The sequence below is a fragment of the Musa acuminata genome, chromosome BXJ1-6 (genome assembly GCF_036884655.1).
Source record: "Musa acuminata AAA Group cultivar baxijiao chromosome BXJ1-6, Cavendish_Baxijiao_AAA, whole genome shotgun sequence".
In the NCBI taxonomy this organism is placed as follows: Eukaryota; Viridiplantae; Streptophyta; class Magnoliopsida; order Zingiberales; family Musaceae; genus Musa; species Musa acuminata.
Window position 1 is genome coordinate 34602346 of NC_088332.1, and position 70974 is coordinate 34673319.

Consider the following 70974-nt stretch of genomic DNA (forward strand, 5'->3'; position numbering starts at 1 on the left):
AGACTGGCACATAGTAAGGATGGTCTTTACCTTCATTTGGAGGATCCGCAGGAACCAACAGGGATCAACGCAACTCAGCCAACCCCACACTAGAGTCAGAGTCATTGGCGAGTTGAAGCAGCATAGCGGATTAAAGGTTGACTACTCAAAAACAGCAGCGGAGAGCAGTTGGGAGCCAAGAGGCGCATTGCAGCTGGAGCAGAAGATTGAAGACTCAGCAAAGGTGAGGAGTTGCAGTGTCGACAAAGGCTTCGACGAGGACGTCGAAGGAATAAGTGGGGGAGAATATCACGGACAAACTTCTAAACAGGATGTTCGATGTAATACTTATGTATATCCATGTCTTTTGGTATGTTCATGCTTTGTATAACATGTAGAGGGACGGCCGAAGGCTTAATAGTCCCATTTTAGTTAGGTTAGTGGCCGCTTTAGGCTTGTAAATAAAGGTTGTGTCATGTGGACACGTGTGAGAGATTCTCGGTCTATAATGGACCATTTTACCCTTTATTGTGCAACTGTTCAAAGCTTGTAAAGTCTGTTTGTAATTTGCATTGTCTATGAAGTGTTTTCGGAGATGTTTGCTTGTGGATCCCGAGTGAGGCATTCTCTCTAACCCATTCTCTCTTTCGTTGGTCCTAAGGGACAATAGGAGGCTTCGAGGAGGCTGACCTTTGCAAACGGACACGCAAGGGTGCCGCATGACTTAGGCAAAACCAGCTAAGTCCGTGACAGAACGTTTGAACTTCCGACGAACTCTCGAACTCCTGACGAAATCGCGTTCTTGACTCTGGGACTTTATTTTGCTTTATGCCTTGCTATCGTAGTTAATCCTGCATATGTAAAAACATACTTTGATCTATACAATTATTACTAAGCTTAAATTATGTTGTCTAGCATGTCATTGGTCCATCGACGCTTCGTCCGATTTTTCGACACATCATCCTCTCTTATGGCACATTGCCCAATCGGCCAGTTGACTCCGTAACTCTGGTATCCTTAGCATAATATCCGCTCTTCTTAGCCCGATGCCCGAATCTATGGCCTGAAGCCTTTTGTCGATATGTTAACCGATCCTTCGGTTCGACGTCCAATCTTTTAACATGTTCCACCAGCCAATATGATTCTTCCTGCTTTAATTGTCTCATCCTAATCAAAGCATCTTGCGTCACTTAAAATGCAGATCAAATCATAAACACTTATCAATTGGTTTCATCATCAAAATCTGAAATTCAACAACCACTAGAGCCTAGTCTCCGATGCCCTATCAAGTGGTGGTACCGCCCAATGTCAGTGTCATACTGGGCAATGGTATCGCCTAGTGTCAGATTGATAGGTGATGGTACCACCAATTATTAGTTTGACAAACGATGGTACCACCTAATTGTTGGGAAATCTTAGGGGCGACATCATATGCGCAGCGGAAGAACAAGAAAACAAAATCCTCGATTTCCAAAGAGATGTTCGTCGTCGTGCGAAGATTGGTGCGCAAAATCCGTGAAACTTAAAACTGCATATAGAGTAGGTTGTGTTACCTAGGGAGATCGTATATCCCTGTTTCCTTGCAGATCCTTAGGAGAGGGTGAAGGAGGTCAAGCGTCCTCCTCTCTAGCGGTGATCCATACAGTAGGGTTGCAACGACGCTCCTCAAAACTCTAGGCCTGCTCTGAGGTGGAGAGGGAGAGGAGAATAGGAAAGGCAAGCAAAGACTCTAGCCTATGAGGCTCTGAATCCCTCCTATTTATAGAGGTCCCCTATCAAACCCTACTGCGTCCTCCCCTAGTGGGTATTGGATCTGCATCCAATAAGACAAGGGCTCCGTCGGATATCTCATATCCGAACCTCTACTCATCGCAATGCCTACCATATGTGTGTGACCCTCTAGGCCCAATATCGAGCTGTCCGTGAGTCATACCTGTCAGAACTCCTTCTAACTCAGTGAATTATTATCTCTGTAATAATTCACTCGACTCATCGACTACGGACGTACTAGGCCACTACGCCGTAGTCCCCAAACGATACAGGGGAATCCAATCCATTGGACATGTCTGTCCTTAGTTACCGTGTACCTATAGTCCCTCATCCATCTAATATCCCAGAGACCGTATATCGAGCATGATGCTGTCAGACCCATATGGTTTCTACTCGAGTCTCGCTCTAATCGGATTTTCCCAGAGAACTCTTTCTCTCTCAACCCGAATGACCCTGGCTAGGGATTTGTCTGAGCAAGAACACATGAGATATTCCTCTCATGACGCCGAGAGTGGATGATCCTCTATCGACACTCAATAGCCCTCGTAAGGTCGACTACCACTCCCAATGACCAGCTGTACTAGATCTGGGACAGCCAAACCTATAAGTCTGGTATCAAAGAGTGGAGCACTCATACAGGACATCCTTAGTGTCTCAAGTCTAAGGATCAGATACACCACTAGGACTACGGAATCGCTGTCTGACAATAAGGCATCATCAACCATCCAGCATTCCGTAAGCGGATCAATCAGTGAACTCATTCTCCAATGAGCACCTATACTGTATCCCTAGTGTCCCTACACGAGCAGCTATGAGATCAACTGCATTCATCATATGGACGGGTATACAGCACACCAGTCTGTCCGGTTATCACGATGTCCCTCTCGAGTAACCTATGACCGGGATTATTTAGGATATGTGTTTAAAGGTGAATCGATCTCATTATCGTGATCTCATCACGATCTGATTCCCATTGCATAAATCCAAGGACATCACAATATATATATATATATATATATATATATATATATATATATATATATATATATATATATATATATATATATATATATGTATTTATGCAATAGTTATAAAGTGATATACGCCAAAATATAATAAGTAAAAAGATTCTGTATCAAGTCACACGTACTCACGTGATTGGCTTGCTGGGCACCTATGACTAGCACTAATAATGGTGGTGGTACCACCAGTACTCGAAAACCTAGGATGAGATATTTTTTGACTCCATTTTTGAAGTCAGTTGGGGCCTATAAATACCCCAATCTTTCTTGCTTACAAATCATAAAATTGAGAATAAAAGTCTTGAGATTCAAAATTATAAAAGTCTTAAAAAAGTGCTAAGTGTCCTCATCCTCTTTCTTAAGTTTTGTAATCATTCTAAGAAATGTGTGAGACTTGTCAAGGTTGTCTCCTAAACTTGTGAAAAAAAAAAAGAGTTATAAGATGGTAGTTGGTCTTCGCCCATTGAAAGAAGATCATTAGTGGACATCGGTGGCCTCAACAGAAGAGGAATCGGGAGTAGATGTAGGTCACGACGATCGAACCACTATAAACTTGGTTTGCATTTATATTCTGCTTTTCATTTCTATTACTCTTTGAGTTAATTACTTAATTCACTTACTCCAAGTCAAGCATATTTTTTATACGAATTCTTTTATCGAACAAAAGTTTTTCAAAACTGATAATTTTATCGAAAGCACTAATTTACACCCCCTTCTTAGTACTGAAATAATCATAACAGTTATGTTAAGATGCCAATTGGATCTCGATACCCATTAGAGATCCATCGGAGGCTCCGAATCATATATTGGAGGGAGTTGTGTGTTTTGCAAGAAAATAGTGGGAGTAGATTAAAATAAAAGACCATATCTTAATTTCTTGATTTTTATAAAATGTGCATGTTATTTATTTATGCTACATCTCCTGTTTATTAGAAATATGTCACTTTCAAATCTCTTACATGGCATACTTGATGTCAACTGCCTTATTAGTCTAAATTATACGGATTGACTCCACAACCTGAGAATTATTCTCACGATAGAGAAAATCGCATACGTCCTTCGTATAGTCCAAAGCATAAAATAATGCATTCATCACTTTAGCATTCAAAGAAAAAGTCTTCTTCTTCATATTATTTCATTCATTCATTGGTTTAGAAGACTTTTGAAAACTATTTTCAATGATATTCCATAAATTGAAATCCACATAAAGCAAAAAAACTCTCATTCGTATTTTCTAATATATGTAGTCTGTCCCATTGAATATAAGAGGGTGAATGATAGAGTGACCCTCTTAAATACCGAAAAAAGCTATTTAGTTTCTCTTGGGTGTTAAACCAATTGAGAAAAACTTGGCTCTGATACCAACTGTTAGGATCATTTTAACACTAAGAGGAGGGGAGAATTAGTGCCTTTGTAAAATCGTTGACTTTGAAAAACTTTTGATAAATCTCGTATTAGAAAGATATTTAAACATAGTGTGTAAGCAAAAGTAGTAGATAATTAAATCAATTAGCAACAAAAGTAAACAATAAGGAAAAGAGCACACCGAATTTATAGTAGTTCGATCGTTGTGACCTTTGTTCACTCTCGATTCCTCTTCTGTCGAGGCCACCAACTTTTACCAATGATCTTCTTTCAAAGGGCAAAAGATTAACTACCCTCTTACAACTCGCTTCTCCTTTTGACAGGCTCGGGAGAAAACCTTTACACCCCTTTTTTATAAGGTAACCCTCACACACCTCCCTTAGATTAACTTCTAAACTCAAGGAGGAGGGAACTCAACGTTTTGGTAGAGTTTTCTTAGTTTTTTGCTTAAGAATTCTTACTCCTTTCTTACTACCCAAGTGGGGTATTTATAAGCCCTAAGTAGTTTCAAAAATGGAGCCAAAAATTTAAATATTTTGGTCTTTCAGGTACGAGCGGTACCATCGCCTGCTAGTCTAACACTAGGTGATACCACTATCCAAAGTGGCAATTCCATCGCCTGACACATTGACACTAGGTGGTACCACCACCTAGTCTAGCGGTACTATTTCCTAACAGTCTCGGAGACTGGTCTTTTGACTTTTCTAGCTCATATATGGTTCCACTGCTAGTTTGGCGGTGCCACTACCTGACCTAACTTTTGGATTATTGAATGGGCCTCCCAATGAGCCCAAATAAATCCCAATTTTGGCTCAATTGACCCCTAGTTGAGTTAGCATGATTATACTAAAAACTAACTCAACTAGTCCCCTAAACTACTTCAATCTAGATAAATGATTACAAAGCATGAATCCTTTGTTCAGCATATAATTACTTCATCCGGCGCTTCGTCCGATCCTTCAGCGTATTGGCCTCTCCTTCAACATATTATCTAATCGGCATGTTGACCTTATGCAACTTCCAATTTCCTTGGCGCAATGTCTAATCTTTTGGCCCGATGCCCGAACTCACGGCAAGAAGTCCTTCCGGCATGTCGACTAATCCTTTAGCCCAATGTCCAATCTTCTAACATGTTCAACTTTAGCCCAACGTCTGATTCTTCTACTTTAATTAATTTATCTTTTCATGATCAAAGATATTCTTACATTATTCAAATATTGATTAGATTATAATTTCATTAATTAATTTTATCATCAAAATTCGAGATTCAACATATAGTAGCAGGTGCATGTTGTGCATAAGTTATATAAATGAAAGACATTTTAGACGACTATGGAATTCACTTGAAAAACATCCATATAAAGTGTGATAATACTAATGCAATATGTTTATCAAAAAATTTCATTCGACATTCTAGAACTAAACATTTTGATATTATGCATCATTTTATTAGAGATTATATTTAGTCGAACTAAGTATGCTTTAGATTTATTAAAATGATTTAATATACATAGTGCTAAGGCTATTAATACACCAATTAGCACTTCCACAAAGATAGATATGGACCATTATGGAGAAAATTTTGATCAAAAGGCCTATAGGAGTATGATAGATAGTTTACTATACCTTACAACAACTACACCGAATGTTATGTTTAGTATTGGATTTTGTGCTAGATTTCAATCTAATCCCAAACAATCCCATTATAAAGCAGTTAAAGAGGATTTTTAGATATTTAAAAGGAACCCCTAATATAAGATTATGGTCTCCAAGATCAAAAAAATTTAAAATAATTGCCTATGCCGATTATGATTTTGCTGGATATAGAATAGATAGAAAAAGTACATCTCGAATATGTCAATTCCTAGGCCATGAACTTATCTCTTAGTCTTCCAAGAAACAAAATTCGGTTGCATTATTTATAGTCGAAGCTGAATATATAGCAGTAGGTGCATGTTGTGCTCAAGTTATTTGGATGAAAAATACTTTAGAAGATTATGAAATTCACCTGAAAACATCCCTATGAAATGTGATAATACTAGTGTAATATGCTTAACAAAAATCATATTCAAAACTCTAGAACTAAATATGTTGATATTAGGTATCATTTTATTAGAGATCACGTTAACGATCATGATATATCTTTAGAATTTATTGATACAAAATATCAATTAGCTAATTTTTTTACAAAACAAGGAACAATTTGATTTTATTAGAAGAGAATTAGGCATATTAAATCTTCTGAATGCATGAGTTCCTCTTTTACCTTTTCTGAATTTCTCATTCTTTTTTTTAACTTGAGTTTCCTTTTAAATCAAAATTGTTTCCTTCACTCCTTCTTGCAATTCACAAAAAAAGAGATTTGATTCATAGATTTTTGGCATAATTAATCTTTTATGGGATAATCATTTCCATATAAATCCTTCCTCTTTCTATTTATAAAAGTAGAAATTTTATTCATGGACTTTTGGTATACTTGATCTTTTATGTGATGATCATTTCCTTGAATCCTTCCTCCTTCTTATGAAAGTAGAAAATTTATTCATAGACTTTTGGTATATTTGATCTTTTATGAGATGATCATTTCCATATGAATCCTTCCTCTTTCTATTTATGAAAGTAAAACCTTGATTCATAGATTTTTTATACTTATGACTAGATGTGATGAATGAATTCCTCCCTTCTTCTTCTTCTTCTTATTTTTTTATAATAAAGGAGAGAAAGAAACTTGCTAGTATCTCAAGAAATACAAAAATGCTAACTTGAACATCTCAAACCAAAAATGCTTGCACATCTTAAAAAAAAAATGCTAATTTGCCCATTTCAAGAAGCAAAAGTTACTACCTTGCACATCTCAAAAGTTGCTATTTTGCTCAACTTCACTTGCTAGCTTGCATGTTCTAAAGTGATAGGTTCAAATATTTGTTGAACGTTTCTCCTTTTTGTTGATAACAAAGGGGGAGAAATGATGAATGTTTGGTATCATGCCTAAAATAATGTTAATTTTGATATCATGCATTAAGTGATAAATGGTTAAAATTTTAGTATTTTAGTATCGTGTATGTTATGCCCAAAATGATGTTAATTTTGGTATCATGCATGAAATGATAAATACTTTAGTATCATGTATGTTATGCCCAAAGTGATGTTGATTTATTTATCATATCATGCATGAAGTGATAATGAATGGTAATGTTTTGAAATTGTGCATGTTACATTTTGATAATTTGAAACTATAATTATGCACAATGAAATTTTGATATGATATATTGTATTTGATTACTATGATTGAAATTGTTACGATTCCTTTTAAATACAAGTTTATCTTATCTCAATATACAATATAGATAGAGAGAATTAAGGTTAACTCCGTCATCAATTGATTATCATAATCAAAGGGGGAAGATTGTTGAATCTTGAATTTTGATGATGAAATCAATTGATAAATTAATGATCTAATTCATATGTTGAGAAAAATAATGCAGGACTAATTACGATCATGAAAAGGTAAAACAATTAAAGAATAATCAAATGTTGGGCCGGAGTCAAAGATCAGGCATCGGGTTGGAAGAATCAGGGGTTATGCCAAAGGTTCAGATAATGCGTCGAAAACTCACCAGGAGTCCGTCAAAAGCTCATCGAAAGATCACTAGGAGTGCGCCAGAAGTTTCGTCAAGAGTTCGGATGAACAACTGATGTGTTGGACAACTAGGATTGCATTATAATTGTTTAGCCTTAATTATCATAGTTAGGGTTTCAATTTGAGTTAATTTTGGGTGAAATCCTATTAACTCAATTAAGGGCCAACTAGGCCTAAATTAGGGTTGATTTAGGCCGGATGGATGACCCATTCAGTGACCTGGTGCCACATCAAGTGGTGGCACCGCTAGAGCTGGCAAAGGAACCGCTTGAGGCTTGGCCTCCCAAGGAGTTTGGGCGATTGTACCGTCGATAATTAATGCTACCACGCAATGGTACCACCCAGTCAAGCAGTGGTACCACCAAAGCTCAATCTCCGAGGCACTGTTAGGCAGTCATATCGCCCAAATTGGACAGTGGTACCACCCAATGTCAGTCTATAGGTAGTTGTACTGCCCAATAATGGTGGTGGTACCGCTAGTATCCCGAAAATCGAGGATGTGATACTTTTTGGCTCCAATTCTAAAGCCATGGATACTTGAAAATGTGGCATGAAAACTTAAAAATATTTTATTCTTAAAATTATACTTGATTTCATATCAAAATGATAAATATCTATCATTATGATGAGGTATCGAACTTATCATGCTTAATTTCCTACTTCCAATTGGTATTATGCCTCGAATTGATGAATTATCATCTTTTATCCGACTTAAAATTTGAATCTTGCTAAATTTCATATTTGAAATTTGTATCATATTTGAAAATGATCATTCGATATTGGACTTAAAAATGGATGTCATACCTTGACATCACATTTATTGTGATAAATATATTGTATCGTATTTTGAGATGGTAAATCATGATTAGTATCATGATATGCATGCCAATAAGTTTAAATGCATATAACTTATCGGTTTGATGCTTGAATTCAAAGGCCTTGAATTTAAGAGTGTATTTTCTCAAGTATGGCATATAGATAGGGGGAGTTAAGGTTTACTCTGTCATAAATTGATTGTCATCATCAAAAAGGGTGAGATTGTTGAATCTCGGATTTTGATGATGAAATCAATTGGTAAATTGTTTGATCCAATCTCTATATGTTGAGAAAAGTGTGCAGGATTAACTACGATAGCGATCAAGGCATAAAGCAAAACAAAGTGCCGGAGTCAAGATCGAGAATTCGTTGGGAGTTCGAGAGTTCGTCAAGAATCCGGAGGTTCATCGGAAGTGCCAATGGAATTGGCCAAGAAGTCCAGGAGCTTGCCAAAGAAGCTCGTCAGAACTCGTCAAGAAGATCATTGTGAAGTCTAGGAGCTTGTCGGGAGTCCACTAGAAGATTGCTAAGAGATCATCGAAAGTTCATCGAAAACTCGCTAGAAGAAACATAGATTTACTAGACTTGTTTTGTTTAGTGTATGCTTTAAAAATCGAAGTTAGCACATAATTATGATTAGGTTTGGGATGTAATCCCATTAAACCCGTTAAGTACCAACTGGGCCCATAATTAGACAGGTTTGGGCCAGATTCAAGGCCCAAATAGGTTGCTAAACCTTGTTTGGTGGTGGCACCGCCAGATTGGGGTAGTGGAACCACCCAGGGCTCAGTCTCCAAGAAGCCTAGGCGGTGGTACCACCAGAACCTTGAAAACCGAGAATGTGATACTTTTTTGCTCCAATTCTAAACCCAATTGATGGCTATAAATACCCCTTACTTCTCAACCGGTAAAACATAGAGATGTAATAAGAAAAACTATAGTGAAATAGCTTGCAAAAGTTAAGAGTTCACCTCCATCATTTCTAAGTGTGAAAGTTTGTAAAATGAGAGTGAACCACTTATAAAAGTTATGTAAAAGGGTGATTATAAAAGTTCTGTAAAAGGGTGATTGATCTTTGCCCTTCAAGAAAGATCAATAGTGGAAACTAGTAACCTCATTAGAGGAGGTATTGAGAGTGGATATAGGTCAGACGACCGAACCACTATAAAATTAGCATATTCTCTTCTTGGTGCGTACTTTACTTTGCTGCATTCTACTTTACTTCATTTCAAACTATTCAATCCCCTCCTCTCTACTCACTTACAAACTTATTCGAGTCAAACATCTTTTCAAAATAGTTTTTGTCGAACTAAGAGTTTCATCGTATGAAGTTTTTCGAAATTAATTAAATTTATCGTTTTTGTCCCCTGCACTAATCCCCCCCCCCCTTCTTATTGTCGTTTTTGATCCTAACAACAAATACTCCCCAAACCCATTGTCATTACCTCCTTTTATATGTATTGACGCTCCAATGATGCACAAATACTAGTTGTAAGATCTAAGTCAACCTTACGCTACTAAGTCCTCTCATAAAATCTCATATGCCACCCTACCCTACCTTATGCTATCAATCTTATGCACAAATACTAGTTGTAAGATCTAAATCAACATCGTTGTTGCAACTATCGTATTGATCATACATGAGTTCATGCATGGCCTATCTATATTTTTCTTGTTCTTTAGCTTTCTTTTGTAATGAATCCTCATTTGCTTATTGTAACTTCTCTTAAAATATTTTATCGACATCCATAAAAATCTTTTTATATTTTACAAATTTAAAATATTTGCCAACCAAATGTTATTCTAGTCGGGTGATTTCTCTACCTGATTAATATAATCATAATAAATATATTGCGAATGATAATGGTTGTTGTCCAAATGATGGGTATGATCTTAAGCAGTATTTTATGTCTATTCCTTTGGTGCTATTTTTCTTCTAATATTTATAAAATTAACAAGCTACAATTAACTCTAATTATCATCAAATTTGAAATAACAAGTTATGATTTATGTAATAGGTCTAATTTGACACTAAAAATATGTGTTTGACCCTAATCATTATTCACTTGTTTGAATGGAGGGTCTAATATGGTTCTAGTCAACATTAATTTCACTATCACATAATTAAAAAGTTATGATAATGCTTAACCCTAAAACACATTAACTAGATAGAAAGGAACAAATATGAGTCTAATATGGATGGAATAACATTAATTTCACTAATCACATAATATAAAAACTATGATAATACCTAATTAACCTTAATTTGTTATAATGTGTTTTACCCTCAAAGATATTAACTAGATAGAATGAAGTTAATCATGTCATAAATTAATTAAGATTATTTTTTAAAAAAATATAAACCTTTTGATTAGAGTAAACCTTCTCTAAATGAAGTGTTCAAATATCGTAAACCACCCAAATGAGCCTCTAATCACCAAACTTCATCTTTGATTGAGAGTAGAGTGACAAATGATTTGAGTGAGAAAGTGTTAGATTTATTATGAATGAAAGAGGGGGAAGGAATAAAGTTAAATACCCATTCAAATTGATCCAATGGTCATATTGACTATTGGAATCAGATAAATCTTAACGATTGATCAATCTTAGTTACCGACCGATATCGACAAGACAATCTATGTTCCGATCAACTATTGAACTGGTACATATCATCTATCATCTATATCGATACATTCTGTGTTCCGGTACATATCAGGTGTGCCTACTGACAGGAAAAACATAGCAAACCTCAGGCTGATCTGGTAATGTAGCCAATTCTGGATTTAAAGGTGATTGCCACTGAAACAGTTGATCCAACGAACAAGCAGCAACAAAGCAGATCATAATGCCAAAGAAGCAACATATTGAAGCCTCGTCAACGAAAGTTCGACTATGTCCAAAATTGCAGCAGAAAAACTTTCTAACAGTTCCTTAAATTCACTGGCAAGATCTTGTGAGACTGCTAATAAACCTTAAAAGAACTAATAGAATGCTAGACAACAGCAAGGGCACAATATGGTCATATGAAATGTTGAGAATCTTCATCTTCGGGGATGATACTAAAAGTTCGAGCACTGTTTCATTTCGTAACTTTTCATTGGCTAAGGAGCACAATGAAGGCCCCTTCTCTCAACTCCAGTAGAAAGACATTAGTAAAAGTTACAAAAGACAAAGTTGATTCCTTAGGATGACTAATTCAGTACGACCTGCACAATGGGTCCTAATAATCAGATTTCACTCTTTTGCTTTTTCTTTTGCCATACTGCTTGAGTTTACTGGGGACCATAACGTGTGTCCATGCTTGCCAAATCCCTAGTCTGGATAGACAACTTTCTGGCAATCTCCTGTCATCAAGAATGGAAATTTAAGAGAAGACAACAAAATTAATTACTTCCTCTCCTTTCGAAGATCATATTATAAGAACTACTTGCACTCCATTAAAAGAACAAGGGTCTGTTGTTACCTAATTGATAGCTTCCAGGGCAATACCATCCAAGCAAAATGCTATAAGAAACTCCATTGTGTGAAATTGCCAGGAAAAGTACCAGAGCATGACTGAGTTGTTAGGCGCTAAAACATTTCGTGACAGAGACAACCTTAAGTAGAGTTCAGAAGTTCCAACAGCCTCACTGTCTCTTCTTCTTTCACAACCTATCACCGTTCAAATTTGAAAATGAATAGTCCACGTCAGATAGATAGAGGACAAGAAACAACCAAAGTTTGAGAATATCAGAAAAATACATGTACTTAGGATAACCATTATACAGTAATTCACCAAAGTTGTGATTTTTATTATTCTAAGGCATCAGATTCCAAATAAATAATTTATAATACAAAAAAGTCTCCTGATATTGATGATACTTGAAAATTTCAATTCAAAATGATAGACCATGCGATTGCTGTATTTGCAGTTTGCTTTTACTCTATTAACAATGCCTATCACTGACATCATTTGCAGTCCCTGGAAACAAATTTAACCTTTACATTTTTTTCCTTGATCCAACCCAGAGAAATATTAGATGAAACTTAAAAAAACCAAATAGTATCCACAGAAAAATGATGATAATAATCTCCTATGGAAAAATTCAATATTTACAGAATCGACAAATTAGGAGGCATTTTGTTGCTCACAAGTGGCCTGCCTGCAAGAAATTTTGCAGCAAGCAAGTAGCCGACTTGAATGTATTGGAATGTATTGGACAACTTGCAAGTAAAGCACTTGCAGCATATAAACAGGCAACTTGCAAGCAAGCATATGCTGCAAGTAGACCTGTGATTTGAGAAACTGCATGATGCCCTTATCAGCTGTGTTGCAAGTCAAATTGGATTTTAAACTTTCTTCATCCTCTCACACATTGTCTAATCAGTGTCCTCTGTTCCTCCTCTATTTCAGTCTGTATGGCCGTTACCTCCTTCCTCTCCAAGCACTGCCTGCATCCTCCTCAACCTTAGTAGCAAGTGCAAGTAGTTACTATACATGCAACCATCCAAACAACTGTACACCTGCTATTTGTAGCATTTGTTTTGACTTTTGTACACAACTACTACTTGCAGGTATATAGCAGTTGTAGGCAACCAAAGGCCTCCTTATTAATATAATTCTTATTTAAAAAGGAAAACTAATATTTAAATGATTGAAGGATTAAGTTGTCTGCTGCAAAGTAATTCCTTATGCTCCTCTATTTCTGGCAATGGATCTATAGTTGCAGAAAATACCTTACAAGTCATTCCTTAGGTTCCTCTTTAAAATTCCTAGGGCATGTTTGCTTACTAGAAATTTTGTTTACTCAAATACAAAGTTCAACTTAAGAAAAAGATGGATATGATACTCCCCTCCATTCCAACCGTCTTTCTTCCCATGTACAGCATCCCACTAATTTTACGTTACCATACATCATTATCTAAACAAATTGTAATATCACTTATATCTTGTAAACATTAAAACCCAACCACACTTGCAAAAAGTTACAAGCTGTGGGACAATGACATAGCAAAAAAAATTACAATAAATAGCTCCACCATAATGAAGGTGATGGCAATAATGCATCACACTAGTTGCCAACAAGAATATCAATAAAAATGAAACAATTTTTTTACAGGATAAATCATTTGAAAAAAGATCAGTTGATGTATATTTTAGAAAAGGTAAAATAACCACAAATCAGCAAGAACATATATATATATATATATATATATATATATATATATATATATATATATATAGCCTTAATGGGAATAATGCAATACAAATGCATTATGATGACTATGCAAATGTCATCTTACTAATAAACACACCATTTCCATGACTCTCTTGCCTTATTGCAACAATCCAACAATCACAATGTTATCTGTCTTTATGTAAAATTGATAATTCTATTTTAAGAGAGACGAAACCTCTATCTCCATGCATGTTTAGATTAGAAAGATGCCTCTGGAACTTCTTTTCAAGTGCAGGCACAGTATCACTTGATGAAGGTGGCCGAAACCGGTCGGTAGAAGCAAGATGGAACTCGCATGCAGATGGTTTTTTCTCTCTGGAACATGCAACTGTAATTCATTCTAAAAACATGCTATTCTTTACATGCATAAACCTTCCTATGCGAAAAAAAAACACCTTCCTCTGCGGATCAAAAGGAATTTTTACAATGATAATGAGAATCATCAGATGTGAAAATTTATTTTGAGGTCTCTCGAGTCTGTCAATGATCAGATCCCTAAATTTACAAATAAATGTTTAGCATTTAATATGCCACTCAAAAAGTAATCGTTAAAGAACAACCATCAAATAAGCAAATGATGCAAGCAAATAAGATATGCTCAATATTCATAAATCTGGCACCAACAAAATCAATAACTTACTGATGCTATGAAATTGATAGTGGAACTATCAAACATATGGATGCAAGGACCAGTTATTTTATAAAAGATTACCTTAATTGGGAGATCCTTTGGCAGACCAACTGAACTAAGAAAATCACGTCCAACTTGGTGCCAATCAATTGAAACAATAAGATTGTCCCTACTGCTTCTTAGTTGAGTTTGCCCATTTGCCTGTTCAAATTCACTCCCTATCCACAAATGAACACTACTACCTGTGTCTCCACTTCTGGTACTAGGAATCAAAAAAAGAAACACTGCTTTTGAATCGAGACCCTCTGTAGAAAATGTTGCTAGCTTTTCCATACTAGGCCAGCGGTACACTAGTGGCAGTTTTGGGCTTGCGTTCTCTGATCTAATATCAACAAGTCTAGATGAGCCTTGTAAAAATTGATCATCTTGTTGCCGATGATTTCCCTTATTGTCTGTATAGTTTTCGGAACTACTAATTGTAGATTCACCTAAGCATTTGACATCTGACTCTAGTCTTACACTACTTGTACAGCCTATAGCATCATTGCCTGCGGTTTCACTAATATTACTTTTATCTATGACTTCTTGTGTACTATCACAAGCAGAAGATGTATTTAACACCTTCTTGGATATTAGTGAAGGACCTTTGCAGAGTGTTGGCAGTTTCAAGGGTGAAAAGCCTCCCCTTCTTTCAGCAATAGACTGTGCTAGATGTTTAGAGGAACATATTGCTCTGAAAGATGGTTTTGATGATTTGATGGTGCTCAGAATTTGTGGGGAAGGCCCAGTTGATGACAGCAAAGTGTCAGGCATGTCATGTGATTCAGGTGACAGCACAAGAGGAGTAGAGCATGCGGAAGGAGAAACTGAAGGTGAGTCTAAACTAGACTTTGAGCAAGTGCTTGAATCAGAGGAGTGAGAGCTGGGAGATGAATATGGAGGGGAAATCAATGTCTCTGCATTCAGTGACCGCATCCTATCAGAGTGGGTATCCATATCTTTCGATGATGCAGTATCTAAAAAAACTCGACTAATGTTTCCAGGTATAAACTTCCGCCTTAACACACTCCAGTTGCTTTCTCTTGTCGGAAGGTGCATCTCATACTCATGTCCTGAAGAGGAAAATGGTGGCACGATACCTCCAGTAAGAGCCTTGTAGAAAAGCTCAAAATCTACATCATAGGACTCAACTCTCCTTTTCCCTATGCCAGTCTTGGTTGCTGACTCAATTTGTACCTTCTTAATCTTTGTTCCATCATCTGAAGGTATAGCACTCAAGAACTTCTCCCAAAAGTCCAAGGGCTCCTTCCCTTCTTCAATCATCACGATTGGCCCCTGTACTCGTTCATACCTTACCACCTGAAACGCTGCAGCTTTTGCATCCTTCTCCATAATGGACTCACAAATCTTACCAATCCACACATAAATTGATGAGAGGACATGAATTATGAATGCGCCCCTCGAATCTAGTGCAGCTGGAGAAGGATCATTTAACATCTTCGGGACAAGGTGCAAAGAATCATACGGTGAGTGAGGTGCCATTCGGTACATCCTCAGCACTGAATTGGGGCTCAGTGGGATAGCATGCACCCTCTTCTGGCACTGCAGCAGCTGACAAGCAAAACCCATGTTCGGGTTGGCAATCCCTCTTGCTGCCTTTACAAACTGAAAGGCATCATCAAAGCTCTGCCCTTCCCTCCACATCAGGTAAGCTATAACCAGCGAGGTGGACCGCGAAACGCCCTGGCAGCAGTGGACAAACACTCTCCCCCCCTGCTGTCGAACATCCTCAAAGTAATCAAACACATCATACAAGATGCTCGTGATATCCTCTGTCGGGCTATCTTGCAACCAAAGGGTCTTGTAAACAAGATCCGACTTGAAATACTCCGGGCAGACGAAGCCAACGCAATTTAGGACATGGGTGATCCCATGCTGCCGGAGGATTTCACGGTTCCTAGCCACGTAATCTCCACCAAGGTATATATGATCTGCAACCTTGGAACACTCCTTGTCAAAGAAGGCGATCTGATCCCTCTTTCCTTGGGATCTCAGTGAGGAAAGATCCAGCTTTAAGCTATCACCCAGCTTTAGGGCGTCAGGCTTTGCACCTGGGGTCGGGGGGTGTGGCCACTCTCCGATGTCGTCAGAGCCCGCCTTCGGCCACTCACCCAAGCTCCGGCGGGAGATCGCGAGCGGCTGGAGAGGCGGGAGGCAAGACCTAGCCTTCTGGGTCTGGGATCTAGGGGTAAGAGGAGGTACCATGCGGTGCTTGAACTGTCCATTGCTGGCGCTCTTCTCCTCGGAGGCACAATCCCTGGGGTGGTCCAGGGCGGAGGTCCGGGAAGCAGACCACGACGCCGATCTCCAGAAAGTTCTCCGGCCACCGGGGAGCGGCCCGGCGGCGGAATCCTCTTCACCTCCCATCGCCGCACTCGCCCTCTCAAACAGCGCCTGAAAGAAACCCTAAATCGTACTCCTCGACTCCAATCAGAACCAGATCGACATCCTCTCAAACCTAAACAATAAGCAAGATGAAATTTTTACTCAAAATAAAGCCAAAATGAGCCAAAATGCATCAAAACCCCCAAATTTAGGCTCGAAAAATAGGGAATGAGTCGAATTTTAGCTTTTCGCCAGCAGGACGCACTGGATTCAGAAAAAAATGGAGCTTGAGAAGGAGCCAAAGAAAGCCAGGAAGTAACTTTAACATACTAGCGTGGATCGACGACTCTTGGCATCGAATCGATGGATGGAGAGACCGAGAGATGAGACTTAACCCTACGCGAGAGAGAGAGAGAGAGAGCGATGGGTCGGATCGAGCACTTCGCGTAGCGAAAAAAGCACGGCCGCGAAATCGAACCATTCGGCATCCGAAGTCACGTCACAGCCGTCGGATGGATCGATCACGGGCGCGATTTCGCAATGAGGCAAGGATCACGGTACAGCTGGCGTAAGAGGGGGCCGTGTTTGACCGGTAGGGTAGTTTGACTGGCCGTCGTCTCGTGGACTGCCCGCGGGCGAACGGTGACTTGGGCCGCGTCAACATTTGGGCCCACCAGCAAGTCAAACCAGCTTGAGCTTTAAGACCAAATTGTCCATCTTCCGTGTAAATATACGACTTTCTATATTGATCGTACAAAAATTAGATTGCGTTGAAATCAATTATTTCAAGAAATAATCTAATGTTTCTAAAGATATAAAAGAAAGTTAACAATGGAATCAACTATATTAAACATACAGAATAATAAATCAAACAAGATCTGATAAATTAATGGCATGTCCAAAATAATGCAACTAAAAAAAATGATATTTGAATAAAAATCGATATTTTAAAATTTTAAACTAAATCAAGGACGAGATTATCAGTGAATATTGTGGATCATTAAAATAAGTTTTATTATATATATATATAGAGAGAGAGAGAGAGACAGAGAGAGAGAGAGAGAGAGCTTTGAGAAGCCCAGGCCCATTATTAGGCCTAATCGGGTCGGATTTTGACTCGATCGGGTAATTGCTCAAAATGGGTCGGGTTTCACTTGTGCCCATATAAAAGCCCAGACTGGTCACCGGCCCAAGGCTTGAATACGAACACGGGATCATCAATTTAGGTTATAGGGGGAGGAATCGGGGCGGAGAGAGAGAGAGAGGGACATCAGTTCGAAGCGGAAGAAATATGGCGGCTTCGAAGCTGTTCTTCCTCAAGAGCGCCCTGAGATCGAGGATTTCGCCTCAGAACCATCCCCTCATTCGAATGGTTCAGCTGAGACGCCTTTCCACCGAGGGCGAAAAGCCGCAGGATGCTTCGGAGGATCCATTCCTTCGGTCTTCCGAGGAAGGTAGGGTTGCAATCCTGCATTATTGGGGTTCTCATTTCGAGTCAAATGCCTCAGCCTAATTTCGTGCTTTAGGCTTTGGATCATCGATTATTTTTGCTGATATTGCAGTTTGATGTTGTGCAAACATTGTCTTAATAGTACATCATGCTCGTAGTGTGGCACTGGGATTACATCACTAGGCCACACACCACGTGTTCATAGCTCAAGTTCGTTTCTTGTCAAAATGCTGACTTTCCTGTTACGATTGGTTATGACACACGATATACTCACCAACAGTTCCCTTCTATATTCAGGTTTGGTCTTTGGTAAATTGACAGGCACCGGGAGAAATGTACTGAAGACTGATGTTATCCATTTCTTTGAGGGATGTAATTTGTCAACTACTGATATAAAAGTTGAGTACAACAAGGCATATAATCCACTCGGCATGTATGTCTTTCTTTTACTCTCCTGTTTCATTGATTTAGTTCCTGTGGGTTTTGATGGATAATGTTTGCATGGATATTGTTTGCATGGATAAAGCAAATTCGTCACAAACTGGATATTGTTTGCATGGATGTGCATCTTGTTTCCCGATTGTTTGCAAGGGGTAATATATTCACACTTCCTTTGTTCTTTTTTGATGCACATGGTGAATGCTGAGCTAACCTTTTGACTGGGAAAAGGAATCATATACTTAGCATGTAGTTGATATATGAAAGAAAATGTTTTTCATACTGTTGCCGTTTAGTGAATTTGGTATATTTTAGGATTTGACTTGGCCAATCAATGAACAGTTACTGTGATCTTCTGTTTGTATGCTTCTGACCTTCTTCCATAGAATTATTAGAAACCACAAGATTCGAAGAGTTTAATGTTTGTTTTTTTTTAAATCATGCCCTTTTGCCATGGTCTTCTGTCTTCATGCCTTCTGAACTTCTTCCAGAGAACTATTAGAAACCGAACATTTCGAAGAGTTTAATGTTTGTTGTAGAGAAACTCATGCCTTATGAGGAAAAACAGAATATTTAGTAAAAAATCTGATTTTTTTTAGCTCTTTGATTGTTCTATAAATTTTTTGTAACATGATATGCACAGAATTAACTTTACTTTCATCCAATCTCTTTATGTGCGATTCATGAAGAACCAGATAACATGTTCAGCATCATTTAATTTTGTAAATTTGGACAAGTGGAACATATTTTTTTGATGTTTGTTTCTTAAGTGATACATTCAGATATTCAGTTGCTTCATCATACTCTTCTTGGATTTTTTTTTTCCAATTTCATACATCGGCATTAGTATCATTGACATTATATTACACACTTTATATGTAAAAGATTGACAATCTGAAAGCCAAAACATTACTTGTGAAAATAGGTTGTTGCAGTTCTCTTCCCGATCTTCATTTGACATGGCAGTGAGGCAAACTGTTAGAAAAGGCCGCCTGTACAAGTTAGAGAAAGTAAGAGCAGCTAAACCTGTTCTCCAAAGTTTAGTTGATTTATTCGATGAACTTCTTAGCTGAATGACCATAATTATTATCTTACAGGTGGATCGCTCCCATTGGGACTTTACAACCTCATATGATGGGAAAGCAGTGAGTAATCTATTATATTTCTTTATTAAAGTCAAAATATTTGGTTATCTAATATTTATGTGCATTATTTAATTCAGTCCTTAAGAGTGAGGAATTTTCAAGAGTCTAATTTAGCGAATTCTATTAGTTGGGGATATCATGTACATACACCCATGCTATTACTTTGTTCCATATTTGTAGAGAATTTGCGCACTATTCTGATAGATTGCTTAAAGTAGATGATTAAGCATAAAGGTAAGATTACTTTCAATTTGGAAGGAGATTTTTGGCTTTTGATCAAGATGAATTTCTTGATGTCCTCTGAAGACAAAGTGAAGTGATTGTTGAACATTACATAATCTACTGATGATTGTTTAGGTTTCAACTACCAGAGCTGTGCCCTTGATGATCACATTGATTTAGCTTGATGATCATATTGATTTTCCATTTCTATGCAACAGTCACATTGATTTCCTTTTCCAACAGATCCAACATATAGACAATGAAGTGATTTTCATATTGGCAGATTATCGATTATGAGTTTTAGTTTGTTGGTTGCAATTCTCCATTAAGAAAATTCAAGAATTTGATCCATATTTTGGTAGGAAGTAAGATCTTTGTTTGAGGGATCAGAACGTTAGATTTGCTTGCACTATCTAAGATGGTAAGGAAGCTGCAGAGGACCTGAGATTTTTTTATATTGATCAAAGCCTGAGTGACTATCAAGAGAATCTTAGCAGCTAGAGATGTTTGCATATTGTTGGGTGTTATTAAATGTCAAGCTGAACGTTTTCTTACTATTGGATGAATAAAACAATGAACTAAACAATCAAATCTGCAATCTTATCTAAGATTAGATAAATTAAAAACCATAGTGATGATTGCATATTAAATAAGAATTGTTAGCAGGCGATAACAATGGAGTAAAGAGATTTTAGGAATGAAGAGCACATGGAGAGACCGAGAGAGGACTCCAGAGAGGTTATAGTTGAACTTGTCTCCAAAATTCATTTTTGATTAGATAAAAAGAAAGTTGGACACCACTTGAGACTTATTTAAAGACAGTAGACACGGGATTTGATTACTTTTTTTCAAACCTAGACTGGATATGAAGTATCTATATTCTATTGTCAACTAATGTATTCATGCAGATATATCAAGACCAGTAAAATTTTGTGAAGTTTTGGTTATCCAATGGCAGCTAACTTATTGAAACCTATAATCTTTTATTTCTGCCAAGGCAAATAACTATTCCTATACATTGTTAATTGTCATTAGTATATCATTTAAGTGACCATGGCCAATGCATGCTTAGTTTGATTCTTGGTTTGCACTGTCTTCATCGTGCAGTTGTATTGTCACAATTGCTTTTTGTTTTGGCTGAAATATTGAACAACTATTTTGGATATATTGTTCACCCATAAGTCAGATGACTAATTACAGTGTCATATATTATACTGTAAAAACTATTCTGTGATTATGTTCTGTATTTCTGTCTTAACTTGTGGTTAAACTGATAGAATATTTGTGTTAAAATGTTTGACAGGTTCTGCTGCAAGGTATTCCTCGTAATGCCCTTCAAGAAGACATAGAGCGCTTTTTGAGTGGTTGCAACTTTGATCCTTCGAGATTTCAGACCTTTGTCAGGTGTCATACTCCCCCATTATTTGCATTTATGTAGGTTTGTATCATTTAACATTAGGTACCTTATATTATTTCCTCATTGCAGGCAAGGTTTCCCAGATCCTATAAGGGTTTCACTTGTCCACTTCCCTACGCGAATTGATGCAATGAACGCCATCTGTTGGAAAAACAGGAGTTTCTGTCTCAACAATCCTATCACGATGCGAGTTCTCCAATAGATGGATGTGCTCTTTCCATTAGAACGACGTGGTATGGATTGGTTGGTGTGATGAGCTTATCTTTGCTGAGTTACAGAATCTTTGTTGCATTTAGCTGGTTGGTTCACTCAATCTGCTACGTATTTGCAGTGACCTACACACTAGGACAGCCAAAGGCTACAAAGTTTTGGATCTGATTTCAGTACTCCTAATTGCATCATTACATATTTCAGATTCCAAAAGCTACTGATTTATATGCTACAAGTTCATGAATAATAGTCTTTTTCAGTTGCTTGACAAGAAGGTTAAACCTAAGGGTTGTCTGGTCCAGTTAGATTAATTTTACTGGTGCAGTCTTCTGAGATGAGTATTTGAAACATCTAATTCTGGGTGCTATTTCTTCAGTTAGATTATTGTGGATGCATGTTAGTGTCTGTAATCATGTGCATATTATCCAGTTATCTTAGTGCTGCTCTAATCATTTATACATGGTTTATATGACAAAATTACAACATATCATCAAATACATGCAAGTACTGATCAACTACTAACGTACTCAGAATAATGACCGACCAATTGTAACATCTTTCTTTATGTTTGGAATCGGTAGCTACATAAACGCCACAGCCAATGCCCAGTTGAATGAGAAGCTGCTTATAATTACCTCTCCAATGCCCTGCAAGAGTTTTAGAATAAAATGCTACCCTTATTGGGTGATAAACATAGTCATGTAGTAGATATTTGAATGATACAAGGGAACCATTCAACCTGATGTGGTTTTAGAATGACATGCCACCTTTACATCCAAAAGATTAGTTTTGGTGTTTGAGAGTTCAAATACTAGTCTAACTATAGTTAAGTTGGTAAAAACTATATTAGATCATGCTGTGTTAATATCATTAATGAGAATGAAAGGGTTAGAGTATCTCCAGGATATAATACTAAGGGTTAAGGTGTAGCGCACTGTCAACATATCTATTCTTGGCAACAGTGATGAAGATAAGATTTAAGGTTTTTATTAATTATGCTAGCTATTACAAGTTTGGTAGTCAGCTAGCTATCATCATCACCTTCCACACATCACAAATTTGGTAGCTAACTAGCTATATCACCTTCGATACTTCAAACAAATTTGGTAATTAGAAGTGGGGGAAAAAAGAGAGGAAATGTGATGGAAGGAGTCGTAGGAGAGGAAGGAGAATACAAGGTTTTCATCTTCAAAACCATAAGAAACATACATAGTAGTTTGCCCAGCAGTGAGTGAGGGAAAGAGACGAGTGCTCTGGACGGAGTCGTAAAAGTAGCGATGGCGACTGTCGATTGCTCTACTACGGAGTTAGGGACTGCAAAAAGGAATCAATCAACGGTGTTATCGGATTGCATTCACTTGAACCCGAATCCGACAAACTTATGAATTCAAAACAGGATTCGTACGGTACCAGGTTTGTGCGCATTATTGCGTGCAGGTAAGAAGGAGAGGGGACCCATCCCCAATCCAACAAGTTTATTGAAGTTTAGATAAAATATTGAGGCTCCTCCGTAAACAATAAATTAGGCAAGAAGTTGAAACTACATTCCACATACTCTTTAAGTGACTAACTTCAAATCAATCATAGTTGGCAGTCACATTTCCGTAATAACCATCACTTTGAGTACACAATTTTAAATAATAAGATATTTAGAATAGTACATTGTGGTGTATATTATTTTTAACGATTTAATAAGATATTATTATTATAATAAAATTTGAGCTTCCAATATACTATAATGTAGGTATTGTCAGAACGCTCATCAAATCGATATGAAACAGATGATATGTTTCGATGCAGACGTAGAAAATAACGATTCATGAGCCCTCTCATTGTTATCCTCTTATCGTCATCCCCTCTTCCTTCCTCGTCGAAGGTCTTTCTTTTCTCCTTCGTTTTTATAACATTAGTATCGATTTCTCCTCCACTGTCTTTTTTTTTTCTTCTTCTTCATCTTTATAACATTAGTATTGATATATCAAGATATCTCGATACATCAATATGGATCGATATGAATATAATATAATTCTTGCTATTATGTGTGTATTTATTCAACAAATTAATTTTACAATGTGTAGGGGCAATTAAAAAGAATGGCAAGTCAATCACCGGCGTTGGGCCTCATAATGTTCAATTTGTGTACATAACTTTAACATATAGAACGGAAAATATTGATCTATAAAGACTAAATAATCATATTATTACCTATTAGACACTTTTGAGTTAATGATTCAAGATCAATAAATTTAATCAATGGATTAATCCATCAACCGCGATCGTGACAATTAGATGGCCAATTAGTGAGGTCTCACGCTACTGCTACAGGATACAAACGAGACTAATCTACGGATATGCTTCCAACTTCATAAAGGGATTTCTTTCGCATAAGATCCTGACTTCCTCCTGAAATCATACACCACCAAAGCAACAAGAAAAATATTTATGACCATCGAAATAAGTTTCAAAGATTATTTCACCCTTCATACTCAATTTCATGCTTCAACAGAGATATTATCAGCAAGTGGAACTGCATCCAGATTCATCTTCTCACCTTGAAACCAACGCTACTTCCCACAAGAGAAGAAATCCTCAGTCTCACTGCCAAACCAAAGAGCAACATTAAATGACTCCGAGTCAAATACTGTCCTGTTGCTCAATAATAAGCACAAGTACTATTTCACAAGATCACTTAGATCCCTATACCTGTGCACCATATAGGCTGATACCACCTGAACAAGGTTGTCACAAACGAAGCCGAGCCCTCCACTGTCAAACAAAGCAAAGCAAAGTTCCATAATTGCTAATTGTATCTAATTTTGGTGCAAATTTTCATATCGTCATGTTAGATCAGAAAAACCTCTTTCCTATGATGCTATACACCTCTTCAAACACCAGATTCTTGTATTTTGCTCATGGTCTGATGATACCAATAGCAAGATCCAAGGTCGCTGAGTACATGAAGATTCTGACTCACATCCCGGATCACATTCTGCTTAGGTAGGAACACCAGCTCCTTTAAGAGAAAGTATTGGACTATGGCACAAGTTCTTATTTATCAGGGCAGAGTCTAGAAATAGAACAATGACAGTAATGTCGTCATGGAAATGTCTCCTGGTGCCACGATCCATCTTTTCCAGGTCAGAGTACCTCATCTCTCTTTTCCTTGCCGCTTCTTGAATTGCAGCTTTGACAAGCCTCCTTGCTATTCCCTGCATGATTAAGCACTATAGGTTAACTATCGTGAAATTTGGATATTTAATAGCAGATGGAAAGCCGAACCTTAAGCATAAGAAAACAAATTCCGTAGCAAAAATCAAAAGACGTTATGAAGCTGCTCAGAATCATAATCAACAAAATAAGTTTCTGAATTAATTGCATTGATGAAACTAAGAATCCTGAAGTAGTAGGGTTTGTTACTTTGGGCTGATAGCACTAATATAGAAACTTGTAAATTTATTAGTGAAGTGTGACTCAAAAACAAGTCCACCATATGAACTCAAACTTAAAATATGATCTACGATGCATAAGCATTTGACCGGTAACTTTTCAAATAAGAAAAGACTTCCATGAGTTTTTACAGAAATGCACAAGATTGCTCATGAATAAGGAATCAGAAAGAGCATCCAATTACTGCCTTCAAAAAAAGTGATTTATATATCAGTAAAAATCACCATTTTAAAAGAAGTGATTTATGTATCAGTAAAAATTCACCACTTAAAAAAAAAGTGATTGATGTATCAATAAAAATCTTGGTAATATAGCAGTGCATCATATTAGAGCCATGATGCAATCATATATCTGCTAAAGGTAAAAAGTTCACAAAAAACGAAAACACATGACTTGTACTGTTCAAAAGATAAAACCTAAAGGAGAACAAGAGAGAAGATGATCTTACACTACGAGGTGTGTTATGGATCATATCCACAGCCTCTTCATTCGTCAAATGCTCCCATAAACCATCTGATGCGAATATCAAAAATTGATCTTCAGGACAGAGTTTATGTGTCACTATTGATGGCTCAGCAGTAAGGATTGGTTTTTCGATGGGTTCAGGCAGCCGAAACCTTGACAATAGAGGTTCACGGTTGAACTCTGCATTTTTCAGATAAGCATCTCCAATAGACCTTGAAACCTGCAGAAATTAAAGAAATCAAGAGGTAGAAGATGTTTAGAAGATATTCATGGTCCAATTTTCTAACCCTAAAATCTTCTTGTATGCACAAAAGCCAGACAGAAACACTGCCATCCACATGAAGGGTTATCTAGAAATATTGGCCAATGGCCAACATGTTACAAACTACACACCTTTAGGGTCATGTGCAAAGAAACTGTTGCTATAATATATAGAAGAAACTATTGCAGACTAAAAACCCAAATGACTAATTCTGCAAGATAACAAATTTAATAGCATAGGTTCAAAATGATTCCAAGTGGCAGTTCAACTGAAATTCATATTTTGTATTTTAACCAAGTTCAATTAATTTAAAAATAATTTGAGGTTCAATTTTGGTTATGATGTACCGCTATGATAGAAAGCGATATAGCCAACTATCCAAGTTTAATTTGAGACAAAAAGTTTCTAGAGAAAACAAGCCATTAGAATTGTCTAGGAAGGTATATAATGGTAAAGATAATGTTCCGATTATAGCCCCAAAAAATTAATATCCTCAAGCGTCACACAAAAGAAATTATTCAATCTCCAAGAACCCTTCGCTCACCCTAGGACGTTGTCATTTGATGCAAAAGCATAATAAACACAGGAATTGATCATGATGCAATACACAAAAGTTATTTAAAGTGCATGTTGATGTACCAACATTATAGGAAATAAAGGTGTTCAGAAGCAACGAATATTCATGAAATCTATTTCCACTCAATAATGGGCAAAACAGTTTCGGAAGATGGATTACCTGTATAAGGCCTTTGACACGCCAAACCTTGTTCTTCAAAACCACAATATTTGGATCATCAGGATGCAACGACCGCAGCTCATTCCTCACGGATTCAAAGCTTGCATTGTGCTCGGTGCACATTTGTACTGCTGTAACCTCTCCAATACCTTCCTCAAATCTCCCTAGCACTACTCGAGAATCTCCAACATTTGCCACAAAAAGCATCCCACTAGATATGACACCGACCAAACAACAGGAACCAACAGAGGCAATCTGTGGCTTGATGAGCCACTGCTTTCTCACAAAAGAGATGAAGTCCTCTTCGGTGGCTGAAAATGCTTTCCTTATTACATCTGCTGACATGTCCGGTTGTTCCGATGCAAATTCTGCACATCATGTCCACTGTTACCACAACAATCACATGCTAATTAAAAGTAGCTTTCAGACCACTGATTTTTTTCATAAAAGACGTGAACCTTTTGATTACAACGAGCAAAACATAAGCTGCAGAATAAGTGTCAATAAGCAGTTATTAACTTATCATTACGAAAAAGAAAACAATTCACGTCATTAAAATTCACGAATTAAAAGATGACATAGCAAATCTTCGGGTAAAATTCAGAAGATGAGATGTGCAATGGAATCCGTAGGATGCCAACTGGGTCACACTGATGGTATAATAGGCAATAGAACATATACAGAAACACAATTCAGAGACAATGACAATTAAGCGAAAATCTCCAATGCAGAACGGCTATCCATGAAGGGAACACCCAATTTAATCAAATCTATGTTTAAACCGGAATCTGATGAAGAACACATTAAACATAATTCTACTCAACAAAGAGAAAAAAATGTGTACTTTTGAGGTTAGGGAACAGATGCTCCGTGATGAACCGCGACGCCTCCGGGCCGCCATGGCCGTCGTAGACCCCTACGAACGTGCCGTGGGGGCCATCCGCGGCCGCCGCCTTGTTCCAGCCCAGCGGCCCAGACTCAATCTGGCTCCGGTCCTCCAGGAGGTTATTCGCCTGGACCACCGCCATGGAGAACTCCCCCACTGCGTGGCTGCCGAGGTCCTTGTACCAGAGGAGGCCTTCGGCTCGTGCGGCGGAGTCATGACTAAATCTCGCCCACTTCCAGCAAGGGCTCACGATCTTCATCAGCGACGATGATCGGGCCATCCGCCAGTCATTCGGATCACCACGATCGCACGCTTTGTTCTTCGATCGCCCAATCTCGACGGTAGTGGAATCAAAACGGGGAGCGTTTCGCAGGGGAAAGCTAAGAGGAGAAGGGCGAGAGTAGGTTTCCGCGAGCGCGCGTTGGAATCCGCGGCGGGGGTTTTGGTTTGCTATCGACTAAGCCGATGCGACGAAAACGACTATTTATGCTCCTCCGCTTTTATTTCCCTAAGCTGTGGGGGGTCGGTCGAAGGCAATACCTAAATGTTGTTGCCAAACATCATTATCGTATTGCTTATCTTAAAATTACATGTTTATCCTCATTTAATTCTTTATTTACTTATTTACCATCTCAAATGCAACACTATATATATATATATATATATATATATATATATATATATATATATATATATATATATATATATATATATATATATATATATATATAAGTGGATTTTTTTTTGTTCCCGCTTAAAATCCATAGGGCGAATTTTGGAAACAAGATTTTGGTTTTGGCTTTTTCTCAAAAAGCATCCCATTTTTATTTTTTTTCCTTTTATAACTTTTAAATTTTATCCCTAGAGAAGGTGAGGGGTATCTTTCCATTCATAAGATGCCCGCAATGTCACATTGATAGTATATTAAATAAATTCTAACCACGTTAAAAAAAAATTTAATTATTTAAAAAAGATAAAAAAAAAAAAAAGAAAAAGAAATAGATCAAAGTGTTATAATAAAATTATTTAAAAATAAACATAATATATTTTTAATAATAATTTATTGGAATTTTTATGATATATAATTTCTAACTGAAAATAAAAATCTTATATATTAAATATTAGCTTAAAACAATGAGTTTGATTACGTATTTTTATAAAATTTACACATTTTTAATGTATTTTATATTTTATATATTATTATATTTTTTAATATTAAGATGGTTTAATTTAATTTACCAGATCGATTCTTAATGCATTAGATCAGACCAAAAAAGAATCTGTTGTAAAGAGATGAAAGAGAAAATAAAGAGGGGTTATTTTTAAAATTTGAAATATATATATATATATATATGTACATATACATATATAAATATGTACATATATATATGTACATATGTATATATATATATATATATATATATATATGTGTGTGTACATATATATATATATGGAGAGGAGATAATTATTTCCAATTAAGACAATAATACATTTGAAGGATAGTAGCTCAAGAGCTAATAGGGGTATTTGGGTGATTTTACTCATTCAAGTATTATTCTTTTCTCTTGAACTATTGTAAAGGGTGGGGTTGGGTTTGGTACGAAGGGATTGAATTAAAAACAATGTAGGGAGGTTGGATAAAGTTGTCTTTGGTTTGACCCAGGACAGATTTGGAAGGCGAGCAACCACCAACCTCATGTTTTGTAGCCAACTTTTGGTCCTCTCTCTCTCTCTCTCTCTCTCTCTCTCTCTCTCTCTAATGCAAAAGTTTTTTTTTTTTTTGACAAAAAGGAGCAAACTATATTAATCAAAATCATTATAAAGGTTGCAAGGTTCTAATCGAAAGGAATTTAGAAAATAGGTCAATTGTGGTGAGCTAATTCAAAAATAATTTTTATAAAAAAAATTGATCTTTGGCGTAACAGTCAATTACTACATCACATTCCAAACCATTTAATCTTTCCCTCAATCTGTTTATCATTCTTCAACACTATTTACTGTGAAGGACACATAAGATACCTTAGAGTAAAAGATTCACACGCAAGCATCATTAGAGTAATCGTCAAACACATAAATACACAAGATACACGAGATAAGTAAGGAATGAAAGATCTCATGCAGTTTCACCAAATCCCAAATATCACAATGATAGTGTTAAGATTCTTAACACTGTTAATATCAAAGAAAATGAGCCAGGGTCTTATCAAAGTTTAGTACATATGTTATTATCTATAATTTTTTGAAGGCTACACTTGACTAGGTTGAGAAGGTGAACCAAGTCCTCTTCTTGTATAAGAAACTTGAGTGACTTTTGCAAAGGAAACCACTATGTCAACCCTTAATTTTGCCTTTGACTCTATCAACCATTCCTTAAAGAGATTCAAGAATACTATTATAAGAGACAAATGTACTCATATATGTTATGGGCCAAGATCCTTCTCTAATACTAAAGTTGCAACATTATCTATTATCTATATTTGAAGGATGCAAAATTATTCTTAGGAAATATATATAAGATTTATCAAGATTCAATTTACAGTTTGGTTAGGCTAGCAAAAAGATCTATGGTAGATAATATATTTGAATATAACTTAGACTTAGTCTTAAAAGTCACATTATTTACAAAGAAATCTTGACTAGTTTAATATTAAATATGGTGAGTTTGTCATAGCCCATAATATTCAAAAGAATGGAGAATGGAGACGAGTATCTGTTGCACAAGAATGTAAAGATAGGAGGAGATAGGGTCATCTTGTTAGATGCCTCTATGACTCCGAAACCATTTGGAGGTTTAGCCATTGATTAGGCATGTGAAATTAAGAGAGGATAGACAAGTAGATACCCAAGAGATGAATGTTGTAGGAAAGTTTGTGGGTAGTAAAACCCTAGAAATGACAACCTAGGAGATGCTATCAAAAGCCTTTTCAGAATTAGCGTGAGAATGATGAGAAGAATTATCTTTAGAATTAGTCATAAAGTGAATAAGTTTGGTGGCAATGAGGATGTTATCATGAATTGAGTGCCTTGCCACAAAGGCAAATTCCTCCTACTACACAAGGTAGTTAAGGTGAATTATAATTCTATTAGCAAGTACTTTCAATAGCAATTTCTAGATCATATTATACAAGATAATGAGTTTGGAGTTCTTAATTATCTCAAAGTTATCTTTTTTAGGAATAAAGACAAGAAAGATCTTTCCCTAGCTCGAGGGAAGGAGCGAAAATTTTAAAATATATTAAAGAGTTTAAGGACAATCTTTAAGATCATCTGAAGAATTCTATATTAAATTCATTAGAATAAGGGCTTTTGCCTCATCTTATTTGCTTCAAGGATTTAATAAATTTGGCTTCAGAAAAAGAGTGGCATAGAAGCCTATTGTTAGAGTTGGTAAAGACAAGGAGAGAGGAGATTCAGTTCCATCTTTCTATAGAAGGGGGGTCCGAGCAAACACACAAGGATGAATACCAGTTGGAAAAATAGGATAGAATTTTTTCATCATTTTGAACTATATTCTCCGCTATCATACTTAATTAGATTTATTTGATTCTTACTTGTGGATATAACCCATGTAACAAGCTTATTTGGAGAGAAAGGAGTTTGGAGTAAGCAACTATGGTAATCATTGGTTTTAAGGGCAACAATGTTCTTGCCAATATTATAATAGCCCTTTCAAGATTTCTGCCATGTAGTGCCAACATATAAGGAGATAACTAATCTGATTAAGTTTATGGTGAAGATCGATGAGAGGTTCACCAATTATGATATTGTCCTCAAATAGATGGAGACAATATTGTTGACTTTATGATAATCGGATCAGTAGGGGAAGTGTTGGGAAATCTAGAAGCGACATCACATGCGCAGTGAAAAAACATAAAAAACAAAATTCCCAATTCCTAAATATATGTTTGTTGTTGTGCGAAGATTAGTGTGCAAAATCGACGAAATAAAAAATTATGTATATTAAAATTTATGTTATATAGGGAGATCGTATATCCCTGAATCACAACAAATCTCTAAGAGAGAGTGAAGGAGGTCAAGCACCCTCCTCTCTAGTGGTGATCCATATAGTATGACTGTGACGATGCTCCTCAAAACTCCAGGCTTGCTTTGAGGAGGAGAAGGAGATGAGAAGGCAACCAAAGAGGCTCTAACCAGTGAATCATTGGTTCTCTCCTATTTATAGAGGTCCCCTATCAACTTAACCCTAATGGATCCTGCCCTATTGGGTATTTAATCTTCATCTGACTACCAAAGCTTCTTAGATTAGTGGGTGTCTATCCAATAATCTCTCATTGATTTTTATTGGATCTCATCCATAAGATCTAATAATTCATGGGCTTATTAGATATCCAATAATATAGGGGCTCTGATAGATATCTCATATTTGAATCTCTACTCATTGCAACGCCTACCATATGTGTGTGACCCTCTAGACCCAATATTAAGCTAGCCGTGAGTTATATCTCTCAGAACTCCTTCTGGCTCAATGAATTATTATCTCCATAATAATTCACTCGACTCATCGATTGCGGATATACTAGGCTACTACGTCGTAGTCCTCAAACGATATAGAAGAATCCAATCAATTAGACTTGTTTGTCCTCGGTTACCATATACATATAGTTCATCATCTATCTAATATCCCAGAGACCTTATACCGAGCATGGTGCTGTCAAACTCATACGATTTCTGCTCGAGTCTCACTCTAATTAGATTCTCTTGGAGAACTCTTTCTCTCTCAAACTGAATAACCCTAACCAGGGATTTGTCTAAGCAAAAGCACATGGGATATTCCTTTCATAATACTTAGAGTGGATGATCCTCTATCGACATTCAATAGTCCTCACAAGGTTGGCTACCACTCCCGATGACCAGCTGCACCAGATCTGGAACCTCTAGACCTATAAGTCTGGTATCAAAGAATTAAGTACTCATATATGATATCCTTGATGTCTCAAGTTTAAGGACTAGATATAACATTGAGACTACGAAATCGCTGTTTGACAATAAGGCATTATCAATCATCCAATATTTCGTAAGTGGATCAATCAATGAACTCATTCCCCAACGAGCACATGTACTGTATTCCCAGTGTCCCCACACGAGCAACTATGAGACCAACTACATCCATTATATGGATGGGTATACACCACACCGATCTATCCAATTATCTCAATGTCCCTCTCGAGTAACCTATGATCGGGATTATTTAGAATATGTGTTTAAAGGTGAATCGGTCTTATTATCATGATCTCATCACGATCTGATTTCCATTGCACGGATCCATGGATATCACAATATATTCAAGTGTATATGTAATAATCAATATAAAATGATAAAATGCCAAAATATAACAAGTAATAAGATTGTGTGTCAAGTCACACGTGTCATCACTCACATGATTGGCTTGCAGGGCACCTATGACTAGCAATCTCCCACTTGACCTAAAGCTAATTACCTATATATTTGATCCCCATCAGACACCTATGACACTCAAAGACAATCTGAGATAATGACTTTATCAATGGATCTGCGATGTTATCTTCGGATGGAACTCTTTTCATTGTTAAATCTCCTCAGGTCACGATCTCTCAAATAAGCTGGAACCTTCTCATAACACTTATGATGAGACCCGGGTTCCCTCATTTGAGCAATCGCCCCATTATTGTTGCAATATAAGGGAATCGGCTCTTCGCTGCTCGGCATGACTAACAGATCTGTGATAAACTTCTTCATCTAGACTCCCTCTTTACTGTCTTTGCTACAGTAATGTACTCTGCCTCTATAGTCAAGTCAACAATAGTATCTTTCTTGAAACTCTTCCAACATATTGCTCCTCTATTCAGGGTGTAGACATACCCGAATTCGACTTGCTATAATCGACATCAGACTGGAAACTCGAGTTTGTGTAGTCGTTGTCAACCCTGAGGCTACTACCTCCATATACTAGTAAAATATCCTTAGTCCTTCTCAAGTACTTAAGGATACACTTTACTGTTTTCCAATGCTCCAAGCCTAAATCCGCCTAATACCTGCTCGTGACACTTAGAGCATGCGCTATAATAGGTTTAGTACATAGCATAACATACATGATAGACCTTATTGCTGAGGCATAGGCTATTCATGTTTGCCCTTTATTCAGGAGTCTTTAGGGACATACTCTTGGCAGTGAGGGTCACGACTAGGAGGCGGGCGGCGGTTGTCACTAGCCGGGAAGTTGCAGTGGTGGAGAGGGGAAACAGGATGCTCTGTTTCTATTACACCACAACCGGAGCCACTAGCGATGCCGAAGGATCGCGAGCAGTTGAGGAGAAGGCTAGCAATGGCGGTGCGGCTAGGAGCAAGGTCGTCGAGGGTAAGGAGTAGCAAAGGGTCGCCGAGGGTAGGCGCTGCCAGGGGGTGGTCTGCTAGCCGGGAATAGCGACGATAACCCTTTCTCGGTTGCCCTATTTTGGTCACCGTGAGGAGGGGAGGTCGAGTAGTTGCGACTGCGACCCAATGGGAGGTAGGCGATGGTGGAGAAGGAGGCAGCGAGGGTCATGATTGGGAGGCGGGTGGCGGTTGTCGTAGGTCGAGGAGTTACGGTGGTGGAGAGGGAAAACAGGGGTGCTCTATTTCTATCGCACCACAGCAGGAGCCGTTGGCAATGCTGAAGGATCGCAAGCGGTTGAGGAGAGGGTCACGAGCGGTGGTGGTGGCTGGGGTGGGAGGCGACCAGCGACAGTGGACTCTAGCGGGGGAGCAGGGCTATGGCGGGATGGGACGCTGGCAGTGTTGTCTCCTAGCAATGGTGGTGGCTCGGGTGGGAGGCGATGGGCGGTGGTGGACTTTGGCTGGGAAGCGAGGCGAAGTCGGTAGTTGGCCAGAGAGTAGCAGCGACGGGTGGGCTGGCCGGAAGCAGGGGACGTAGGGGTGCGTGGCTACAGCTTCTTCTTCCTCTCTTCATTTTTTTTTTTTATAGCTACGACAACACTACAGTAAGAATGCCAGGATCATCGCTTAGATATCAAATGGTAAGACCCTAGGGTTTTATCATGGAAGAAAGAAGAGAAAAGGGATGAGGAATGATCACTTCAAGGGGATCGACCTCTTAGGGTTTGTCAAAAGACTGAATAATATTTCTTTCTCTGCCAAAAGAAATGATTACATCATTTATAGAGTTCCATCTAGAGTTCGCCAGGACTTGAACTCTTAATAATAAATAAATATTAAATAAACATCTACTCGACTTTTACTGAACTAAACAAACTCAATAAACATTATTCAAAAGCTTAGAAAATAAAGGGATCCTAACAGTGACCCTCTTAAAATCCGATAAAAGTCATTTCTCTTATGTGTTAAACCAAATAAGAAAAACTGGCTCTGATACTAACTGTCAAGATCGAGTCGGCACTAAGAGAGGTTGTGAATTAGTGTGTACATAAAATTACGTTGGTTTGAAAAACTCATATGATAAAACCATATCAAAAAGCATTCAAAGCACTCCCAATTTATAGTGGTTCAGGAGTATATAATGTAACTAAATATTAAAGAAGAGAAGAAAGAGAATGCATACCAAATTTATAGTGGTTTGGTCGTTGTGACCTATGTCCACTCCCGATTCCTCCTTTGTCGAGGCCATTGACATTCACTAATGATCTTCTTTCAATGGGTGAAGACCAACTACCCTCTTACAATACTTTCTCGTTTTCACAGGTTTGGGAGATAACATTTACAAGTCACTCTTTTATAAGTAAGTATTCCCTCACATACCTCCCTTAAGACTAACTCTAAGTACTAGCAGGAGGGAACTCAAAGTTTTGGTAGAGTTTACTCAGTTTTTTTCTCAAGAATTCTTGCTTCTTTCTTGCTGCCCAAGTAAGGTATTTATAGGCCCCAAATAGTTTCAAAAATGGAACAAAAAATTTTAATTTTTTATTCTTCTGGGTACGGGCGGTAACACCACCTACACTTTCTCGTTTTCACAGGTTTGTGAGATAACATTTACAAGTCACTCTTTTATAAGTAAGTATTCCCTCACACACCTCACTTAAGACTAACTCTAAGTACTAGGAGGAGGGAACTCAAAGTTTTGGTAGAGTTTACTCAGTTTTTTTCTCAAGAATTCTTGCTTCTTTCTTGCTGCCCAAGTAGGGTATTTATAGGCCCCAAATAGTTTCAAAAATGAAACAAAAAATTTAAATTTTTTATTCTTCCGGGTACGGGCGGTAACACCACCTACACTGGGTGGTACCATCGCTTGACATACTGTCATTAGGCGGTACCATCACCTTACAGCCTCATAGATCAGGTTTTTCGAGTTTTTCAACTCACATGGAATCCATTATGGTTAAGTTGATAGGGGACCTCTATAAATAAGAGGAAACCAAAGGCTTATAGGCTAGAGGTTTTTGGTTGTCACCTTCTATTCTCCTCTCCCCTTCTCTTCCTCAAATAGCAAGTGTGGAGTTTTGGGGCAACGATTGAAGGAGCATCGTCGTAGCCCTATTGTGTCGATCACTACTAGAGAGAATGACATTTGACCTCCTTCATCCTCTCCTACATATTTGCAAGGATTCAGAGATATACGATCTCCCTAGGTAACACAACTAACTCACGCGTGGTTTTCAATTTCGCGGATTTTGTACACCAATCTTCGCATGACAACGAATACATCATTGGAAAATTTGAAGATTTTTGTTTTCTATTCTTCCGCTGCACATGTGATGTAGACCGTAGATTTCCTTACATGAGGGTTATGGGTGAGGCATGCAGGGATGGGGCCAATGGAAGCGACGATGATCCTTGTGGCAAGGGTTGCGAGTGATGGTATAGGGCAGATATAGAGATGGGTTTGATGGAGATAGGGGTAAAATAAATTTTTTCATATTTTTCATGTATAAAATTCTCAAAGATAGAGATTTTTTTTTTCAAAAATTCACCCTTAAAAAATTATCATGATTTTATCACGGTGACAATCACTTACTAAAATATTTTATTACAAAGGTTGAAGTTGGAAAGTCTCATCCAATAATTTTTTATATCTAAAACATTAATATGATATACATCATATCCACTATTAAATCCATTAAGTCTTATGATTGATGATGATGTATTAAATCCATTAAGTCTTATGATTGATCATGAATACTAAACAAGATATTACTATAGGATGCGTCATTCATCTCACGTGATTCATCGTTTTGTTTAGCTATTTTTGCCATTGTTGTTACTATCGAGAAGAATATGATGCGTACATAGAGTAATTAGGTCTTAGGTCCCACGGTGGCTCAACCCTAGATCTTATGGTGGCTCTTCTTTTTATTTTCTTCGCCTATCCGCTTGACCTCTGGTTGTACTAAAACTTATGGTGAGTCAAAAAAACATTAACATACAAAGATATTGCTCGATGTGACATGCCTTTGATGCTTTGATTTGTAATAGTCGTGGTGGCAAACTGAACTCCGATCAGAAAGGGATGATTAATCTTTTTGGTATTATGCATCGATCTTTAGTTCTTGTGTTAGCAATCGAGGCATGAGAATATAGATTGTAAGAAGTGAGCACTCAATCTTACTGAATCATTGTCTTATTGACATGCGCACTATCATACAAGCATACCATGATCAAATCGAATGTAGCCTATGAGGATGGATGGTGATCCAATCAAGTGAACATCATCATCAGAATGCATCACTATTAAGCGTAAAAGTGTGACCATATATAAACGAATAAAATAAAAAAATTAAAATTCGTACTTAAATAATCAATCATGGAAGAGTGGAAAATCGAGTCTCGTGAGCCAATTTGAGTTCATTGGGCTCACCAAAATAGTAAGAAATTGAGGGCTAACGAACCAATTCAATTCAATCTATATATTTAACCTATGGAAAAGTGGGAAAATCGAGTCTCGTGAGCCAATTTGAGTTCATTGGGCTCACTAAAATGGCAAGAAATTAAGGGTTACGAACCAATTCGATTCAATCCATCTATTTAACCTATGGAAGAGTGGAAAATCGAATCTCATGAGCCAATTTGAGTTCTTAGCTCACCAAAATGACAGGAAATTGAGCGCGACGAACATTCTATTCAATTTTAGCCCATCGCTTATTTTTACCAACACTACCATCTCTTTCTCTCTCCGCTTTATCTTCTCATTGCTTGTATTCCTCCGCAGCCGCCTGCTCATCGTGCCCCCCTCCGCTCCCACTTCCCTTTATATCGGCAGCCCATGTAACGGCCATGGAGATCTCGGGACTCCGCTCTCTGGCGAAGCACCTCAAGACCATGCTCTCCTCCACCTCCTCTTATCCCTTTCCTCCTCCTCCTCTCTCCTCTCCCTTTAAAGCCCTCCACCTTGGCCCTTCCCGAACCCTAATCCCTCTCCTTCTTTCCGGCCGCCTCCGTCTCTCCGCCGTCGCCTGCCTCCTCCCCCGCCGGTGCCACCGCCAGATCCGCCTCCCCCTCCCTGGCTTCCTCTGCCACCCGACCGTCGATCGCTTCCCCCGGCCCTTCTCCTCCATCTCTTCCGACCCGGTGTTCGAGCGACGGGAGGAGCGGCAGCAGCCCACATCGTCCTGCTCCGCGGACGGCGAGTACCAGGACCACCTCTTGCAGGTCCAGCAGGAGAAGCAGAGCCGGTTCGTCCCCGTTAAGGCCTACTTCTTGTGCACCAGGTGCCCTCATTCTCCTCCCGTTTATGTGCTTGTCATTGTGGTTTGCATTTGGCTAGTTCGTTGATGATCGTGATCTTCATGGTGCTGGGATGTATCGCAGTATTGATTTGAGGAGCTTGCAGGCTCAGAATGCGTTCAACGTTATTCCGCCTACATCCCGCGCCACCAATTACGTTGTCCTTCGATACTATGATGTTAAGAACGACCCTCATGTAAGTTACTGTTTCTCTTTCCTTTATACTTGAATAATTACAAAGTAGTTTATTGAGGTTTTTGCTATGTTAAATGTTAAATCATTTACATTGATTATTATATTAGTTAAGATATTTTGTCTAGGTAGTTAACTATAACTAATTGATGAACAACGATAGTAGTAGAAGACTTGATAAGAATAACATAATTGGTTAGTTTTCGTGTTTAAATTTTGTTTTTGTTGTTTTGAGTTTCATTGAAGACTTATAGGGTGGGAATAAGTGAGGATTTTGTTTATCTTTAGTTTATTGATGTCTAAATTTGAACGATGCTGGTGAGATTGGGTCCTCATCTTGGCATTCTAAATCTCACATTGCAGTTATATGGTACAAGACGTACACATATTGGAAGAGGAACCTGGATCACTGTGGCAAGGTTGTAGAGTGATCCCATCCCATCGTCTATGCTCCAATGTTATTGACTGTGATTGGACTAGTTAAACACATGTAGTTTGTCTGCCCACTAGTTTTATTTTATTCTGTTGCTGTGATCTTTGTGCTAGAGTTCATATGATTTCTTTACACTTCATGGGCATCTTAATGCTAATTAATTACAAATATAAAACATGTAAACTAACATAGTGCCTTTCATATTTCAGGTTATGGAGTCTGGTTTTCCAAATGAGAGTGTTTGTCACTATATGGTAGTTTTTCACTATGGTTCTGTTGTTTTGTTCAATGTCACTGACCATGAAGCTGATGGGTACCTGAAGATTGTTGAAAAACATGCATCAGGTTTGCTACCAGAGATGAGAAAGGATGGTAAGTATGTCAAAGTTGCCTGAAAGAAATATACTTTTCATATATATGTGTGTGTGTGTGTGTGTGTGTGTGTGTGTGTTTGTGTGAACTTATATGAACTTCTTAGATTCATGCAAATATGTTGGATGCGACTTGGTGCAGAGATGGTGGTGTGCTTCAGAATGGTTAATATGATTAACCTTTTATTATTCACATTTCACAATGGCATATATGTGGGATTGAAGTATGTGATAGGGATACATTGGGTTAAATAATGACAACAGAATGAACAAATGACTTAGTTTCACTCTAGATGTTCCTTTGGGTCAGTCAGAGTCTTCTTGATTTATCAACAAGTTCTAATCCTGATATGCTTTGAATCTCATTAAGATTTAAGATAGAAGTAGACTAAATACAAAGATCAAAGTCAATATGTTTAGGTGTAAGCACTTGAAGAAAGTTTCACACTTGTGATTTTAGTGTGGGATATTGGCAATTGGAAGGCAAAGAAGCTCTGGGAAACTAGGTCAAGATGCAGATCTCTAATATGTACTTTGGATCTACCACACATTAAACATAGAAAAAATATATAAGAAAAATGTTGGAACTAAGATTCACAGAAAGCTCTGTACAGGAGGTGTAATTTAAAGTTCTTGTGTGGTTGGAAGTTGGTTCATTAAAAACATCTACTTCAGGGATGAGTTCATATGCAGCAACTGTGAATTGGTTCTTTCCAAGTTTGGGATCCTTCAAATTCAAGCAGAAGTTGTTATTTTGGATGGCAACAAGGTCATGTAACTTAATCAAAATCCTCCAAAAATAGTCTTAAATTCAAGTTGAATTTGGTTAGTATGTTAGTTTGCAGCAGATCTGGCAGTGCCATACATTATGTGGCCCAACTGGATTGAGTATAACTTGGTCCATGAGTTGTATAATTTAGCTTTGGTTGGTTTTTTTTGTCCAGATGCCAATGACCACGTATTTTACATGCTTATTTGTGCAAATGAGATACAATAGTAACAGTTTTATATGAAGTCGAACTGTAGAAGATACTTAGCCAGTTGGGTTATTGTAGGTGGAGATTAGGTGCTGTTGGCTGAAAAAGAAAAAAGCATTTAGTCACCTTTTCCTTGTTGGATGACTGATGATTAAGTCATCTTATTTTGAACAAGCTGTTTATGTTATTTAGAAGTTAGGACTGATCTGAACAAATCAGTTTGTATACTGTTCTTTTTCCAACAAATAGAGATGCCATTTAGCCCTCGAGCGTTTTTTTCCTTCTAATCCTCTATTTTTTAACCTTATGTTTTGTTTCAGTTGTTTATCAATACACAACAATTCGTTAGCTTTTTATTTTTCCAACATGGATCCTACTGCTGGTTTTTATGTTGAATTATTGTTATGGGTAGAACCAGATCCGGCTAGTTAAGTGTCCTATAGTAAGAGCAGTAATGAACTCTGGAGATCATTCCTATGGGGGCGCTGAGGGGAGAGTCTTGATTGGTAGAAAAAGACCACTCACAGAATGAGAATGTTGTGCTGTGCATAATAACCTTCATCCAAATCCATAATTACTGAGTCAGAAGATATAATCTTTATTTTTCAATCACTGAAGTACAAACTTGCCATGTCTCTCATAAAGTAAAATAAATACAAGCTGTTTTGTCTTAAGTGGAATCGTATAGTATTGGTATGATATAGAGGTTATGGGCAAAATGAACTCTATGTTCTCATGCATGTTACATTTGATGCATTTTGATGATGATCTACAACAATCCACAACTTGAATGATGATAAACTGGTACATTTTAGCTTCTGCAATATCTAGATTCAGGATCCTATTGTTATGATACTTGACATAGGTCCATGCACTACTGAGTTTGACAATTTTACCAATAACTCTAAACTATTCTTTCCATCCATGTTTACATATGTATTTCCCTTTTCTTCTTCCTAATAGCTCATTTATCTGTGAGATGCAACCTTATGGTATGTGCCTATAGAATATACTGATATGCTTGGTACAGTGATAATATGTATATACATGTATATGTGATTGGAAAATATCTAGCTGAACCATTTTATAGCTCTGTGGTATTGCTATTTAGTTATTGTTCTGAAGGAAGCAATACTACAAACTTACAGTTCTTGTTTTTATTTCATGGACAGGTGCTTAACAACCTGTTCTTTCATTTGATCTCAATTTTGCTAATTTTGATGAATGTAAATAATACTTGCTGAAACTTTTCCTGACAGTGGTTTGAATTATTGGAACTCTAGATTATGCTGTAGTCGAAAAACCAACTCTGGAGACTTGGATGGAAGGTGGACTTGACTACATAGTGCTTAAAACTTTGAACATAGATGGTATTCGGACCATTGGAAGTGTTCTTGGTCAAAGCATTGCTTTGGATTACTACATCCGGCAAGTATGTTTTAAGATATTTATCAACTATAAAATGTGTTAATCCTGAGCACTGACGGAAGACATATGCTTGCTTCTGTTTAGGTTGATGGAATGGTAGCTGAGTTCACAGGTATCAACCGGGGTTTGGAGAAAACTGGAACCTTTACCATGAAAAGGAAAAAGCTTTTTCAGTTAGTGGGGAAAGCAAATTCAAATCTGGCTGATGTCATTCTCAAACTTGGTCTTTTTGAGAGGTAATCTTGATGTTGCAATAATTAATGCTTATAACATGTAAATTGTAAAATAGTTTTAATATGCGCACATGACTGTAGTTATCACTTAGTCAAGTTTTTGCTTTTGGGATTTCTGAAGGCAAGTGTTTGAACTAGTTTAATTGTGGATCAAACTGGTACTAGAAAAAGGTCTCAGAGTAGTATCTTGATAATTACTATTTTGCTATTATCATATGCGGACAGTTTAGTTTCTTCTGTGCCCATTAATTATTTACTTGAATAGGTGAATATGAAAGTAGGGTCAGATAATTATAAAATGGATGCTCTATGACCATCAAATGTTATCTTAAAACACTGTACTGACTTTTGATGTTATTATTGACCAGTCATCCTCATAACTGATTAATAGTGTTAGTACAAGTGTTCGAGCATTATTGACTAATCAGTTAATGCCTGATCAAATATTTTAATTCTTTACAAGTTCAGTCACAGCCAGAAAAGGGTTGGAGGTGGACCTAGAGTGACCTAAAACACAGGTTTACAGATTCATGGTCCTGGTGTGGTGGCTGGATTGTAGCTGACCAGGCACTTTGGTGGATGCCTAGGAGGGGCTATGTAGACAATATGCATGTAAATTAACTGTGAAGACAAAATCTTGGTTTATGCTCAACAGAAGCTGCAACATGACTAGCTCTGTATATACACCTTAACCATGTCGGTTTCTTGCCATCTTGTGCTGAATTTTTTGCAGCTAGTGGATGTCCTTTTTGGCCTATCTTTCTTTGTACAATAATATGTTTCTCTTAAAGTTATGCCTAAGGTCTTCCATTATATGGTACTGTAAGCTGAATGTGTTTTTCCTTTCTCCGCTAATGTAATTCTTCATACGGTCGAAGAATTACTGAAAATATTCACTTGTCTATTATTTTTCTCAAATAAATTCTTCCAATTTGTGGTCAAGCTTAATGCTTAATTATCTTTTAGTAGATAAGATTGTTCTGCTGTGGTACTTGCCAAATCCATTGCATTGTGCGAATGACATATACTACATTTTGATATTATAAAAGGTAATTTTTTGTTGATAATGCCTGTATAAATAGTTAGTATAGTCGAGATGAGAATATTGAAGTGAATGTGTGATTTTACTAGGAAAAATAAAATAGAAACATACTCATTTGCAAACGATTAGATATAGCCCTCTTAGAAAATAAAATGACGAGAGATCATTTAAGATGATATAAACACGTTAAAAAGAAATCTTGTGACGTTGTGGGTAGTTGAGTTAATATATTTAGTGGTGCACTAAGAGGTAAACGAAAACCTAAGAAGCTTTTATAATGAACAATAAAGAGATACCTGAATGCTTTTAATTTAACCAAAGATGTCTTACACAAAACTAAATGGTGGTAGAAGATCCATGTAGCATCCCCCAAATATTTGGGACATTATCACTTGAAGTTATCACTATTATATAGGCCATCTGTGCTTATGGGTTAGTATTAGATATTCGAGAAGATATATGTGTGTGCATTCATGTTGACAAGACGAGTAGGTTGAGATAGATGAACATGATAAGTTAAGACAAATGCATAAATGCTATGGTAAGCTATATGTGGGTGTTCTTGTTGAAGAAGTTTTCATTTAGTGGAAGTTGAGAGGAAGTTATGTTTTCTTAACATGTCCAAACAATTTTATCAACTCCAGTCGTAATGATTGGTGAATCAATTGAAATTGCTGGTATACTGATAGGGAATAAAACAACACATAGATCTGTGTAGAGATGGAGGATATGATGGCTCTAGATCCTTAGGAGGATGTTGCATGTAATGAGCTGAATTGGCAGGAGAGGATCTCCCTATTCATCAATGGAGTTGGGACGAAGGGTTTGTTCTTGCTTTGTTGTTTTTTGAAGATGTGAGACTAGATTGTATACTACGTTTTTACTTGATCTCATATCCAATGAAACGGGTGCAATATCAGCCATATTTTACTTTGTTATAGGTGGAATATAATGATAATTAAAATATTTTTATAGAACTAGCTTATTAGCTATCACATAATTAGGTTCATTAAGCTAAAGCAAATATAGTATTGTCAGCTGTGATTTGAAAAGAGAGTCTTGTTGTTACTTGGTAGTCTTTGATTTCTAGGAGCTGATTTGTTGTAATTTAGAATCTTGTAATTTCATGTTCATTCTACATTTGCCATGAAAGCTTTTTATATGACCTTTACTGCTGATGTTCCTGATTCATGCTCTGTACAATTACCTACAGGTCAGATATTGCTTGGAAGAATGCTAAATATGCACAGATATGGGAGTATCTCAGGGATGAATATGAGCTAACACAGAGATTTGGAAATCTTGATTTTAAGTTGAAGTTTGTTGAGGTAAACCAATATGCCTAGACTGTTCTAAAATTTCTTTTGTTCTTTCTCACTCCCAAGTTAAATTTTCCAATATTTCTCTTGTGCAGCACAATATTCGCTTCCTCCAGGAAATTCTTCAGAATAGGAAGTCTGTTTTCCTCGAATGGCTAATCATTGTTTTGATTGCTGTGGAGATCCTCATCTCTCTTTATAACATCTTTTTTCATCCAACACCAGTAGTTATCCAACAAAAAACAAACAACCAGAAAATTTCTCAAGAAGGATCTGTCGACTATGATGGCTAAATTTGCGGATATGGATTCTATTTTAACCAATAGTCTTTAATCTTTGTTAATCTTCCTCAGATCTTTTTGTAAAGTTGCTACAATCTGTAAGATCATTTCTCTAGATAAATTATTTCACATGTTATCTTTAATGGAATGATCAGAAGCAAAAAAGAAAAGCATTTTATTTGCAGTCAGTATTGCTGCAGACCAGAATCTGGAGCTTCAGCTGTGAACGCAAGTGCTATAAAAAGTTACTATTCAGACAAATGATGGTTTAGTTATTTCCAAGACTTAACTCTTTCTCGTAGAGCCAAGTCTCAAAAGCTTGGATCACAGTTGAGCTTCAGCTGCAACTCAAGTGCTATCCAGAAAAACCAATCGGACAATGAAGAATTGCAAATGGCTGTCGTTTGGAAGATATGAAACTTCTGGTTCACATTTGTCTCCGTTTTCCTGTTCCACTGGTGAGAGCACAGGTGAGAGGTCTTTGTTAAGTGGTTGTTCGTACCTTCTGAGCACCCTTTATTCTTTCCTGTGGGAGTGATTTAAAACAACTTCGTGTCAGCAAGTCCAGAACAAATCACATTATTTGTGTATTCTTGGCTAGGCATGAACAATTTTTAGCATTAATAATCATCATCACTCACCATTTTGCTGTTCCTTCATGAGTTTTCGGTGGACTTTGACTTGACCTTAATGTTCACTTCTAGAGAATGTAATAAGCGGATCTCTTAGTGAAGCTATCTGGTAAGTGCTGAGCACATCTTCCTATTTTACTTGTTTTCCTTGCTGAACATGAATGCTACTGTAAAATATCATTCGTTTTTCCTTTTTCTTTTTTTTCTTGGTGCAGAAGCCCATGTGAAGATGATGGAAGCTAGGTAAAGCTGCATAAAATAGGACAAATATACTTGTATTGTACATGGAAATGAGCCATTTGCGATACTCTCTGGTATGCTTCAATCTCTCTCTCTCTCTCTCTCTCTCTCTCTCTCTCTCTCTGGGGCTCCTTTTCTGATGTGGACTCTGATATGGGCAATCAGGTGGGTCCGACCCTAGTGCATGTGACCCGACATTTTCGCGGCCGAGAAGGACTGCCCACGTGGTCCCGCTACGCCGCCCCAGCCGTCGATTGCGCTGCCGCCCTTTCTTTATTCGGGGGGACTCATCCCCCACCCACGGCAAGCACACTCGGTTTCGACGCGAAACATCGTCTGATGAGACTGCATCTCTCCCTTATCAAACACCGACCACTTTGTTTTATGATTCATCCTGATCTGGATTCTTATGGACTTGTGTACTTTTTTGTCAGATGATTCGTTACCGAGAGCTACGGGAAAAGATCGACAAAAAGAAGGCGGCCACCTGTAAGTTGAGAGTTGTAAGCTCAGCGCTTTAATCTCGATGCATCTCACTCATCTCTATTGTCATGAAATAATACCAAAATCTAAGTCATAGCTGGCTTTGTTTACCTAAAACACGTGTCATCTTATGTCATCCAAGTCTCATCATTAATTCTTTTGAGCTGTACTTAATGCCAAAATTAAAACCAAAGAATTTGTTCTCGAAAACAGATTACATTCTTGAACTCCAGTAAGCTAGTGGTTGTTCCAAGCATGTCTTTTTCTCAAGTCTCTGTTTCCCAGGAACCAAGCATTCTGAATGTGATATGGCATCTTTCAATTCTTTATTGTTCTCCAATGGTGTCTAATCATCCTTGGAAATGTTTGACATTAAAAACAAAACTGTTTTTGACACATCTTTCTGCATGCAAAGCTTTTTCTTGAGGACATCCAATCAGATATTAGGTGATGATGATTATTTCATAAGATTCCTGTCTTCTATCAAGTTATTTCTGTAGCTTACTTGTTATTCTCTCTTACGTCAAGCAAGATAGGTGTTCTCATCCACCCGATAATAAGCTACTGTGAGTCGTCTTTCCGGGATTTGTGCTTTCAGAGATTTGAGGAATGTGACTCCCCCAGCCTGGCAATTTCCACTGAGGTAACTGTAACTGCTACAACCTACTCCACAGTCCAAGCAACATTAGTCCCCACACGCTTCTTTAAATTTAACTGCACGTGTACGGCCGTCGTCACTCTACTGATACATACTGCCATTAATCTATTATAACTCACCTGCCATCTCCGGACCTCTCTTCATCCAAAGGCTAACAAAGGCCAAACCCCCCACCCCCCCCCCCAATCTGCAGAGAATGAACAGAGTAAGCAACGAAGCAGAGTGCCACCAGCAGTAAACCAGAGAGATGATCCGAGGTGCCAACAGCCTGATAGGGGCTGTGAACTTTGTGACGTTTTTGATATCGATCCCTATCCTGGGCGGTGGCATATGGCTGAGCGCCAAGGCCAACTCCACCGACTGCCTCCGCTTCCTCCAGTGGCCGCTCATCATCATCGGCGTTGCCATCATGGTCATCTCCCTCATGGGCTTCGCCGGCGCCTGCTACCGCCTTGCGTGGCTGCTCCGCCTCTACCTCTTCGCCATGTTCTTCGTCGTCGTGGCGCTCCTTGGCTTCGTCGTCTTCGCCTTCGCCGTCACTGACCGCGGGCACGGCCAGGTCGTCATGAACCGCGCCTTCCTCGAGTACCAGCTCTCGGATTACTCCGGTTGGCTCAAGGACCGTGTCTCCGACCCCGGGTACTGGGCCAAGATCAGCGCCTGCCTCCGCGAAGGTCATGCGTGCTCCAAAATGGCAAGATACGCCCGAGATCCAACCACAGGAGTGCTCGTACCTGAGTCCCCGGATATGTTCTACCGGAGAAATCTCTCCCCTATCGAGGTTGGTTCTTGGATCCATCTTCATTTTCCTCTGTTTGTTGGCCTTATTCGAATTCTTCAAGGAGGTTTCCTAAAAAGGGGCATCTCTAGGTGCAAGATTGGATTTTTAGGAGTAGTGAAGCTAAAAGACGCCATCTTTTGGCGAAATAATTAGAGCAGTGTTAATTTTTGGTAGTGGGATATCTTTGATTGCGGATTTGGTGATATTTGATCTTGGAAGATTAGATCTTGGGCTTTCATGTGAATTTAAACAATATTTTCAGTCAAGTAGTTCTTATTTGTATCTTCATCTGCTTTTTAATGTTATTGTTTAGTTCTTCTCTACAAGCACGTCCTCTCACTATCGATTACTTGCTAGAGCAAGTATGAGGAATATGGAGAGGAGGTGTGGATTTTCTTTTTATTTATGAATATATCTCCTTCTCTGCTTCCAACTAAAATCTTCTCTTTGTTTTTGCTTGTGTAAAAAGAAAAAAAGAACTCCCGAGCAATATGTAGATGGAAGATTGGCCTTCCGAATTGTAAAGGCTAAGTAATTAGAAGTTCCATGGAAGAATATTCATTCTTTCTTTGGGGAAATACTATAAGCTCTATCCTATCTGCTTGACTGATTCTTAATAGTACAAAGTCAAAAAAAGTTTGATGCTTATCTTCATCGAAAAGTTGGGAAATTATATCAAGACCTAACACACAGACCATAATCTCCATCCTACCTTTAAGATTTTAAAATAAAAAAGGGTAGATGCTTATCTTCATTAAAAAGTCAGGGAATCATGACAAGACCTAACAACAAACAGAATAAGCTGCTTTTTAACTTCTTGATTGATTTTTTTAAGAAACAAAGTAAACAAGGGCAACATTTTTGTCTTCAACTCTGTGACTGTGATGTTTGAAAAGTCTTGTCCAGCATAAACATCCTCAGGAATTACTAGAGCTGCACCATATGACAAAACTACTTAAGAGAGATCATTACTCTTCATTCTTACCAGCAAAAGAAAAGGACCTTCACCACTGCTGCATGATCAAGCAATGATACAACATCACATGAGAGATTGAAAAAGATCAGATAGGTACAGTGGAAGTGCGCTATTCTTATATAGATACAAAAGCACATGTTCTTTTTAGGGTGGAGGACCAATTGTGTCTTTGAATCCTCCCTCATCTCCTGGCCCACACCACCTTAGTTGAATACTCGGCTTGTTCTCCAATTGTCTATCATATGTTTACCTTAGCCAGAATATAGCATGAAGAGAGCTCATTCTGGTTTAAAAGTAGAGTTCCTTTAGATTTGAGGTTGTAGAGAATCTCTATGGCCTAAATATGTGGAAATTTCTGTTTACCAGATACATTAATAATCTTTTCTTTCTAAGGAGTTATCTGGCTTTTTATCCAACAATTGTAGTAGTGAACTATTGCAGCTGTCAAAATTATACATTAAGTATGTGATGCGATTTTTGTATATGAGCCACCTTAACTGTTATATGAGAAATCCTTATATCTACCAGATACATCAATATTGTTTGGGAATTTTATCGGAAAAAGCTCCTACTATTGGCTTTTCACTGAATGACGCCCCCCATGTTCGTTTCTACCTAGGTGTGACCCTTTTTTTCTATTTGGACCAAAATACCCTTATATTTTTACTAAATAACTTGAACATATATGTTATTCAAAAAATCTCTGATTTTGATAATTAATTACCATAAATTATCAAAAAATAAAAAATGATTCTAATAATCTCATAATCATGCCTTAATAATTTTAAGATGATCAGTATCATTTTTTATATATTTTTAAAATTCTATGATAATTAATTATCAAAATTAGATTTTTTTTTTTTAATAACATATGTGCTAGATCATTTTAATAAAAGCATGAGTATATTTTCTTCCAAATAGTAAAAATAGGTGCCCTCGGGTTAAACTGAATATGGGGGGCACCATCTGGTAACAAGCCAATAGTAGAGATTTTTTCTGGTAAAATGTCCATATTGTTTTTATTTTAATAGTTAACTGGATTTTTTATGCTAACATTTATTTGCTTAATTGTTTTGTTTCTCAAACAATGCAGTCTGGATGCTGTAAGCCTCCAACTACATGTGGCTATGCATACGCAAATGAGACATTCTGGACCGCAGGGGCAGGAATGATGGTTAATGACATGGACTGCACCAGGTGGAGCAATGATCAGCAGTTGCTGTGCTACCAGTGTGACTCATGTAAGGCTGGGGTTCTTGCAAGCATCAGACATAGCTGGAGGAAGGTCTCAGTGATTAACATTGTTGTGCTCGTAATCCTCGTCATTGTCTATGTCATTGGTTGTGCAGCATTCAGAAATGCGAAAAGGGTCGACAATGATGAGCCCTTTGGAGAGAACAGAATTACTAAAGCAAGACCTAGCAGGTTCCAGTTTTAGGAAGTTCTGTGGAATAGAACTATTCTGTACAATACAAACATATTGGAATTTGAGGAATCTAGTTCATGTACTGGAAATTGGTTGTTTGACCTTAAGGGCCTAAGGACAAAAAGGCTTCATCAAATTCCATTTGGCTTGTTTTGTTCATATAATAGTTGTGTGTGTCTCAGTTTTCTTTTGTGTTCAACACAGTCAAACAAACGACACTGGCTGATCCTCATTGTACCTTAGTCCAAATGGTGTTTTGTTTTACCAGAATGTAGGATTTCTTCTGTTGCTTGTATCGAACTTCGTATACATGGAGAATGCCTTGTTTGTGTGTTGCTTTTATCAAACTTTGTTTACATGGACAATATATCACCTGTGTGTATGACCTGCATATCTGAGTTCTCTAGGAATCCAGTGAAGTTTGCATAAACTATTATAAATGTTTTTCTTCTAAATGTCAACATTGTATTTATCCTTCGTGGTTGTTAGTTGGTGGTCCTTCGGTATGAGCTAGCATCAAGTGGCTACAGCTTCTTGAATGTGGGATGATTCAGCATTTGAAACCAGAAAGGAAAGCCATCACAAGCAGCAGAACATAGTACTCCCTTGAGCTTTTAACTTGAAGAGTATCTTGTCAATTCATACTTATAGTTGAATCACTCAGAGGCAGGCATCTCACAGGATCAGGTACATAAGTCACATTTAAGCTATTCTACAGTTGCTCTTATTGGTTTTATGTGTAAATTACGTCATTCTTACCAAATCATCTTGCCTGTCTGTTTGATGCTCATTTTCTTGAAAAAATATATTTCTTGAATCCATTAATAGATAATTATTTTCATCTTTACTGTACCAGTGACATTTTTTTCTGAAGACTTGAGCATTATATATCTCGAACCATGACTGCCAGTGTATATTTGCATTGGCATTGCATTGTCACTATTGCATTTGCTCCTTTATGCATATTTGTTGCTTTAGATTATGCTTCACGATGATGGACATTAGTCATTAGGCCCCTAACATTGGAACTACAAAAATTTACTGATGTATTAGACATGCTGGTGATTAGCAAGTCTCTCAGTCGTCTACAGTGGAAACAGCAACCAAGTTCCATGCTCGTCTACCTCCTATTGGTAAACATAGTGGTTAGCTAGGTTTTAATTCAAGGAGAATTTTTCGCTTAATTTTGACCATGATATATGAACCTCATTGATACACAGTTGGCATTTGCAAGTTCAACAAAGTCCCTGTTGGCAAATATATCTACATCTCTGACTAGCCATCCTATGTAATAATGAGGCATTAGTTGTCGTTCAAAGAACCTCTTAATCTACCAGCTATTGTTTTCTGTGGTGTGTGTATCAGTTTCTAATATGCTAGTAAGCATCTGTTCTTTTCCATTTCTCCATTGTTTTCTATGTACTAATGTAGTATTTACCAAGATTCGCCGTACCGTACCGGCGTTTCGACTCATGCTCGGTACGGTACGGTACGGGTGTACCGACTACAGTGCGGACCGGTACAGGACGGTCCGCGTACCGACAACTTGTCGGACCGGTACGTACCGCCCGTACCGGGCGGTACGGCTCGGTACGGCAAACCATGGTATTTACCTCTACTGGTTCCTTCTAGATCCTGTTAAAAGTAAAACATAGTTATGCCCTTAGTTTGTCTTCTGCAAACTTTATCGCCTGAGTACTTAAGAAATGTGGATTAGTCGCAACTTCTTTGAAGCATTCTTTTCCTCCTGTTTCCATCTCAATTAGTGTTATAAATTATCACATATTTGGTGAAAATTGTATTTTGTAACTTGGTGCAACTGATTGGCTATGCTTTTAGAATGTTTTCACAGAATACTAATTTGTGTTTAGTAGCTACTGTAATCATTTGATAGGTGAAAAACGTTGACAGTATGCCTAGATGAATCATGTTAATGCATTTGCTGCGGTATACTTGAAATATCAAGAGGAAATAATTGCAAGAACAGTTAAGCAAATACCGAATATTTACGTCATCTAGATGAATTGAACCAAACAGCCTTCACAGCCATTGCATCAAAATGTCTTATTCCATTTTCTTTTGACCATATCAAATAACGGTTGCAATTTGCAGTATTGTGTTTGGGTTTCTGTTCTGGCAGGGACTTTGTATCTTGCAATCATTGTTTACAGCTTGATGGATTGTTTGAAACTGCAACAATCTTTTTATTGCCATGCTTGTTTTTTGCTTTTGACATCTTGCTTGCTTGAACCAAAAGATGAAATTTGGAACCTCTAAAATGAAACATAAGGACAAGAGTCACCAATAATGTATGATAAGCACATCCATAGTGGTGCCTCTACTCAAAACTGGTGCAGATCTAAAAGTTCTGACCATTTTGTTTTGCGGAAAGTTACAGACTGCTTACCTTCTTGAGTAACAATTCATTTTGTTTCTCCATTTCAGTGATTTGTTCCAGAGTCATCCCAAACCACTCATCAATCCAAGCAAAACAAAGCTTGTGGAATTCCAAAAGAACTGCCTTCTGACTCTGTCAGGTAAAAGGTTTACATCAATGATATTCTTAAGGAAGAGATGAGGTAATTGATCTGGCAAGAGGAAACAAAAACCTGACTTAACAATGGAATAAAATGTTTTTGGTGTATATAGTTTTAGGCTTTCTCAGCCATAAGTGTGCCGTGGTTCAGTACAGTTTTTGTTTTACTTATCATGAATACATGTTCAATCTTCTCATCTCAACATTGTGAAAAATGATTTCACAAGATTAATCTGTGAGTTTCATAACATGGTTATCTACATATGCTAGAAACAAAGTAGACTGCATTGAACATGCTGCTTAAATCTTGCTATAGTTTTTCTTCTAGTGATGAGCAAAATTTTCAAGCTTGGGATATTTGATTACAGAAACTACAATTTGAGTGCTAAAATTCTAAGTCAGACTGAGTTTTGTGTCTCCCTCTTTTAACTTCCATACTAGAAGACAATAGATAGCAATTACATGTTTCTTTTATTCAAGTAAATTGATGAATGTTTAATTGTAGGAAGATAAGCTTCTAAAGAAAAATGTTGTTTGAGCATAAGAAAGCATTCTTGAGATGGATGACTTCTCATCTATATCTTATGTTTGTGACAAAGAGAAGTGAATCAGAACATACCGCAATTATGGCTTCCTCCATACAAAAGCCAAGGCCCCAAATAGGAGCATCCATGGTCAATAATTTGTATGTTGTCATGACTGGTTGACATGAAGCCTATAGAAAAATATCACCGAAACATGAGTTGAATGCTATGCTGATCATATCAGACAGTAGGAATAGAAGAAACAATGTGATTTTGTAGAGTCCTATGCTTCTTCTTGATATCTGGATTCCTTCATGGCTTCATCCAGTCCTCTCATGGCAAGTCGTCGTTGCCACACACTCGAAATGTAAATATGGATTCTTCTGGAGTCAATGTTGATCGATGTCATAAATGAAATGAATCCTATATTCAGGTGATTTTATGTACATGATGAGATTTTTCAGTGAGGACAGGGAATGAAAAGAGGAAGGGAACAACTTTCTCTCTATCTTGATATAATTAGAGCTACCCCAAACTCATGCGACTTCCAGTTCCAGTCCCAGCTACCGGAGGACACTCCTTCCTCATCTCATTCGCTACAACAACAGACATACTGGATGGACCTTATAATGCTCCTCTTTCTAATGCTATTGTGTATGCAGGATCAAGACATTGCCGAGCAGATCACCATGGAACTAGCATCCACGAGGGCAGCAACGTTGACCTTGTTCACAGCCCTCTCCAATCAGAATACTCTCAACCCTCAGCCACTGTTTTCTGTGTAGACCAGACCAGCAAGGGACCGTCATCTACTACGAATGCTGAGCCATTTGGGACGCTCTCACCAAAGAATTCCATAGGTGAGTTTTGTTTTGGATTTTTGGTGTGAAAGAGGTGTATGTGATAAACAAGCGGTAGGATGCTTTGCCAAAGTTGATTAGAGTCATCGACGATAGTTTAATGCTTCATGGTTCTCATAGAAAACCTTGTCGACATTTGCATGAGAGAAACAAGAAGCTCGACTTTCATATTGCTGCCGTGTAGGTTGGGCGTATGTGAGATAGGGAAAATGCGATTCTCAAACTCTTTCTTATGATCTATAAACCAATACAGAAATCATAACAAATATGAGAGGATTTTACCTGCCATCCTCTCAGAAGTGGACCTCGACCGCTCTTGTGTGACTTGAATTCAGACAAGTCTAGTTTGGAAGTACCGGCGACCTTACTCCAGTAGTCTCTCGAAACAGAAGCTATGTCGATGATCTCCACTTTTCTTTTGGCTACTAATTCTTTGCTCAAGCCATGAACCTAGTTGTTGTCACATATGCAGTTATTTCCCAGAGATCTTAGCCTCTGACTACCATTTGTAATGCTTTTTGACATGTTTCTTTGGTAAGGAAAACTTCATGATGGAAATTATATCTATCTGATGAAGCTGAAGGAGGAGGTCTTCTTACATTCTCAGAACAGCCGTTGTCAGCCTTGTTCATGGTTTCAATCGTCAGGCAACACTGCTTGAGGTATGGGCACTGCCGACAAGCAATTCAATAAAATTTCAAATTATTTATATATATATATACATACGTATATATGGATATGGATATTTCTGTTCCACATAGATAAAGCAATACGATTGGATTACCTTTATCACTGGATCGCATGATGTTCATATTCATGACAGCAAAAAAACAAAAAAGAATTTAGTGCAAGTTTGATGGCTTAAATTGAAATGATGTATATGCTCGAGGATGAAAAATGAACCGCATGAACCTGTTTTGCTTTTGGGGTACGCATTCCAGGATTCTTCTTCCAAGGTCAGGACTTCAGCTGGTGTAAAAGTTTTGAGCCAGGGAGGAATCACGCTGCAGATCGATCGATGAAGTTGAGATGAAATCTATGAGGGCAATGAGTGCATTCGATCCGTCAAATCTAACCTCTCAAAATGATAAATCTTTGTCTGATGCTGCCCCTTCCCGAGCTCTTCGTTCTCGAAAGCTATGCTCCGCAATGTCTGCACCCCTTGTCCGCTAGTGGTGTTCTGTTGCTTCATCTTCATGATGGTATACATCATAGCAATCTCATACTGCATGACATGAATTTGACTCCATAAAACATGTTTGCAAGATGCAGTAAGCAAATCTACTCCTACCTCTTCCAACGAGATGGGCATGACAATCCGTCTGAAGAAAACCAGGTCAAGGAAGAAAGATCAAACAAAGACAAAGATCGAATATTTTAAATACTCGAAGATCAACCGTAGAAAACCTCCATCTTTTTTTCTGGATGCATGGAAATCTTTGCATGAAACCAACTGCTCGAACATGAATCTGTCATCAAAGGATACAATTCTCTGATCTGAACCATGTTTGACGAAGCTGGAAACTCTCCTTTGCTGAAGCAAAGCCGCGACCCCCTGTTTGTTCTCCGGAAGGCACGAAAGGAGTCGGGATCAGCTTTTGCTTCCATCAGCACATGGATGAGCTTGCCAAGGGCATCAGGACCGTCCGTCGATGATCGGATGGACCAAACAGGATGCTTTGGAGCCTCGTGGCCAACCGTGGTGCAGCGAAGACGGTCCACAGGATTTGGCCTACTCAGTGATAAAGCGTGAAGTCGCGGACTGCCTTTGCAAATATTCTACTGGAATTTTGGCATCTGGAGAAGCTTTTTAGGTTTGACGTATGGTCTGATGAGGATGAAGAAGAAACAAACGATGTCCAACTGATGCTCTTCTCTCATCGGAAAGAAGAAGCCAACTACTGGTCGACCATCGTCTCAACTAGGAGTCCATCACCGACCTAACATAGCCTCTTTCATCCTCATCACTTCTCGTCCTTCGATGGTGGTGGTTCAATTAAATAGCTGTGTCCTGTTGCATGCACAGTATGTGAATCTTAAAGCTTGATGGATTTCAAGGAAGTTAGGTCACATCATAGTTATTGGAATCCAATTGAACGGCCAATAACCCACATGGACTGACCTGATTCAATCGATCCAGTTTCGTAAACGTAATTAAGATTGTTTAAGTGCCTTTAACTTAAATATTTTTTATTTATTATTTATTTAATTTTAAAAATATTTATGTGAATTTTAAAATTATGATTAACAAGAGAAAGAAAGTGGCCTCTCACCTTTGGTTATCCTCTATAAAATATATTAAAATTTAAAAAAAATAATTTGAGATTATCTATAGACCTCTTCAAGTGATTTTGGAGTTCCCAAAAAATCTTTAAAATTTTCGTTTATGCATATTTACTAAAAATAGCATAATTGACTTTCTTAGTTAAATCGATTCAATCTTGTGCTTGTAGTGTGAATTTAAGGGTTTTTTTTAATATATTTCTCAAAGAGTATTATCTATTTATGATAATCATTAAATTTTTACTTGGCAAAGTAGTTGAAATTATGAATCAGGTAAAATGATCCAATCTCCCTATATATATATGATTTACACCATTAATTATAAATTTTTGAACGGACATAATATTTTCAATACCTTCACTGAAATATTACAAGTTTATTAAAAAAATATTCTAACTAAAATAAATTAACTCAAAAAATAATGAAAATGCAAATATATGGTTTTAGATTAGTATTCTTTTTGGTTTAACAATAAAAACAACTAAGATAGAGACTTTGAATAGATTTATGATTTTTTTTTTAAAAAATATTATAATTGAAGAATTGGATAGATTCACATCTATTCCATAAAAACCACAGGATTGAAGAATATAATTAAAATAATAAACCGATTGGAAAATATGAAAAAGGGTAGCTGAAAATTAAATGGTGGGTGTTAACTCAATTGAGATAATATATCCATGTAAGTATAATTAACCAGCAGCTGACAATTTCGACCGTCCGATGATCTCGATCCAACAATCTTAAAGAGGTCTTTGGACCGGATAGATCGTGCCCCTCAAGGAAACCTCACTGGCCGTTGGATTCGAAATGGGCGGAGAAGGAATGGTGCATTTGTGACGGTCAGATCGAAAAATCGTGCGGCGGAGAAAGAAACCCTAAGTGACGTTACACAAACGATGGACCTCGATATAATGACCCCGAGTGACTTGCAACACCAGAACACTTCTCTCGGCCGTCTCCCTCCGCTCTCTCGTGGGAGCAGCCCTCTAGGTGCGATCCAATCCCTAGATCTTCGTTCGTGTAGTAAATTCAAGTTTTAGATAAAGTGTGTGCGATTCAATCGTTTGATACGTGGTTTTACTTGATCTCGTTCTTTTCCATCAAGCAAAAAATAAGCGATTTGGGTCTCTATTAGAATCTGTGGTGATTAATGTTCATTTACAGTATTAATCGTTTTAGTCTGTGTATTTTATATTGGAGATCATGAGAATCATGTACCTTAATTCTTCGGATTTGGTCTTATTCAAAGGCTTATATATATATATATATATATATATATATATATATATATATATATATATATATATATTCTCTGTGACTTAGATGTTACTGTCGAGTGAAGGTCCTTTTGTTCTTGGGTTTATGGTTGCTTAATGATTGTCCTGGATTTAAAATTTGATTTTGTTGGATATTGTTCTGCTCATGTGAGATCTTGATTTGATTTTTGAATCGATCATGCATATGTTTGTTGTAGAATCTGAAAAGTTGAATTGTGTTCTTAAGTAATTGGGGTTGAGAAAAAGCGTCTATTGTCTAATGGAAAGGACGAAGGTTCTGTGGACCTTCGGTATAGGTTCAAATCCTATTGGACGCTATTAAGTTTATTACATCCCCCGGATTTGGTTTTAATGCCAGTGCGTTTGACATATATTAGAGATATGCTTCTGATATGCCTGACGATGAGGTATTTTAGAAGGGCTAATGGCCTTAACGGGCATATCTCATTGTGCACTGTTACTGGCATGAGCCTGTCTTTATCTGTTCGTGATTTGTTAATTGTTACATTTGCCAAGTATTGGGCCAGTGATTTATGGATCACCAATTCATGACAGATACTTTGTAGTAATTAAATAAGATTTTGTGCTTGCTGTAAGGTTATGTGTTGGATGGACTATTCTAAGCTTGCATAATTAGCAACTCTAGTGGCATGTGAATGGAGATACTTAAGGATAGTTGTTTGCTGTTCTCATTTCTTAATATGGCATCATATTTTTGGTAACAAATTCAGTCAAAATTTGATTTTCTTTGCTCAAAAGTTTATTGGTGCGATCCATAAACCAACATGCATTCATTTGAATGATTTTCTTCTTCTTGATGCATATTTAATAGAGACTTAGAAGACTTGATGAGTCCATGAATGAGTTGGAATACCTTGATGTTGCTTTGCGCTAAAAATCTTCTCATTTAATTGGAGCCAACTTGAGGTGGTGGTAATATAATAATTCTGTGAACCATGTCTTAATATTTGAATTATGGAAGTGTTACTTTTGGTTGGTCATTTGGTACTGAAGTTGATGTGTTCGTATTTATTTCAATGCATTTCATTTCTGTAGGCTGCATTCACTTTGTCTCATTTCAGTATCCAAATTGGTAGAGACATCTCCCTTTGAGGACTGTCATAGATTTTGTTTTGCTGTTGCAATCGTGCAGTTACCACCTGAGTTACAACATTGACGATGGTTCCATGTAGATATCGTGTGATCATTTTGCTTTTATCTGTATCATTGGTCCATGTTCTTGACTAAAAATTATTCCTTCTATGGTTTCAATGAAATTTGTTGTTACAGGCCCATGTCTTGAGTAATGTAATTTGACCATTTATGTGGCCTTTTCCATCTTTCATTTTAGTATTTTGATGAAATCTGGATCTGTGATTATCATCTGGGAACTTCTGTGATCTATCACTCAGTGGTAATTTATATGAAATAATATATTTCTGATGCTTCCACTTTACTGTTTTGGTTCTATCTTACTTTTAATGTACTATTACAAGCTTGATGTCTGATATTATTTCTGAAATTTTTTTTATTGGTAGTTTCTTTTGCTTTAAGTTACTGTTACCATGGGGAAGGAGAAGGTTCACATTAACATTGTGGTCATTGGTCATGTCGACTCTGGGAAGTCGACCACCACTGGTCATCTCATCTACAAGTTGGGAGGTATTGACAAGCGTGTGATCGAGAGGTTTGAAAAGGAGGCTGCAGAAATGAACAAGAGGTCGTTCAAGTATGCCTGGGTTCTTGACAAGCTTAAGGCTGAGCGTGAGAGAGGGATTACCATTGATATTGCCCTTTGGAAGTTTGAGACCACCAAGTACTACTGTACGGTCATTGATGCTCCTGGACATCGTGACTTCATCAAGAATATGATCACTGGAACCTCCCAGGCGGACTGTGCTGTTCTGATCATTGACTCAACCACTGGTGGTTTTGAAGCTGGTATCTCAAAGGATGGACAGACACGGGAGCATGCTTTGCTTGCTTTTACTCTTGGAGTTAAACAGATGATTTGCTGTTGCAACAAGGTAAACATTGTTCAATTCCTTGAGAAAAGGTTGACCTGGTGTTTATTTGGTTGGCATGTTTTTTTTGTCTTGGAGGATCCAGTATAATAGTTTGTCTTCATCATGCGCTCCTCATACCTGATCATTTGTGATTTGTATAATTTTTCTCTTTTTTCTCATGAGTTTCCGTGGCTGTCTCATTGCAGATGGATGCAACCACCCCCAAATATTCCAAGGCCAGGTATGATGAAATTGTGAAGGAGGTTTCTTCTTACCTCAAGAAGGTCGGTTACAACCCTGAGAAGATTCCCTTTGTTCCAATCTCTGGATTTGAGGGTGACAACATGATCGAGAGGTCTACCAACCTGGACTGGTACAAGGGCCCAACTCTTCTTGAAGCCCTTGACTTGATCCAGGAGCCAAAGAGGCCCACGGACAAGCCCCTTCGCCTTCCTCTTCAGGATGTGTACAAGATTGGAGGCATTGGTACTGTTCCTGTTGGACGTGTCGAGACCGGAGTACTCAAGCCTGGTATGGTTGTTACATTTGGTCCGACAGGTCTGACAACTGAAGTAAAGTCCGTCGAGATGCACCATGAAGCACTCCAGGAAGCTTTCCCTGGTGATAATGTGGGCTTTAACGTGAAGAATGTTGCTGTTAAGGATCTAAAGAGAGGTTTTGTTGCATCTAATTCCAAGGAAGATCCCGCAAAAGAGGCTGCTAGCTTCACTTCTCAGGTCATCATCATGAACCACCCTGGCCAGATTGGCAATGGTTATGCCCCCGTGCTCGACTGCCACACATCCCACATTGCTGTCAAGTTCGCCGAGCTGCTCACCAAGATTGATAGGCGATCTGGAAAGGAGCTCGAGAAGGAGCCTAAGTTCCTCAAAAATGGTGATGCTGGCTTCGTTAAAATGATTCCTACCAAGCCCATGGTTGTGGAAACATTCTCAGAGTATCCTCCCCTCGGACGTTTTGCCGTGAGGGACATGCGCCAGACCGTGGCTGTAGGAGTGATCAAGAGTGTCGAGAAGAAGGATCCTACCGGTGCTAAGATCACCAAGGCTGCTGCCAAGAAGAAGTGAGCAAATCTGCAGCAACTTGAGACCTTAGTGGTATTTATCCGATGTGCTATAGGTTTTGGGTGCTTAATGGTTGTGGAACTCATGGAAGGGTTTTTACTGGTGGCTTCAAATGAGTCCGAACTATGCTTTTTGCTGCCTGGGAAGATTTTTAGGCTTTCTACTTCTGGGCTGAGCGGTTCTGATACTTGTATTTCTTTGCCTTTAAATAATGTTATGACATTATGTTTTCAGTAAGAATTGCCTGCTTTTAAATCTGTTTGGTTTTTGTTTTGAAGTGTTTTTATGTTTTTTGTCTTCCTGGAATACCAGAAAATTGTTTTAAAAAACAGATTTATGATTGTAGAAATTAAAAGACCATAAGAATGTGTTCGTTGTAGCAGTTGTTCAAAATTCTCTCCAAATATATATATATTAGATTAATCATTATAGTTTGAAAGGATACATTATCTTCCGAAGGGAGCATATGGTTATTTAGTCTTATATTAGTTGAGCATTATGAAAATCAAGGCTCATAAGTCCGTCAAGTCTTTCTTATCATTAAAGGGGTTTTTTTGGAGTTTATATATTCTGAAAAAATAAAATCGTATGGATTCCTCGCGAACTAATAGGTTTTATCATATCGACGTTAGAAGGAAGGCTCATAAGTTCTCCTCTCTTATCCTTAGAGGTGTCTTTTGAAGTTCACATATTCTTAAACGTTAAAACTGTGCGGGTGTACTTATCGTCCAAAGCGGATAATTTCTCACGAGTTACGAGTCGCATCAATGGTCGGTCGACCAAATTGTCCTTTATCAGATTGGCACTAGAAGGAGGGCCCGAGGCCTGCACCTTAGTCGAGCAAACTCACTCCCGAGCCATGCACCTTGGCTCCCCTATGAGAGGGAGCATGATAATGTCATTTAGCCCAACATTGGTTGGGGAGTATAAGAACCAATGGTTCATAAGTTCACCATGTCTCCCTTACCCTTAGAGGTGCATTTTGGAGTTCACATGTTCTGAAAGGATAAAACCGTATAGGTACGCCCATCGCTCAAAACGGATAATTCCTCACGAGCCTACAGGCTGCACTAATGGCCGGTAGACCAAATTGTCCCTTATCAGATTGGCGCTAGAAGGAGGGCCCGAGGCCTGCACCTTGGCTCTCATATGGGAGCACTGATAATGTCATTTAGTCCCACATTAGTTGAGGAGTATGAGGCTTGCACCTCGACCGAGCAAATTCGCTCCTAAGCCGTGCTTCGGGAGGAAGGATCACTCCGATAACCAATCGATACCAATGGTCCCTTATCAATTAATTATATTGCTCTCTTGTCTCCAATTCTCCTGAAATCGATCGTAAGACCAAGTAGTAATTAACTTGAACTCGATCCAAATATGAAAACTAGCCTTTAGCCAATCGGTACCAATGGTCTTTTATAAATTATATTGCTCTCTCGTCTCCTAATCTTCTGAAATCAATCATAAGACCAAATAGTAATTATCTTGAACTCGATAGAAATATGAAAACTAGCCTTAATCTCCTCTTAGTTTACTATACAAATGCACAAGTCAGAAATTACGAGCTCTTACTACCTAAGGGATTCATTCATGAAAGAGCGATCTCCCTCTAGCAACCTCGACCCTTTCAGAGGAAGAAGAAGCTTGTCTTGCCACCACCAAAGGAGGTCATGAGACTAGTGACTCGCCCAAGCCCGGCTTGAAGGCAGAAGGTAAAAAGGATTATTAGCTGAAAAACATCACAGACATTTTACCTAAGATTTAGAAGTTTGATTTCTGAAGCCTATATATGCTGCTCTGAATGCAATTGAAAGCGAAAGGAGCACTAGTAAAGGAATGGTCTTATTTATAGGGGTTAAGTGACTCTTGGGCTACCCCATATGACTATTCGATTACCCAATTATCAACCTCAATGAAAGAAGATTATCCATAGCATGGATTATAATTTCTTTGAATCCCTATCGATTTAACTCTACATAAGATAAATCGATGCAATGATTTATGAAATCGAAATGATCATGAAGCATTACCATCAACACCAGCATGACTGATTTGGCTAGAATTGCTACATCTACGACTTTTGTATGACTAAATTGATCACAAACCCTGACCTTCATGTAAATAGTATCGACAACTCAAATAATTATATTGTGCCCAACCAACACTACTACTATGCATGTTGGAGGGGAGCAGATGACATGAGTAGATTGAAACCTAACGAGCTATCGGTAACTCAGCAATACGTGGTGACACTTCAACGACACGTTAAAGACATCTCAATGACATATGATTGATGACTCAACTTTTGACGGATGATTCCATAGTTATCTCGTGATTTACCGTAACTATCACTAAAGCACAATTTGTAGACTCCAAAAGATTACATGAAATTTATCTCACATAATGCGTAAGTGTCGAGCTTCCAATTAATTAAATTGGGTGGGTGGGTGGGTCGTGTTGTGTTTGATCAAGTTATCAACAATTTTTATGGGTGATATGTAACTCCACCCGACCATACTTTACCTGGTCAGCTACGTCTTATGGATGGAGAAAGAAACGGGTCCTAGTGGGACTTTCAAATGAGGCATCGTCGCTAGTCGATTACGTATTTTTATTAGCAAAAAAATGAAAGAAGTATGTCACACAACTAATTACATACTATCTTGGTTCTTAAATTTAAAAATTTTATATTAAAATTTTTATATTTATGAAGGTAATATACTTAATCTCGTTTATCTTAACGTCATCGATTTTACTGATAGAAGATGAACATGTGACAGCTCGTGTATGAATACGTGAAAACGACGAACAAAAAGATGATTACAATAGTAATGACGGATAGTGACACATCATGAGGTTAGCGTAGTGGTGATCAATGATAACAATAATGATTGATCTTATCGATGTTGATCAAAACATCGACGTATGTGGCTTTTGTTGGGAAATCTTGAGGGCAATATCACATGCGTAGCGGAAAAATAGAAAACAAAATCCCCAATTCCCAAAGATATGTTATCGTCATGCGAAGATTGGTGTGTACAGATTCACGAAATAGAAAACCACGTGTGACATAGATTGTGTTACCTAGGGAGATCATATATTCCCGAATCTCTATAGATCTCTACGAGAGGGTGAAGGAGGTCAAGATCCCTCCTATTTATAGAGGTCCTTTGTCAACTTAACCCTAATGGATCCTCCCCTATTGGGTATTGGATCTCCATCCAACTACACAAGCCTCTTAGATTAGTAGACCTCTATCTAATAATCTCTCATGGGCTCTTATTGGATCTCATCCATAGGATTCAATAATTCATTTACTTATTGGATATTAAATAAGATAGAGGCTCCGACGGATATCTCATTTATGAACCTCTACTCATCGTAACGCTTACCATATATGTGTGACTCTCTATGCTCAATATCGAGCTAGCCGTGAGTCATACCTGTTATAACTCATTTTGGTTCAGTGAATTATTATCTTCATAATAATTCACTCAACTCATCGACTGCGGACGTACTAGGCCACTGCACCGCAGTCCCTATACGATACATGAGAATCCAATCCATTGGACATGTCTGTCCTCACTTACCATGTACATATAATGCCTTATCCATATAATATCCTAAAAACTGTATACCGAGCATGATACTATCAGACCTATAAGATTTCTACTCGAGTCTCACTCTAATTGAATTATCTTAGAGAACCATTTTTCTCTCAATCTGAATAACCATGGCTAGGGATTTGTCTATGCAAGAACACATGAGACATTCTTCTCATGACATCGAGAGTAGATGATCCTCTATCGACACTCAATAGCCATCGTAAGGTTGACTATCACTCCCGATTACTGGCTATGCTAGATTTGAGACATTCAAACCTATAAATCTGGCATCAAAGAGTGGAGCACTAATATAGGATATCCTTGGTATCTCAAGTCTAAGTACCGGATACACTACTAGGACTACGAAATCGCTATTTGATAATAAGGCATCATCAACCATTTAGTATTTCATAAGCGGATCAATCAGTGAACTCATTCCCCAATGAGCACCTATATTGTATCCCTAATGTCCCCACATAAGCAGTTATGAGACCAGCCGCATCCATCATATAGACGAGTATACAACACACTAGTTTGTCCGGTTATCTCGATGTCCCTCTCGAGAAACCTATAACCGGGATTATTTAGGATCTGTGTTTAAAGGTGAATCGGTCTCATTATTGTGATCTCATCACGATTCGATTCCCATTGTATAGATCCAAGGATATCACAATATCTATACGCATATATGCAACAAGCAAAATAAAGTGATAAATATCAAAATATAATAAGCAAAAAGATTATGTGTTAAGTCACATATGACATCACTCACGTGATTGGCTTATATGGCACATATGACTAGCAATCTTCCACTTGACCTAAAGTCAATCACATATATGTCTGATCCACATCAGACTCTTGTGACGCTCAAAGATAATTTGAGACGATGACTTTGTTAGTGGATCTGCAATATTATCTTCGGATGTAACTCTTTCCATTACTATATCTCCTCGAGTCATGATCTCTCTAATCAGGTGGAATCTCCTCAAAACATGCTTAGATTTCTGATAAGACCTGGGTTCCTTCACTTGAGCAATCGTCCCATTGTTGTCGCAATATAAGAGAATTAGCTTCTTGCTGTCTAGCATGACTCCTAGATCTGTAATGAACTTCTTTATCTAGACTCTCTCTTTTGCTGCCTCAGTTGTAGCAATGTACTTCACCTCTATGGTCGAGTCAATAGTAGTATCTTACTTGGAACTCTTACAACAGTACTCCACCTCTGTGGTCGAGTCAGCAATGTACTCCACTTCTACCTCAGATGGAACTCTTCCAGTAGTATCTTGCTCCACCATTCAAGGTATACACATACCCTAAATTCAACTTTAATCATGGACATCAAACTGAAAATTCGAGTCCATGTAGCCTTCAATCCTGAGGCTACTACCTCTCTACCTCTATATACTAGTAAAATATCATTAACATTCAACCCTTAGCAACTTTCGCTTCATTGCCCATCTTGAGGTTCATCTCGCCTCTCGTTAGTCTCCTAGGCCTTGCCAGAACATATAATGAATTACAAATATGATAAGTACTACCGGTATCCAATATTCATGTGTTATCATAAGAGTTTGACAAATGGAGACTGATCATGAATGTACCTGAAGCTTCTCCAAGCTTCTGTTTCGCCCTCTTTGTAACGTACTCTTTGCAGTTCCTCTTCTAGTGCTCATCTTTTCCGTCGTGGAAGCACTGACCTTTGTCCTTTGTCGGATCTTTATTAGCAACCTTTGCTTTACCTAGTCTACTCTTGCCCTTGCCCTTCTTAAGGGACTTTTTTGCTTCCCTTTTCATTCTAGTCTCACCACTATTGAGAACTGGCTTCTCTTTCTTGATAGTGCTCTCTGCCTCCCTCAACATATTGAGGAGCTCCGAGAGAGACACCTCAAGCTTGTTCATATTAAAATTAATTATGAACTTTGAAAAGGAATCTGGTAGGGAGAAGCATAAAATCCATACATAAGTTATCCTCTAGGACTATTCCTAGACCTGTGAGTTTCTTTATCCACTCAATCATCTTTAGGACATGGTTCCGAACCGGTGTCCCCTTAGTCATCCTAGCGCGGAAGAGGCTCTTGGATATCTCATATCACTGAGTCCTTCCCTATTCCTCAAACAGTTTACACACATATAGGAGGATAGATATGACATCCATCTTTTTATGTTATCTTTGTAACTCAAGAATCATAGAGCCCAACATGTAACACTGAGCAAGAGTGGAGTCATCAATGTACTTTACGTAGCGAGCGATCTCATCCTCGCTTGCCCCTTCTTCAGGCGTAGGCATCACTGTGTTAAGGACGTACGTGATTTTCTTTGCCATGAGAACAATTCTTAAGTTGTGGAGTCAATCCGTATAATTTGGACCAGTGAGACGGTTGACATCAAATATGCCACGTAAGGGATTTGAAAGTGATATTTTCTTAAAATAAAGATGTAGTAGAAATAAATAACATGCAGATTTTTAAAAAAATAAACAATCAAGATATGAACTTCTATCTTAATATGCTCTCACTATTTTACTGGCGAGATATACGACACCCTCAGCACATGAAATGGAAGTCTCTGACATACTTATAGTGGGGATTAGGATCCAATTAACATCTTAGTGTAACCTCGAGGGACTCGACCAATCACACTAAGCTCGAAAGGTAGGTAACTCTTGTTGATCATAACTCCTTGTGATTCCCATCCTGTTCAGTCTCCAAATTACTATGGTCTCGAGGGACTCGACCAACTATGATGTTTGGTTAAGTTAACACCATCGTTATAAGATGAGTCTGATTCAATGATATACCCTCGACGGACTCGACCAAGCATATCATGTCCTCATGTCATTGGTGATATCTCTATGTCGTAGGCAATATAACGAATCGCGATATAGGTGAGCCTCGAGGGACTTGACCAACTCAACCTACATCGAGAATCGATCTCTATCTATAACGATGGAAGGCCACGTGGGTTAATCTAATTGTCTCATATTTACCAACTTAATATTGTCGAGAGAGGGGTTTCTTTGATTTAGTCTTCTAATATGACATGTCACACACATACATATTTAATATATATCTACATCATATATATATATATATATATATATATATATATATATATATATATATATATATATATATATATATATATATATATATATATATATATATATATATATATACATATACATATCTAGTAGATGTATAAACAATCACACATCACATGAGCAACTACACCAGATGATCATAGACCATAACCTAATGTGATATGCCCGAGCTAGTGGGCCTAATCACTTACATCAAGATTTATGTGTGCAACGGTGCATCTCTATGCCTTGTGATCGTCCATCTCGTCCTCGTCGGTTTCGTCGACATCTCGACGTATCTCTATGCATCGTGATCATTCATCTCGTGGGTCTCGCTATCGCTTCCACATTCTCGCTACGCCTCCTCATGTGATTACAACTTAATTATAGACATATAAGCCCAATAATAAACGAGAAATAAAATGGAGGCTCGCAAGCCCCAATAATAATAATCTTAAGTACACACATCACACGGTCCAAGATTATCCGTCCACATAGCATACATCACATGTATAAATCATCATCATGAAACACTACTAGATAATAATAAAAATAATAATCAATTAAAAATTTTAATTAATTAATATTTTTTGAAATCAGGGACATATAAGAAATTTTCTGATTTGAGGGATATTTTCATAATTTAGACAAAGGACAGAACTTAGAATTTCTGAAAATCCGAGCAAAACTATCTTTTGGCTAAAAAACCTTACGGGCGATGCTGCCCTATGGCGCCGCTGCCCTACAAAAAATCCGAGGACAAAGGACAGAACTGCAAGCGCTACTACCCTACGTGCGCAACAGTCGTAGGCCCCGTTGCTCTGCTGGCGTAGTGGCCACAAGCGCCGTTGTCCCGTGGCGCCTTTGCACGCAAGCTGCCAACGACTGCCGGCCCCCATAGGCTACTAACCACTGGTAGCAAGCCTACTGCATGTAGATGGCAACGAGGGTAGCAATAGTTGCAGCCCCTTTCTTACTTTTGCGTCAACGATTTTGATGTCAAAAATTTCTCCAAAACATAACACATGCAGTTCAAAACCAATTTTCGGACGAACAACCTGGCTCTGATACCATTGTTGGGAAATATTGGGGGCGACATCACATGCGCAGTGAAAGAACAAAAAATAAAATCCCTAATTCCCAAAGATATGTTCATTGTCGTGCGAAGATTACCACAAAAATCCGTGAAATAGAAAACCAAGTGTGATATAGATTGTGTTACATAAGGAGATCATATATCCTTGAATCCCTATAGATCTCTAGGAGAGGGTGAAGGAGGTCAAGCACCCTTCTCTTTAACGGTGATCCACACATTAGGGCTGCGCTGACGCTTCTCAAAACTCTATGCTTGCTTTGAGGTGGAGAGAGGGAAGAGAATAGGAGAGGAAGCAAAAAACTTTAACCTATGAACCACTAGTTCTCTCCTATTTATAGAGGTCCCCTGTCAACATAACCATAATAGATCTTGCCCTATTGGGTATTGGATCTCCATCCAACTACCCAAGCCTCTTAGATTAATATATCTCTATTTAATAATTTATTATGGGCTCTTATTGGATCTCATTCATATGATCTAATAATTCAGGGGCTTATTGGATATCCAATAAGATAGGGGCTCCGGTGGATATCTTATATCCGTATCTCTAATCATCGTAATGCCTACCATATGTGTGTGACCATCTAGGCCTAATATCGAGCTGGCCATGAGTCATACCTATCAGAACTCCTTTTAGCTTAGTGAATTATTATGGAGATAATAATTCACTCGACTCATCGACTACGGACTTACTAGGCTACTACGCCGCAGTCCCCAAATGATACAGGGGAATTCAATCCATTAGACATGTCTATCCTCATTTACCATATACCTATAGTCCCTCATCCATATAATATCCCAGAGATCCTATACCGGGCATGGTGTTGTCAGACCCATATAGTTTATACTTAAGTCTCGCTTTAATTAGATTCTCCCGGAAAACTCTTTTTCTCTTAATCGGAATGTCCTTGGCTAGAGGTTTGTTTGAGCAAGAATACATTGGATATTCATGTTGAATCTCGGATTTTGATGATGAAATCAATTATAAATTATTTGATCTAATTTATATGTTGAGAAAAGTATGCAGGATTAATTACGATAGTAATAAGACATAAAACAGGTGTTGTGCCAGAATCAAGATTGAGATCTCGTTGGGAGTTCAAGAATTCGTTGGAAGTCCGGACATTCGTTGGAAGTTCTACTAGAACCAACCGAGAAGTCCAAGAGCTTGCCAAAGAAGCTCATTGGAACTCACCAAGAAGATCATTGCAAAGTCTAAGAGCTTGCTGGGAGTCCACCAGAGAATTGTCGAGAGTTCATCGGATGTTCGCCGAAAGTTCGCTGGAAGCTCGCTGGAAGAGCAATTGACGCACCGAAACAAGAAATGCTATGATTATGTCTTAATTGTCATAGTTAGATCATAAATTAAGTTAGGATTTGGAGGTAATCCTACTAACTTAATTATGAGCTAATTAGGCCCTTAACAGGGCTAAATTGGGCCGAATTGAGCAGCCCATTCAACCCCTAAATTCTTGACCGACGGTGGTACCGCCTAGAAAGCAGTGCCCTAGGTTATTTGGGCGATGGTACCACTGGCAATTAATGCTGCCAGCGATGGTACCACCCCTATCAAGCAGTGGTACCATCAAAGTTTGATCTTCGAGCTTTGTTAGGCGGTGGTACCGCCCAGTGTTAAGTGTCAAGCGGTGGTACTACCCAATAATGGTGATGGTACCGCCAGTACCCAAAAATCCGAAATGAGACACTTTTTAGCTCCAATTTTGAAGCCATTGGGGTCTATAAAAACCCTACCATTTTCTGTATGAAAGAACACGAAAGCATTGGCATAATCTTGAGTTCTTGAGTCTTAAAGTGTTGTAAAAGTGAGAAGAGTTCTCCTCCTTCATCTCTTAGCCGTGTAACTATCCAAGAAAGAGGAGTAAGACTTGTAAGGGTTGTCTCCTAAACCTAACAAAAGGAGAAAGAGCTGTAAAATGTGGTTGACCCTCGCCTATTGAAGGAAGGCCTTTAGTGAACACCGGTGATCTCGTCGGAGGAGGAATTCAAAAGTGGATGTACGTCACGTTAACCGAACCACTCTAAATTCTGATTTACTTTTTTATTTGTGCAATTTATATTACTGTAAATCTCCTTAATCTTCTCTTACACTTTTATGAAAGCTTTCACGTTCAAACTCCTTTCGAAATGGATTGAATCGAAACCATTTTCGTCGGAATCGATCTTAATCAAAACAAAGACTTTTGAAATCAAGAAAGTTTTCCGTTGCACTAATTCACCCCTCTCTTGATGCCGCGCTTGATCATAACAATTCCTCTCATGATATTGAGAGTGGATGATACTCTATCGACACTCAATAGCCCTCGTAAGGTTGACTATCACTCTCGATGACCGATTGTGCTAGATCTGAGATATCCAAACCTATAAGTCCGGCATCAAAGAGTGGAGTACTCATACAGGACATCCTTGGTGTCTTAAGTCTAAGGACCAGGTATACTACTGGGACTATGGAATCGCTGTCTAACAATAAGGTATCATCTACCATTTAGCATTCCGTAAGTGAATCAATCAGTAAACTCATTCCCTAATGAGTACTTGTATTGTATCGCTAGTGTCCCCACATGAGTAGCTATGAGACCAACTGCATCCATCATTTGGATAGGTATATAATACACTAGTATGTTCGGTTATCTCGATGTCTCTCTTGAGCAACCTATGATCGGGATTATTTAGGATATATGCTTAAAGGTGAATCGGTCTTATTATCGTGATCTCATCATGATTTGACTCTCATTACACAAATCCAAGGACATCACAATATATATTCATATATGCAATAATTAATATAAAGTGATAAATATCAAAATATAATTAAAAAAAAGACTAAATGTCAAGTCATATGTGTCATCACTCATGTGATTGGTTTGCGAGACACATATGTCTAGCAACTTTAGTGTTCCGGAAGCTATGATAGGACTGACATTCGGACCCACTAATTTTATGTTTGACCAGAA

At 37.9% G+C, this 70974-nt stretch overlaps 6 protein-coding genes and 1 pseudogene across 14 annotated transcripts; 4 read left to right on the top strand and 3 right to left on the bottom strand.

Annotated features, from left to right (window-relative positions):
• Nucleotides 1-11614: 11614 nt before the first annotated feature.
• LOC135676727 (protein-tyrosine-phosphatase MKP1-like) lies at nt 11615-17273 on the bottom strand. 5 transcript variants are annotated; one of them, XM_065188214.1, is made up of 4 exons: nt 17158-17273; nt 14524-16960; nt 12056-12243; nt 11615-11936 (listed from the first exon to the last, which is right to left on the bottom strand). In XM_065188214.1, exons 2-3 carry the CDS (start codon nt 16867-16869, stop codon nt 12190-12192), a joined length of 2400 nt encoding a protein of 799 aa, XP_065044286.1. In that variant the 5' UTR covers nt 16870-16960; nt 17158-17273; the 3' UTR covers nt 11615-11936; nt 12056-12189. The 5 variants fall into 5 exon arrangements, with proteins under 5 accessions (XP_065044286.1, XP_065044287.1, XP_065044288.1 ...); XM_065188215.1 differs by having other exon boundaries at nt 17093-17235; XM_065188216.1 differs by having other exon boundaries at nt 17073-17226.
• Nucleotides 17274-18050: 777 nt separating this feature from the next.
• LOC103988885 (uncharacterized) lies at nt 18051-22084 on the top strand. 2 transcript variants are annotated; one of them, XM_009407556.3, is made up of 7 exons: nt 18051-18281; nt 18575-18710; nt 19641-19725; nt 19813-19860; nt 21386-21486; nt 21569-21732; nt 21831-22064. In XM_009407556.3, the coding sequence occupies exons 1-6, from the start codon at nt 18119-18121 to the stop codon at nt 21699-21701; spliced, it is 666 nt and encodes a 221-aa protein (XP_009405831.2). In that variant the 5' UTR covers nt 18051-18118; the 3' UTR covers nt 21702-21732; nt 21831-22064. The 2 variants fall into 2 exon arrangements, with proteins under 2 accessions (XP_009405831.2, XP_009405830.2); XM_009407555.3 differs by having other exon boundaries at nt 21569-22084.
• Nucleotides 22085-23932: 1848 nt separating this feature from the next.
• On the bottom strand, nt 23933-27989 carry LOC103988884 (probable protein phosphatase 2C 38). Of its 2 annotated transcripts, XM_009407554.3 has the most exons (7): nt 27464-27989; nt 26620-26987; nt 25605-25841; nt 24567-24918; nt 24413-24475; nt 24261-24307; nt 23933-24112 (listed from the first exon to the last, which is right to left on the bottom strand). In XM_009407554.3, exons 1-4 carry the CDS (start codon nt 27783-27785, stop codon nt 24703-24705), a joined length of 1143 nt encoding a protein of 380 aa, XP_009405829.2. In that variant the 5' UTR covers nt 27786-27989; the 3' UTR covers nt 23933-24112; nt 24261-24307; nt 24413-24475; nt 24567-24702. The 2 variants fall into 2 exon arrangements, with proteins under 2 accessions (XP_009405829.2, XP_065044291.1); XM_065188219.1 differs by having other exon boundaries at nt 24413-24918.
• A 9639-nt stretch (nt 27990-37628) lies between these two features.
• Nucleotides 37629-44595, top strand: LOC135676728 (protein RETARDED ROOT GROWTH-LIKE-like). The gene is made up of 7 exons (XM_065188220.1): nt 37629-38160; nt 38261-38372; nt 39011-39173; nt 41433-41581; nt 41662-41813; nt 44066-44180; nt 44267-44595. The coding sequence occupies exons 1-7, from the start codon at nt 37727-37729 to the stop codon at nt 44462-44464; spliced, it is 1323 nt and encodes a 440-aa protein (XP_065044292.1). The 5' UTR covers nt 37629-37726; the 3' UTR covers nt 44465-44595.
• A 2027-nt stretch (nt 44596-46622) lies between these two features.
• LOC103988882 (tetraspanin-3) lies at nt 46623-49943 on the top strand. The gene is made up of 2 exons (XM_009407552.3): nt 46623-47246; nt 49316-49943. The coding sequence occupies exons 1-2, from the start codon at nt 46713-46715 to the stop codon at nt 49658-49660; spliced, it is 879 nt and encodes a 292-aa protein (XP_009405827.1). The 5' UTR covers nt 46623-46712; the 3' UTR covers nt 49661-49943.
• Nucleotides 49944-51806: 1863 nt separating this feature from the next.
• Nucleotides 51807-55522, bottom strand: LOC135677500 (uncharacterized; annotated as a pseudogene).
• Nucleotides 55523-56765: 1243 nt separating this feature from the next.
• On the top strand, nt 56766-60479 carry LOC103975208 (elongation factor 1-alpha). 3 transcript variants are annotated; one of them, XM_009390112.3, is made up of 3 exons: nt 56766-56844; nt 58670-59158; nt 59344-60479. In XM_009390112.3, the coding sequence occupies exons 2-3, from the start codon at nt 58697-58699 to the stop codon at nt 60223-60225; spliced, it is 1344 nt and encodes a 447-aa protein (XP_009388387.2). In that variant the 5' UTR covers nt 56766-56844; nt 58670-58696; the 3' UTR covers nt 60226-60479. The 3 variants fall into 3 exon arrangements, with proteins under 3 accessions (XP_009388387.2, XP_065044293.1, XP_065044294.1); XM_065188221.1 differs by lacking the exon at nt 56766-56844 and adding an exon at nt 57448-58064; XM_065188222.1 differs by lacking the exon at nt 56766-56844 and adding an exon at nt 57448-58058.
• The last annotated feature ends 10495 nt before the right edge of the window (nt 60480-70974 follow it).

What these genes read in the sequence shown, in the direction of transcription:
- LOC103988885 (XM_009407555.3), top strand. Translation starts at nt 18,119, where the DNA reads ATGGCGGCTTCGAAGCTGTTCTTCCTCAAGAGCGCCCTGAGATCGAGG. An exon ending in CCTCATATGATGGGAAAGCA is followed by an intron (nt 19,861 to 21,385) that starts GTGAGTAATCTA and finishes AATGTTTGACAG; the next exon opens with GTTCTGCTGCAAGGTATTCC. An exon ending in AGATTTCAGACCTTTGTCAG is followed by an intron (nt 21,487 to 21,568) that starts GTGTCATACTCC and finishes TCCTCATTGCAG; the next exon opens with GCAAGGTTTCCCAGATCCTA.
- LOC103975208 (XM_009390112.3), top strand. Translation starts at nt 58,697, where the DNA reads ATGGGGAAGGAGAAGGTTCACATTAACATTGTGGTCATTGGTCATGTC. An exon ending in TGATTTGCTGTTGCAACAAG is followed by an intron (nt 59,159 to 59,343) that starts GTAAACATTGTT and finishes GTCTCATTGCAG; the next exon opens with ATGGATGCAACCACCCCCAA.
- LOC135676728 (XM_065188220.1), top strand. Translation starts at nt 37,727, where the DNA reads ATGGAGATCTCGGGACTCCGCTCTCTGGCGAAGCACCTCAAGACCATG. An exon ending in ACCAGAGATGAGAAAGGATG is followed by an intron (nt 39,174 to 41,432) that starts GTAAGTATGTCA and finishes TTGGAACTCTAG; the next exon opens with ATTATGCTGTAGTCGAAAAA. An exon ending in TGGATTACTACATCCGGCAA is followed by an intron (nt 41,582 to 41,661) that starts GTATGTTTTAAG and finishes GCTTCTGTTTAG; the next exon opens with GTTGATGGAATGGTAGCTGA.
- LOC135676727 (XM_065188214.1), bottom strand. Translation starts at nt 16,869, where the DNA reads ATGGGAGGTGAAGAGGATTCCGCCGCCGGGCCGCTCCCCGGTGGCCGG. An exon ending in CAAAGGATCTCCCAATTAAG is followed by an intron (nt 12,244 to 14,523) that starts GTAATCTTTTAT and finishes GAACGGTGATAG; the next exon opens with GTTGTGAAAGAAGAAGAGAC.
- LOC103988884 (XM_009407554.3), bottom strand. Translation starts at nt 27,785, where the DNA reads ATGGCCCGATCATCGTCGCTGATGAAGATCGTGAGCCCTTGCTGGAAG. An exon ending in TCTGTTCCCTAACCTCAAAA is followed by an intron (nt 26,988 to 27,463) that starts GTACACATTTTT and finishes CATGATGTGCAG; the next exon opens with AATTTGCATCGGAACAACCG. An exon ending in TCCATAACACACCTCGTAGT is followed by an intron (nt 24,919 to 25,604) that starts GTAAGATCATCT and finishes TTAATCATGCAG; the next exon opens with GGAATAGCAAGGAGGCTTGT.
- LOC103988882 (XM_009407552.3), top strand. Translation starts at nt 46,713, where the DNA reads ATGATCCGAGGTGCCAACAGCCTGATAGGGGCTGTGAACTTTGTGACG. An exon ending in GAAATCTCTCCCCTATCGAG is followed by an intron (nt 47,247 to 49,315) that starts GTTGGTTCTTGG and finishes CAAACAATGCAG; the next exon opens with TCTGGATGCTGTAAGCCTCC.